Genomic DNA, 72,089 nt, shown 5'->3' with positions numbered 1-72,089 from the left:
TTGTGCCAGTGCCCAAAAAGGATGGCAAAGTTAGGATGTGCATTGATTAAAGGTATCTAAACAAAGCTAGTTCGAATGTCGATTTCCCTCTGCCACATATTGACACTTTGGTAGACAACACTGCTAAGTTCACAATCTTCTCCTTCATGGATGGGTTCTCGGGTTATAATAAAATCAAGATGGCTCCATAAGACATGGAAAATACCACATTCATCACTCCATGGGGAACATTTTGCTACAAGGTAATGCCTTTCGGTCTAAAAAATGTCGGGACAACTTACCAAAGAGCAATGGTCACTCTTTTCCGTGATATGATGCACAATAAAATTGAGGTTTATGTTGATGATATGATTTCCAAATCTCATAATGAAGAAGATCGTATGGACCATCTAAATAAGTTATTTGAGCGCCTCAGGAAACTTAGACTACGATTAAACTCTGCTAAATGCACCTTTGGTGTTCGATCAGGAAAGTTGCTTAGTTTCCTCGTTACTCAATGAGGAATTGAGGTAGATCCTGACAAGGTTAAAGCAATACAAGAAATGCATGTTCCACATACAGAGAAAGAAGTTAGAGGATTCCTTAGACGATTGAAATATAATTCCAGTTTATATCTCATATGACTTATACATGTAAGCCTATATTCAAGCTGCTTCGAAAAGATTAAGCAATTGAATGGAACTATGACTGCCATAAAGCTTTCAAGAAAATCAGAGATTATATGCAAGAACCTTCGATACTGATTCCACTTGTTCAAGGGAAGCCACTTTTTATGCATCTGACTGTGCTCGAAGAGTCAATGGGATACGTGCTAGGGCAACATGATGAAACCGAACGGAAAGAACATGCCATTTACTATATGAGTAATAAATTGATCAATTATGAAATTTGATAGCTTTAGCATGGGCCGCTCGTCGTCTACGGCAATACATGATTTGTCATACCACTTTGTTGATCTCAAAAATGGATTCAATCAAGTATATCTTTGAAAATCCTGCTTTAACTAGAAGACCCGCTCGTTGGCAGATGTTAATGTCCAAGTATGACATCCAGTACGTATCCCAGAAAGTTATTAAAGGAAGTGTGTTGTCTGATTACCTGACACACCAACATGTTTAAGACTACCAGTTGTTGAAATGTCACTTCCCTAATGAAGATATTATGTAGTAAAATATTGTGAAAACCCAGGACCTGATGAAGGTCCTGAACCCGGATCTCGATGGAAGCTCATGTTCGATGGTTCCTCCAATTACATGGGGCATGGCATAAGAGTTGTTCTATTGAATCCGAACGGTGGATATACTCCTTTCATAACAAGGTTATGTTTTGATTGCACAAATAATATAGCAGAATATGAGGTGTGCATCCTAGGCATTGAAGTAGCAATTGACCTCCGAATCAAAATCCTTGAAGAATGTGGAGACTCGACTTTGGTGATCTACCAAGTCAAAGGTGAATGGGAAACTCGTGATACCAAGTTGAACCCATATCGTGCCTATGTCGTGGAGTTGATAAAATACTTTAACGAAATCATTTTCCTTCATATCTCAAGAACTAAGAATCAAAAAGTTGATGCTCTGGCTATGTTGGCTTCAATGTACCAAGTTAGATTCCACAATGAAGTGCCTCTCATCCAGATAGAGCGGAAAGTTGAGCCTGCTTACTGTCAGTTGGTTGAAGAGGGGGATGATGGTAAACCTTGGTTTCGCGACATTAAATGTTATTTACAAAGCAAAGAATGTCCAACAGATGCAACAACCCTTGACAAGAAAACCTTGAGGAAGTTAGCATCCAAATTCTTCTTAAGATATGATGTGTTATACAAGAGAAACCACAACATGGTTCTGCTCAGATGCGTGGATGCACACGAAGTAGATCTGTTGATTAAAGAGATTCATGAGGGATCCTTTGGAACTCATGCCAATGGGCATGCCATGGCCAAGAAGATTTTGAGAGCTGGTTATTACTGGTTGACCATGGAATCTGTCTGCTTCAATTATGTCAGAAAATGTCATAAATGCCAAATTTATAGTGACTTCCATGTGTCGCCAATGTTGTTAAACATTTTGACATCACCCTGATCGTTCTCAATGTGGGGCAATGATATGATTGGCGCCATCGAGCCTAAAGCCTCCAATTGTCAACGCTTCATCCTGGTTGCCATATATTACTTTACCAAATGGGTAGAAGCTGCCTCTTACACTAATGTGACCAAACAAGTGGTTGCGCGGTTCCTCAATAAGGAGATTATTTGCCGCTATGGAGTTCTAAGTCAGATCATTATAGACAATAGGATGAATCTGAATAATAAGACAGTGAAAGAATTATGCAAAAACTTCAAGATTGAGCACAATAACTCTTCACCATATCATCCAAAGATGAATGGCGTTGTTGAAGCCGATATTAAAAACATCAAGAAGATCCTGTAGAAAATGGTGAAAATCTACAAGGATTGGCATGAAATGTTACCCTTCGCACTGCATGGATATTGAACCTCAGTTTGCACTTCAATAGGGGCAACCCCATTTTCTTCAGTATAGGGAAAGCATCAAAGAACGGTTGAGAATCTTAATGGAGACCAAGCTAAAAGAGGCTGAATAGATCCAAAATAGATTTGCCCATTTAAACCTCATAGATGAGAAAAGAATGACCTCTCTGTGCCATGGACAATTATACCATAAGTGTCTCAATATGGCTTTTAACAAGAAAGTATGTGTTCGGGAATTCAGTGAAGGATACCTCATGCTTAAGAAGATCTTGCCAGTGCACAAGGACTCACGCGTGAAATGGACTTCCAATTATGAAGGCCCATACATTGTAAAGAAAGCCTTATCTAGAGGGTCCTTGATTCTTACAACCATGGATGATGATGAGCTTTCACACCCCGTGAACTCTGATGTAGTTAAAAAATATTATGCATAGTAAAAACCCGATACGTCGAAGATCTGAAAGGGAGACTAAGGCAAAAATGGGTATCCTAGTGGATCAAAAACCTGGAACAGACAAAAGTTAGGGATAAAATATAAATGATAGCTCGCAAAGTTGAAAACCCAAAAGGGAGACTTAGGCAAAAAAAAGCGTCCCGGTGGACTGAAAACCCGAAAGGGCGGTCCATGCAAAAATTAGGGACAAATGGAAAAGACTACATTCAGACAAAACTAATCAACACAAAAGAATCAGAGACGGGAGATCAATCCAATTACTCCATTCAGAAGTAAGGTTTTGGGAAATTGTGTTTATTAGGGGTGGTAGTGGTAATTGGATTCAATGTAAACCTTTCCTCATTGCCATTTCCAAAGTGGTAATATTCTATGGAGCTACACCATTTGTGTGCTACCATTCTCGAATAAAATACAAATGTTGCCTATCGATCATTGTCAATTATGTCCTTCTTTATTTCTCTTTGTTATTAAAAACGCCATTTATTTGTTAATAATGAAATTTTGAAACTTGAAAAGAATTAAAAAAACTTATTAAAAAAACAAAAACAAAACACGAAATTGCTTTGACATATGTGAAGATCAAGAGAAAACCATTTGTTTTCCTGAAAGTCTCGAGGTTGCAAAAGCACTCATAGATCACCAACAAGAATCCCCATGGAGCACAACTTATTAATACTCTGGAAGGATCCCCTTGGCTATCTGTAACTGTCTCTTAATAGATTCTCCTTTGAATGTGCCTATTACATGTACTTGATTGAGTTATTGGTGTTGAGAAATAAGGACCTCTGTAAATCGTCCCTACAAACCCCCAGTCGGCTTAACGTCATCATTACGTATCATAATCATTCATAAATTACGCATAAAAGTAAAATTCAAATCATACATAGTTCAAAGAGTACTTTGCACTAATTTGCATTGTCCTTTGATCTCGTCGTTGATTGTTATCCATTGACCCAAGGTCCAGTTGTTGCTGGCACTTCGTACAAAGTCCAATCATAATGAGAATCCTGAAGAGTTCAGTTGTCACTGGTGTTATCTCCAATCCGATTGTTATTGGTATGTCAGGTCCAGTTGTCACCGATATCTTGTCAGAAATCCAATTGTTATTTGGTACCCTTAAAATCTGGTTGTCGCTAGTATTATTTCAAGAGTTCACTTATCATTGGAGTCTCCAAAATTTAGTTGCTAATGGAATTATCCTAAAAAAAAATCAGTTGTTACTGGTATCTTTTCAAAATCCCATTGTCATCGGTATCTATTTAAACTCTAGTAGTAACTGGCGCTCTATTCTTAAAATCCAATTGTTGTTGGCTTTCTCTAAAAGACCAGTTATAACTAGCACTCCATTTGAAAATCCAATCATAATTGGTACCTGAAGTTTCATTGTCACCAATATCATTTAAAGTCCAGTTGAAGTTGTCACAAATCCGTTAGAAGCTGGTTGTAATCCATTGCTTACGGTCCAAGTCCAATTGTTGTTGGAACATACAGAGAGTTTGATTACCCTGTTTTTCCTAAAGGTTCCTAGAAAGTCATGAGTGACTCTTCATTGTAAGGAAGTCCCGAAAGCTTGGATGTTTATTCTTGTTGGAAAACTCCAATGATATTTGTTTTGATTGATTTCTTCACAAAGAATTGTCATAGTTTGTTTTGTGTGGATGATCTTTTAATGAGAATGAAGGAGAATAGCGATCCAAAACGCAGCGGAATTTAAAATTTTCTCCTTCAGTGATCCTTACGAATGGGCATGATCAGTGATAGAATCGTTACCTCTTGTGACGATTGAAACCTTTAATGCAAATCTACGGAGCAATCACGAATGTTGAACAATGACAACGCCTCCACTCAGTCAACACGAACAGATTCCTTTAATCTCAATACTAGCTGCTACGAATGAAGGCTTTGAGTGTGTGTGTGTGTGTGTGTGTGTGAGAGAGAGAGAGAGAGAGAGAGAGAGAGAGAGAGAGAGAAACAAAATTGCAATTACACCAATGCTTCTGCACAAGGGTTCTATTTATAGAACCACTTGTGTGGGCTACAAGCTAAAAATCTCTCTTAAGTGTATGTGGCCCATATCTTATAATATGCCAAAATCACTTAAGCGCGTGGTACCTTACCATATTTCATATTCTACATAAGTACACCGTACCTTACGATGTTCTACAATTCACTTAAGTGCACCGTACCTTACAGTATTCCTTAGTTACTCTATCTCTCATCAATCCGTCCTTTTGTGTGTGACCCTGTAGGTTTTCGTGGCATTGGCAATTATATTAAATCACGTATTTAATATAATAAACAATGAGCGATATCTAGCAACACATCACTGCTACCCAAGACACGAAAATGTCATGTGATCTGATAAATCCTTTTGTGATAATACTTATGTGTACAATTACCCTTTTGCCCTTATGTCTATATTGTACACTAGGCATAGACCGTGTCATCCTTGTCCAGTTCAATATTGGGCCCGTAGACATTTATCATGTTACACAGGATGGGCAAATTCCATCTAGGTCACTCATGTCCCTTAGCGTGGTTCGTGGAGTACCCATCAACTGCCTTTATGGTCATCCTGTTACGAACAATGTTTGATCAACAATAAGGCACTCGACTCTACATCTAGGGTTCATAGTGGTTTTAGGTCGAAGGGTGCTATACACAATTATCACCATGAGAATAACTTATGACACTTTGCATAACATTCTATATAGTATTCTCATAGCGGGTCAATCAAGTATAAATATTACTCTTAATATTCATACCTATGTTTAAGACTTGATAACTCCTTATCCATGATCCATGATATGTGATCATCAGTCTATATACATAATAGTCTTAATGTTTTAATGTTATCCCACTTCACAATAAAGCTTGACTACGGATACTTTAAGAATAGTGTCCTTATGTTTAATGTGTTCTCATTATTAAGTCACACTTAATGATACAAGTAATATTTATACCGAATTGACCCGCTATGAGAATACTATATAGAAATTTATGCAAAGTGTCATAAGTTATTCTCATGGTGATAATAGTGTATACCACTCTTCAACCTGAAACCACTATGGATCCTAGATGTAGAATCGAGTGCTTTATTGCTGATCCAACATTGTCCGTAACTGGATAACCATAAAGACAGTTGATGGGTACTCCACAAAGCATGCTGAGGGACATGAGTGTCCTAGATGGAATTTGCCAATCCTGCGTAACAGGATAAATGTCTATGGGCCCAATATTGAACTGGACAAGGATGACACGGTCTATACCTTGTGTTCAATATAGACATAAGGGCAAATGGGTAATTATACACATAATTATTATCACAAGAGGTTTTGTCAAATCACATGACATTTTCGTGTCTTGGATAGCAGTGATGTATTGCTAGATACCGCTCACTGTTTATTATGTTAAATGCGTGATTTAATATAATTGCCAACGCCGCGGAAACCTACAGGGTCACACACAAAGAACGAATCAATGAGAGATAGAGTAACTAAGGAACATCGTAAGGTACGGTGTACTTAAGTAGAATACGAAGTATGGTAAGGTACCAAATACTTAAGTGATTTTGGCATATTATGAGATATGGACCAAAATACACTTAAGTGGGCTTTTTGGCTTGAAGCCCACACAAGTGGTTCTATAAATAGAACTCTTGTGCAGAAACATTGTATGGGAATACAACACAACTGAAGAGTTGGAATTTCGTATCTCTCTTTCTTTCACTCAAAGCCTTCATTCATAACAGCTAGCACTGCGATTGAAGGAATCCGTTCGTGTGGACTGAGTAGAGACGTTGTCATCGTTCAATGTCGTGATCGCCCTGTGGATTTGTATCCAAGGTTTTGATCGTTACAAGAGATCTGCACCAAAGGTTTGAATAGCCACAAGAGGTAACGATTCTATCACTGATCATGCCCATTCGTAAGGATCACTAAATGGAGAAATTTTTAAATTCCGTTGCGCCTTGGATGGCAATTCTCCTTCATTTTCCTCTATCATTTTTTTGACATTATGATTCACTTACTTATTCATCTACTCAGAGAAATCAAATATTGTGGTCCAGTTTATTTAAGATGGATGTATCATATAGAGAGATACATGAAGATATTTAAAGAATATACGAAGAATCATCAATGACTAAAAGCTTTTATCGTTTAAAGGTACATCACAGAAGAAACTCTTGAGTTTTATTCAAACTATTTGTCAGAAATAGAGTCTATTGGAATTCCAAAGTCTCGTCATGCTGACATATTTGAAGGTAGAGGTACTCAAGATTTAAATGTTAAGTTAATGGATTGGGATATAGTACTTCAAGCACATTTCTATATTTTGAATAATCTTAGTGTAGTTGAACCTTACATAGTTGCTCACAAAAAAAGTTATAAAGAAAAAATATCCTCGAATTAATGACAAGTTATTGTTGACCCGACATAACAAGGAGTTCATAAGTTAGTTTAATATGAGGATTTCTAATGATTATTGTGCATCTGAGACAATCAAATGGTTATCGTACATGCCAAAATTTATTGTAATAACTTGGACGACATACGACATTTCTAATTATTCCTTTTACACAAAAGCAAAAGATGATCGTAGTATAATGCAAAATAGTGAGGTTATGGTTGAGGTCGAATCCATTTATTTCTCTAGTTCGAAAGATAAGAATCCAATTTTGGCAACTTCCGCATTTTATGGTTTCATTAAAGAGACTTTGGAGTTTGATTATGTTACTTTCAAAGTGCCTTTATTAAAATGCAAGTGGGGTTTCAATAACAATGACGTACAAATTGATGAGTTAGGATTCACACGAATTGACCTTGGCAAGACAACTTATAACACTGAAGCATACATCATGGCTACTCAAGCAAAACAGGTGTTTTATATGACAGACCCTACGGACTTTTTGTGGAGATGGTCAATTATTCTCAAAGGAAAATACATTCCTCCTAATGATGATAAAAGTTTTGATATTCCTTCCGTTCCTTCTCATGCAATATAAGTGTCTAATTCATATGAAGAAGTTGATAGAGATGATGTACATGTTATTCGTATCGATCATCAAAAAGACATATGGGAAAATTAAAAAATAAGTATTTTATATTTCTCTTTCATAATTTCTTGTATGTTATAATTACTAATAATGTTATTTTCTAACAACTATTATTATTTGAAATTATAGGTGGTTAAAGTCAAGACATTAAGAAAACAAGATAATATTATTTGTTGTAATGATGTGTACATTGTAGGTTGTTTTGTGCCATTTTGATTTCAATGCAATATACAATTTTTAGTTCCTAATGGAATTGTGTCATTAATCTAATACAACTTTTGGTCTAATTCAATTCAAAAATGATTGTATTGTTGTTTCTAGTCTAATATGATTCAAAAATATTCAGGTTTAAAATTTGGGAATACTGTAAAATATATATATATATATATATATATATATATATATATATATATATATATATATATATATATATATAATATATATATATATATATATATATATATATATATATATATATATATATATATATATATATATATATATATATATATATATATATAACAAATTATATGACAACGGTTTTTAACTTAATCGTTGTTATAAGTAGAACGCGCTATCTAGAATAATAAAAGGCATGGATGGCGTTGTTGGGATTCAAACTCACATGACATATAAATTATTTCACAACGGTTGATTGAATAAACTGTTGTTATGTGTAGTGCGCTGCCTAACTTATAACCACTGTTTATCGCCCGTTGTAGAAACCACCATACATACAACCACATGCTACCTAATAACGAACGTGCAACCATTACTATATGTGTTTCGCAACCGTCATTATATGTGTTTCCATAGAAGTGAGAACTTGAGTCCTATATATAGCCTTGGATTCCCTCATCCTTCACACAATTAAACGAAGTGGGAATTCAAAAAACTTGTATCCTATATATAGCTTTGAAATCTCTCTTCATTCACAAAACTAAGTAATGTGGGACTTCTTCAATATGTATATTTTTAATCAACCCTAACAATATCCAACTTGATTGAAAATAATACATAAGCTTTCATTGTCTTCACTGACAATCATACTCCACCATAAAGAGTATCAACATGTATATTTTCAATTAACCCTAATAATTTTCACCTTGATTGAAAATAATACAAAAGATTTCATTGTCTTCACTGACAATCATACTCAACCATAAATAGTATAGTCATTTGAAGCTACACCACTCTAAGAATGATCACATTGTCTTCACTGACAATCTTAGTTTTAAAAACTATCATACTATCTCATGAAGAATATATTTCGCATGAAGATAAACCACTTCAATAATTTCACATTTTCATCACCGACAATTATATACTTTATCATTAAGAATGAATTTCACTTGAAGATAAACCACTCATAGAATTTCACATTGTCTTCACTGACAATCATAGTTTTAAAAAACTAGCATACTGCACCTAAAGAAGAGTATACTTCATTTGAAGCTAAATCACTTCAAGAATTTTCACATGTTGAAAACCAGGTTGAAACATTATGGTACAACTTCCCTGTTGGCAGTAAGCTCTTCAATCACCAACATAATCTTGTATCTTGTGTGATATTGATTGTATCAACATGTCTTTGACTTGAACTTTTCAAAAATCAAAAAAATTCTTCCATCAATTTTCTATAGCCTAAATTGCACAACAAAATTTGTGACTGTAACTCAACAACTCTTTCACAATACTACCCTTCTTTTTTGATATGGAAGATCATACAAAACTGCAACCACATAGCATACTAAAAATACTTATCCCCAAATTGAACCAAAAGCTCTTATACTAATTGTTGGGAAACAAACAAACGAAATATAGAGAAAAAAGAGGGACACAATCACAACATAAGAACATAACGTAGAAACTCCAAAACCGGAGAAAAACCACGATCATTGTCAATAGACAACTAGAGAATAACACAATATGAAAATTGTTATAACACATAATATACCCTTGACTAACCCAAACCCCTAGTACACCCACACCCTTCAAAACAAATATTTAACTACATCTCACAACACTCTAATATAAGGGTATAAGGGAACAAATAAAGTCAAATACAAGCTTAAAGTGTTTTTGACTGGTACATATTGGAATGGAGAACTTGAATCCTATATATAGCATTTAGACTCCCTTTTCCTTCATAAAATTAAGCGATATAGGACTTCAAAGAACTTGTATCCTTGGAATCTCTCTTTATTCATAAAACTAAGTGACGTGAGACTTCTTCGACATGTATATTTTTAACATATTAAATGCAAGTACGAGTGATTAAAGTCAAATATTTCATATGAATGAGTGAAATGTTGGATTTACAAGAGAGATGACCCATTTATATAATACCTTAAGGTTTTGGGTTAAGATGTTGTGTCTCCCTCTATTGTGTTTATGGAGCATTAATCCCATTGGTGCTCCCGACACTATCAGACTCTCCAATAGTGGTATCAGAGTTGTGGTTTGGCTTTGTGGGGGAGTGAGAGTTTGATTCAGTGTTGGATCATGTTATAGGATGTCAGGGACTCACACTCATGGGGGGGATGTTTGGTGCAAGTGCGAGTGATTAAAGTCCCACATTGCCTATGGATGAGTGGAATATTGGATTTATAAGAGAGATGATCCATTTACCTAACACCATAAGGTTTTGGATTGAGATGCGATGTCTTCCTCTCTTGTGGTCCTAGAGCATTAGTCCCATTGATGTTCTTGACTCTCTTGATCTCCCTAACATTCTCCCCCTCTTTTGAACCAAATATACATTTAATTAAAATACATCCCCTCACCTCCTATCCTTTCCCTTCCCCTTTATTAAAATCTCCCTGTAGCGGGGTATTCGTTACCTTTAGATTTATTGACTAAATCAAAAGTAAATCATACAATTCGAGTCGCCACCACACTTCTATTTACCCAAAGGAAAGGTTAGAAAGCGAACAAAAACCAAGTAAGAAGTTTTATCAAATCACAAACTAATAAAAATGTCAGAGATCTAGGTAAGGGGGTTGGTTATGCAATGGGAAGGTTTTAAGCACCCAAAACATCCTTAGTACTCTAAGGGAGCCCTTTTTGCAAAGTGTATTGTAGGTTGGTATTTGTGAAAAATATTTGTGCAAACAAGATTGGGGAGATGAGAAAAGAATATACGAATTATTTACAAATTTGTTGTTTGAATGGATAAACCCATTGCCTACGTACCATCACAAAGGTAGGATCAAAACCTCGTAGTTCGGGGTAAAAATCTCAAAATATGGGTGAATTGATTTGTCAAAAGCCTTAAGGTCTTTTGTTATCGAAGGGAGAAAACTCAACCTAAACTAACAATCCACCATGTGAGGAGAGCTTCAACATACTAGTGAGGGGTCCACCCTATAATAAGTATGGAAGACTTATAGTCCAATCACTAAGGATAAGGTGAGGTTTACATCAACCACTATGATAACTCAAACCTAATGACTAATGTTTATGAAATGTTTTAACAAAGGTGGTCATTGGAATCACAAAAATCACTTGAAGTGAGTTGTATTTACAAGTTAGAAGTATTTGCAAAATGAAGTCAATTGACTTAAGATTCACTCAAAATAAGTATTAATGAAAAGAGTTTGAAAAAATCAAAGGCATATGGCCTAGGTTTCTAATTTGAAAACAATGTCAATGTTTGCACAAAATAAGTTTGACTTGGGTTAGAGTGGAGAGAAGAAGAGAAAGGCTAGTCCTAAACATGCAAAGATAAGAGAAGAAATAAAACCCTTGGAGTTCCTTTCTTGAGATCATAAAGATGATTCAAGATGCTCCTTTCCTTTGGACTTAGCAAATAATTCAAGCAATCAAACAAATATTCAATCAAGCTCCTAGGATATCCATTTGGCTTGTCTCTCTTAACTTGGATATTCATGACAATGGTCCTCCTTACTATCTCAAGTTTGGGAATCCCTATCATACAAGAACAAACAATCAAAAGGTTCATAATGCAATAAGAGGAATGGACAAAGAATGAGTTTAGATTAGGGTCCTTTTGAAGTCAACTTCAAGATTAAGCATTCTAAAGGCATGAGGCCTAGTTGCTCTTCAACAAACTTATCATTCTAAAGGCATGAGGCCTAGTTGCTCTTAAACTCCTTTAAGCAGAGGTAAGGTCCTAATTCTAAGTCCTTTCTCCTTTTTGAATTGGGTTCACACAAACAAAGACAAAGCAAGCACAAAGCAACAAATATATTTATATACAATAATGAGCTTAAGTGAGCAAAAGGAAAATAGCATAAAAATAAAATATGAGCTCAAGTGAGCAAAGGGAAAAGGCAATATGAATATATGAGCAAGAAATTAAATTGCATTAAGGTAAATTTCAAGAATTAAATGCTTCAATTAAAGTTAATGTTAGTAGTTAATGTTAGTGTGCCATAAGGCAATTTAGCGCTATGTTAAGCAATCGTAAGTGGACTAATGTAGTAGTCACACCTATCTGAGGTCGGTCAATAAAACTATAGGCAAATAAACACAAGTTAGAGATCATGACTAGTAAGCCAAGTTCCTACTGTTGGTGTAAGCCCTAGAGGCCAATACTTTTGGTACTTGTATCGAATTATTTATTAATAATAAAAAGCTTTTTCTTTATTACGTTTGTTTAATAAAGTCCCTAGAATAGCTAGTCTGTTTAATGTATCAAGTATGACTTAATCATGAGATCACATTAAACATAAGGACATTATTCTTAAAGTATCCGTAGTCGAGCTTTAGTGTGAAGTGGGATAACATTAAAGCATTAAGACTATTATGTTTGTAGACTGATGATCACATCTCATGGATCATGGATAAAGAGTTATCAAGTCTTAAACATAAGTATGAATATTAGGAGTAATATTTATACCGGATTGACCCGCTATGAGAATACTATATAGAAAGTTATGCAAAGTGTCATAAGTTATTCTCATAGTGATAATAGTGTATACCACTCTTCGACTTGAAACCACTATGGATCCTAGATGTGGAGTCGAGTGATTTATTGCTGATCCAACATTGTCCGAAACTGGATAACCATAAAGACAGTTGATGGGTACTTCATAAAGCATGCTAAGGGACATGAGTGTCCTAGATGGAATTTGCCCATCCTGCGTAACAGGATAAATGTCTATGGGCCCAATATTGAACTGGACAAGGATGACACAGTCTATACCTTGTGTTCAATATAGACATAAGGGCAAAGGGGTAATTATACACATAAGTATTATCACAAAAGGTTTTGTCAGATCACATGACATTTTCCTGTCTTGGGTAGCAATGATGTGTTGCTAGATACCGCTCACTGTTTATTATGTTAAATGCGTGATTTAATATAATTGCCAACATCATGAAAACCTACAGGGTCACACACAAAGGACGGATTGATGAGAGATAGAGTAACTAAGGAATACCGTAAGGTACGGTGCCCTTAAGTGAATTATAGAACATCGTAAGGTACGATGTACTTGAGTAGAATACGAAATATGGTAAGGTACCATGGGCTTAAGTGATTTTGGGCATATTATAAGATATGGGCCAAAATACACTTAAGTGGGCTTTTTAGCTTGAAGCCCACACAGGTGGTTCTATAAATAGAACCCTTGTGCAGAAGCATTAATTGCGGTTGCATCATTTTTCGTTTTCTCTCTCTCTCTCTCTCTCTCTCTCTCTCTCTCTCTCACACACACACACACACACACACACACACACTCAAAGCCTTCATTCGTACAAGCTAGCACTGAGATTGAAGGAATCCGTTCGTGTGGACTGAGTAGAGACGTTATCATCGTTCAACGTTCGTGATCGCTATGTGGATCTGCATCAAAGGTTTTGATCGTCACAAGAGATCTCACCAAAGGTTTCAATCGTCACAAGAGGTAAATATTCTATCACTGATCATGACCATTCGTAAGGATCTCTAAAGGAGAAAATTTTAATTTCCGCTGCGTTTTGGATCGCAATTCTCCTTCACCTACAACTTGCCATGCCAAAAGTAAAGAAGAAAGGCCTTGTATGGATTTCAGGTTCTTTGCTTGACCAAGAAGCAACCTATCTTGGACACAAAGCAATTCACTTGATCTTTGATCAAGTTGAATTTGATTTGGATCAAAGAAGGTTAAGCCTCTCATATGTCAAGGCTAACCGCAAATCATTAACTCATTGGCCAAAATAAAAAGAAGAAGATGAAGGTGAAATGAAAATGGACAAAATGAGAATTCAAATGACATAAACAAAACACAATGATCAAATGTAAAGGGAATCATCATCAATCAATGGTAAACAGAAGTGAGATGAAGATTGAAAGTCAATAAAGGTCAAACATATTTTTGGTATTTTTTGGAATTAAAATAATACATAAAATAAAATGAACAAAGTATGATCAAATTTCAAATTCAATTCAAATCAACTTGGATAAGTCCAATTGAATCATCATAAGTCTAACATGGTCAAACAATGTTTGACAAATTTTCTCAATATTTTTTCAAAACAGAAACTATTTTAAAACAATTAAAAATCAAGAAAAATAACACAAATGAACTAAAATCTCAAATTAATTAAGAAATTGATGAGAATATTTTTCATAGACTTATTATCATCCCTATGTGTTAAGAAAATATTTTTGGAATTTTTGAATATAAAAAAGTATTTAAAATGAATTAAAAACTATTAAAAACAAAATAATTCACAAAAAAATATTAAATGGAATCTCAAAAATAATTAAAAATCAGATTATGAAACTAGATTTTAAAAGATTTTTTTTGCAATTGGTCTCATGTTTTTGTGATTTCAAATAAAAGAGTTATGAATTTTTGGAAATAAAAGGAATTAAAGAAAATAAAACAGAAATTAGAAAAATAGAAAAAATCAGGAGCGCATGATCAGCTTCATTAATTGACGTGGACAATCAAGTGGTCCAGAAGCGCGCGCGCATGGTGATCATGAGTCAAAAGCAACACACGCTGAATTAAAAAAAGTCAAGAGGATGGATGGCTGAGATTATAACGCGCCAGTTAGATCCAAAGGCCAAAAGGGTCCACGTGGGGACAGTGGTGGAAACCACCGTCTTCTCCGGTGAGCCAACAGAATCTGACCACCAGTTGCAGGTTTTGCAACCTCAACCAAATTGCATGATCCTTATACCAAATTAAAGCTGGGGTGATGTATATCACCCCTGTAACCTTGGATTTCTCTCAAGATCTCTATGGAATGAGAAATCTGAGATGGAAAATCTAGGTGTTCAATCTGAAATGCATCAATTCACAAAATCAAAGCCACCATTGGCTTGCCTCTCACACGAGGACTTCAGAGAACCAAACAAACACAAGCAAATCACATTATATGAGGAGATATGGATCAAAACAGTTGAGCAATGAACCTTTGAAGTGCAGCTTTAAACAACACGACTCCTTCAAATTCTTGCTTGCAGTTTGATCTTGAGGTATGATGTGCATGCAAGGCTAAGGAATTAGTATTGAAGATCAACTGATTTTGTAGAAATTCAAACTTGAAATGAGAAATTAAAAATGAGAATTCCCTTGGTATGGTTGGATTTCCAATTCTGCAGAGCTTCAGGTTGATTCCAGGATCCCATTTGAATGAAGCAAGGCATGTATTTATAGCTGTAGCTGAAAGCAAAGCAAGGCAAAAACTCATGTGCATGATCATTGGGTCCTCCATGCATGGGTCTGTAGAGGCGCATGTGAGGCCCAAAACCAATTGGAAATGAATGCTGAGCTCATTTGGAGGAGGTTTGGACGTGCAATTTGAATGGTATTTGCTTGTGCATGAAGATTCCATGTGAATTTCATATTTGGGCCTAAATGTTCCCCTCTTCGAAAGTCATATATAAAAAATCCAAACATAGGCATGTGAGTAATGGTTGGAAAGGTATTGACATAAGAAACAAAAGTTATGTTGGGCAAAAATCCATTTGGAGTTTGAAAATTTATGAAAACTGGTCATGAAGTTTGATGTACAAAATATGCCTTTGAAAAATTGCTAAAAGTGGCCAACTTCAAACCCTTATGTTTCAATGATGAAAGCCTCAAATGGAAAAACCTCCAACATAAAAGTTGTAGATATTTTCAAGATAATAAATTTGAACTTAAAATTTGCATCGTTTGGATTTTTGATGAGAAAGTTATGGGCACTTGAAGTTGGACTTTACAAGATTCAATGGTTTTGGTCCAAAGTGACCTATAATGTTTTGTATTATCACATGTGTTTCTTTTAGGATTATGAAATTTTGTCCAATATAACATTTGAACTAGACATCTTAATCTTTCCAATTCAATTGGTATCACCTCAAAATCATAAAAATGAAGGAGTTAGGTCCTTGGGAAGTTGACCCAAAATTAGGGTTTCGGTCAGAATGACCTATAATGTTTTGAAATGAATGATGACCTTCCAAGTTTCAAATAGATTTTTTATGAACATGAAAGTTGTTCATAAGGTTCTTAAGAACATATTTTCTCTTGGGGTCATCTTCATTTGACAAACACATCAAAAGTTAGGTCTCAGTGGATCTCAAAATAGTCAGATGACTTGACTGATCAACTTCTCAAGTCCAAACTTCAAATCTTGATGAATGAATGATTGAGGATACTCACATAAGTTAATATATGAATAAAATGATGAATGAAATAACTTCCCTTTATTGTATTTGATCATAGATTGAGGTTGCTTCATGAGCAAGGCACAATCAATGCACATATGAATTAGGGTTTCCTTGGGAAACAATCCTTAAACCCTTTGGTTTATCTTGATCAAATTGGAAAATTGAGATACTTGGGAGACACATATGATGATTGAGAGCTTTGCGAATCATTGTCATGCTTTCTTTCATCTTCATCTAGCCACTTCATTGAGCATAGGAGCCTTGGATCACATGACTGCTTAAGCTTCAAAACAAAACAAGTTAGTGACATATTTTTGTGTTTTTGGTTAGTAAACAAAATAAAAAAAACAATAATATACAATTCAAGCATGCTTGGTGGTCTCAAACCAACTCACACAAGTTCCAACCCAAGGGTTAAGAAGCCACATATGCTATGATCCTTGAGGCAATGCAATGAGCAATGATATGATGGCATGAGGGATCTTAGGGTCAAAATTAGGGTCTTACACTCCCTTATCCATCCATTGAACCAAACAGACCATAAGTTTTTTTACATTTTTCAGGTTTGTGTTTCTCAGCTTTTTATTCTTTCTCTATTTTTTTCCAGATTTGATTTGGTGTTTCATTTATAGGCTATAATTTTGTCCTTTTGCCAATTGAATAAATTCAATGTTTGAGTTTTGTGTTTATGGTTTTGCAGAAAATAAGAGATTACATAAAAGATGAGATTGATTTTCAGGATATTGTGTGATTTTGCAACCTTCACTTTTATTGAATTTAGTGGATATTGTAGTATACTTTCCCCAGTTACTATTATAACAAAATTTCTCCTTTTATGTTCATTCAATAACCTATGCATCTGGTCTATATAGATATCAAATACAATAGTTATTCAATGGATCTAAAAAGAAAATTCTTACTTATAGTAATGATCAGAGGAAATATCTGATATAAAGTGTAATCTTGGTGAAAGAGATGGAAGCATGAAAAAGCAAGACATTTTCTTAATTTTTAACTATTATATTTTTTTTTAACTTATTATTATTATTATTATTTATTTATTTATTTATTTTTGTTTTGATGTAAAACTCAACTTTTATACGATGAGCCTAATTTTAAATCTAATGGGTTGAATAAAATAAAATGGGCCTAATCAAATAAATATTTTTTTTAAACTTTTTTTTCAAGAAATTAATATTGATAACTTTAAATAAAGACTAACTTAATAATGGTTTTTTTTTTAATTTTAGGATTAAATTAAAATAATAATAAATAAAATTAGAAAACAAAAACAATTCCTTTTTAGATATTTTGGGATTTTTAAATGATAAAAAATAAAATGAAATAAAATAAAAAAATCACATATTCTTTTTAATTTTTTTAATTGTCAGGACAAAATTTAAGTAGTACACATTTAATATATAAAAATCAAATTAAACAAAAATAGAATAATAAACATAAAATAATAGTATAAAACAATACAAAAAAAAAAAAACAGAGGAGTTAAGAGATTAGCAAAGATGAAAAATTAAGAATAGAAGATAAGAGATATTAAAGAACAGATAAAAAGAGGTATGATAAAAATGAAATTAGAAGAGAGAATAATAACATAAAAATAAGAAGACAAAAAAAAGAATATAAAAGAAGAGCGATTAAATAAGAAGTTACGAGATGTACCTGACGAATAATACATATTACTGTTAGAGATTTAAGAAGATTGAAACTAAAATCATAATTGTGAGAAAGATAAATATTTTTGTAATTATAAGGCTAAACCATAATAGATTTGCATTTTGGTTGAACATGAGTTAAATGAAATTTAAATTGTAACATAATGCTATTTGTTCGGTTTATAAAATACAACCTATAAACCAAACTAAAGAGGATTTAATTCTAAACGCGTGCTCTAAACCGAACCACATATATTTTTTTAAATTATCCAAATATTCTTTTAATTTTTAATTTAATTTAGTTTGATTTTCTATTTTCTATTGAGCCAATTTAGTTTTGAATACCCTAAATAAATACCATATACTACCTCCGTTTTTTTTATTATATGTCATTTTGGAAAAATATTTTGTACCACAATATAAGTCGTTTTATAATACCAATGAATCATTAATGTTATTTTTTCCATTACACTCTTAAATATCTATTATTCTCTTCTTTCAATTATATCAATTTATCTTTCCAATACTATTAATGAAGAATAATTTTATAAAATTCTTCATAATTTATCTTTTTTATACCATAATTATTATATTTTTTAATAAATATGAAAATTAAAAATTACTTATAATAAAAAAACAGATGGAGTACTATACAAGAGTCAAACATTATATCTGAAAAAAAAAACTTTTTAAGTGTTTAAAAATGGCAACCTAAATATATCAGTAGTAACTTATTTTTACACTTTGTTGACCATTTATTTATACCCACTAATTAAACTAGTAGTAATCATTCTCACTTTCTTGTCTGTTTTTACTGCACCGCTGGCTTCTCACGCCGAGAGAGTGTTTAATTCCTTCAGGACTCCATTTAACCACACTTTCCGCGTGAATTTCATGCTTGAACTTCCAATCAGAAAATCACATATCACATGACAATACAATATTCCCCATCCACCTTCCACACAATCAATTGAAAGAAATTACGAGCAGAGCAAAACACCACAATCTTCAGTTTGATGCACCACCCCCGCGATGCGATGAACCAAGAAACCGAAATCCTCTGCCGTCTCGTGGCGAATCATCTCCACCTAGCTCAATTCGAACCCTTACGCGGCGTCCTCCTTGCTCTCCGAACTCGAAACCGTGACCTAGCTCGCCATATTCTTCAATCCATTGTTGCTAGATCCGGTCGATTCCCGAACATCGCTTGGTCTCCTTCTTGTTCGTCTCCCGCTCTTCTTACCTACCTATCGACGCTTGAATTGCTTCAATTGGATGACGGTTCGTCCGTTTGGAAATTTGATTCCGAAACGCTGCGTTTACGCGCTGAGTTTCTGTTGCTCGTTCAACATTTGATTGACCTGGTGTCGGACGGTGGGGATGAATTGGAATTGTGTAGAAAAGTGTTGGATAGGGTTTTGGAGATAGGTGTGAAGAGGCTGAGAGTTGATGAGGATGGTGAAGTTGAAAGTAGTGAGAGTTTGGTTGAAGAGAGTGAGTTGATGAGTTTGAGGAAGTTAGTTTTGGATAGTGCTGATGTTTTTGAAGCACTCAGTGGGAATATAGAGAGGCAGATTAGACGGTGGGAGTGTGAGGATAATGGTTTAGCGGTTTCTGTGAAAGGCGGTGGCGATGATGATTCGGAGGAGGATGCTATTGTTAAGGTCCTTTTTGGGATACAGAAGATGACTCAGGTTGTTCATTTGGATGCTATTAGGGAGAGTCTCGAAGGCGGTGATGTCGAAGGGGCAATTTCTCATGTACGTTTTTTCCATTTTGATTATGGACTGGATCAGTCTGAGTACCGGTATGCTCCGTTTTAACCCCTTATTAAAATTGAAGAAACTTGTGTTGCAAGGGTTGCTTTTAGAATTATATTGGCTGTTTTCTACCATTCTTATCTAGTGATTAGTGAGTTGAGTTATGTCTGATGATTTATCTCCATGTCAATGCATGCATTTGCCAATGCCAAGGGAATTATGCTTGTTTTGATTCATGAACGTAGAATTTAGGTCTCCCTTTTGTTATGCGATATATTAAATGAATGGAGCGTGGGATAGATGGTTCACATTCATAGAGACTTAACCATGTTTTATTGAACCTTCACGGAACTGTAAATCTAATGTGGAAACCTATAAAGGTTCTGTTTCTAGATTTTATTTGAACTATAGAGTTTTCATCAGCAACAGCAAGCATATACACCATCCGTCACTAAATATAAACACCTATTGTTTATTTCACTCTTATTAAGTAAAGTTACTAGTGCAGTTAATGTGTCCATTTTATGACAAATGTACCTAAAATACCCTTTGTGTATTTGTGTCCAGTTAATTTTTTAGAGGTTTATTTGGAAAAGACACAGTAAATGTATCTAGTAATTTGAAAAGAGGCTTATTTTAGGGACATTTTTTTTTCAAACGAGTGCTTATATTTAAGGACAGAGGGAGTAATAAATTCTTAATTCATTCTTATCTGGGTCTATATCTGGATTGGTCTGGTGGGGCCTCTTATCTCAAATGTATAATTGCTTCAATTAAAAAGATTTTAAAATAGAAGGAAAGTAAGCCCAATACCGCTGCTATAGCTCACTATAGCAGAATAGCGCAACTGTTGTCGAGTTCGGTGTGAGCAGTGGCAGTTGTCGCGGCTGCGAATTGCGGCCATCCTGCTATCCACTATACTGCTATAGCATTCTGGACTTACTACAGCTGTGCTAAAGGAGATGAGGAGGTGAAGGTGGAACAACAGTTTGAATCAAAGTGATGAACTAGAAAATATTGATTTGGTGGAATTTAGAAGTGATGAGGCAGACGCAGATGTGGAAGCATGATTTTTATTACTTTTCGAACTTAATTTTAATGGCTTTTCATTTGTTTACTTTTAGAACTTGATTATGTCATTTTGATGGGATGTCATTTTGAATACCATGTCATTTTGATTATATTTAAAACTTGTTTTGATGAACAATGACAGAGTTGGTTATAACTATTAAGTCTGATTATCCCTTTAATTTTGTGTATTTTTCTGTTTTTGAGTATTTATGTATCTTGTTGGAATTTTTGTTTACTGGTTCAATGGTTTTTAGTCTCCACAATAGCAGCCATCCCACTATCCACTATAGCGTTTTTGGGCGCTTAAGAATCAACACGAGAATAGAGTATGCGTAGTAGAGATGAGGATGTTGCGTTGGATGTGTGGTAAGACTAGACATGATAAGATTAGAAATGACAATATTAAAGATAGCGTTGGGGTAACACCTATAGTAGAAAAAATGGTGGAGAATGGACTTCGGTGATTTGAGCATGTAGAGAGAAGACCTTTAGATTCTGTGCTAAGGAGAGTAAATCAGTTGAAGAGACGTCACATAGTTAGAGGTAAAGGAAGAGCTAGGAAAACTATCAGAGAAGTTATTAAAAAAGATCTCGAGCTTAACAATTTAAATAAAAGCATGGTCCTGGATAGAATATTATGGCGGAAGTTGATACATGTAGCTTACCCCACTTAGTGAAATAACGCTTGGTTGTTGTTGTTGTACGTATGTATCTTGTTGGAATTTTTGTTTATTTGGTTCAATGTTTTTTAGTCTCCACAATAGTGGCCATCCCACTATCCACTATAGAGTTTTTGGGGTTTCGCGTTATGTGCCTATCTGGGATTAAAATCATAGAGCCCAATTTGCAGAGATGATAATACGGTGATGCCTGAGTCCTTACACTGTTACACAAAACAAGTTTAACTTATGAATGCATCCCCAAATAGAAAAAGGAGGTATAGCCCTTATTGTAGAAAGAATGGCAGGGTCTCGTCTTAGATTGTTTGAGTATGCATGTAACGACCCCAGAAATACAGAAGGAGAGTTAGTCTGATACGGGGCAGTCCAATAGTTAAGAGTGGAGATATTGACAAATTGTCTAAATATGAATTTAATACGTGGCATGGTATTGTGATGCCAATTAATCATATGTAACTGAGTGGAAAAAAGCTTGGTTGTTGATGTTGTTGTATGGTAGGTAATAGAATGTGTTGTAAAATATTTTACTGATATATTAAAAGTGATTCTTACATGTTACATCTACATGCTTTAAATAGGAGAGAATAGAAAACCTAACGGGCTTTGACTAATGAGCCTCATTACTAATAGAAATAATTACTATTTACAATCTAATATTTACAACACTCCCCCTCAAGCTGGTGAATGGATATCTATCATTCCCAGCTTGCAAGTAAGTTGCCTGAATCTTTCTGTTGGTAAGCCTTTTGTTAACACATCTGCCAGCTTATGCCCGGAAGGAACGTAAGATGTAGTTATCAGTCCACTATCCAACTTCTCTTTGATAAAATGTCGGTCAATCTCAATGTGTTTAGTCCTGTCATGCTGAACAGGATTATGAGCAATACTAATAGCCAATTTATTGTCACAAAACAATTTCATAGGACCTTCACATTGTATCTTCAAGTCTTCTAGAATTTGTTTCATCCACAATAGCTCACAAATTCCTAGTGCCATAGCTCTAAATTCTGCCTCGGCGCTTGATCGAGCAACTACACTTTGCTTCTTACTCTTCCAAGCTACAAGGTTACCACACAGAAAAGTACAATAGTCTGACGTAGATCTTCTGTCACTCACCGATCCGGCATAATCCGCATCAGTGTAAGTCTCCATAGTTAGATTTCCACCTCTTTTAAACAAAAGTCCTCTCCCTGGAGTTGCTTTAAGATATTGTAGAACGCGGTCTACAGCCTGCAAATGTCTCACCCTCGGATCATGCATGAATTGGCTCACCACACTGACTGCATATGCCAAATCTGGTCTAGTGTGTGCCAAGTAAATCAATTTTCCCACTAATCTCTGATATTGACCCTTGTCAACTTTGTCACTTTCCTCCTCAAAGCTTATCCTGTGATTTTGTTCAATGGAAACACTTGCAGGTTTGCATCCAAGTTTGCCAGTTTCCTGCAAAAGATCAAGCACATACTTCCTTTGAGAAATAAAGATGCCTTGCTTTGAGTAGGCTACCTCAATTCCCAAGAAATACTTGAGTTGCCCAAGGTCTTTCATCTCAAACTCTGCTGATAATTTCTCTTTGAGGAAATGTCTCTCAATCAAATCATCTCCTGTAACAATAATATCATCAACATAAACAAGAAGTACAATCAGTTTTCCTCTTTGTGAATGTTTAAAAAATAAAGTGTGGTCTCCTTGACTTTGCTTATAGCCCAAACACATCATTGCCTTTGTGAATCTTCCAAACCATGCCCGAGGGGACTGCTTTAGTCCATATAAGGCTTTCTTCAATTTACACACCTTGTTAGCTCCATTTGTTATGCCAACACCTGGTGGAATCTCCATATACACTTCTTCCTCTAAGTCTCCATGCAAGAACGCATTTTTAACATCAAACTGTTGCAATTCCCATCCACATGAAGCAGCAAGAGATAGTAAAATTCGAACAGTATTCATCTTTGCCACTGGGGCAAATGTCTCCTCATAATCAATACCATACGTCTGAGTATAACCTTTTGCCACTAGTCTTGCTTTGTACCGATCAAGTGTACCATCAGATTTGTACTTTACAGTATAGATCCATCTGCATCCAACTGGACTTTTGTCTCTTTTCCTTTCAATAATCTCCCAAGTACCATTTTTTTCAAGTGCTCTCATTTCCTCATCCATAGCTTGGACCCAATTTCTATTTTGCAATGCTTCTTCAACAGATGATGGGATTTTCACAGAATCAACAGCTGCAATAAAACTTTGATATTGTGTGGAAAGATGTTTAGTGGAGACATATTGAGAGATAGGGTGTCGATATAGGGAGGGACAAGATCTTTTATCCTTCCTCAAAGCAATGGGTAAATCAACTGGATTAGTGTCACAAGTATCAGAAATGGCACAATCATCACTAGAGGATCATTTTCAGTACTTACCTTCGGTTCAGGCGATTGAATTTGTTTCTGGAGAAGGTCAGGTTTACTTCTTCTCTGATACACTAGAGTTGGTGCTGGAGGTGCTGATTCCTGTAAAACAGAAGGCCTTGAAGGACCAGGAACACTTACTGGCTCAGATTCAGGTGTTGAACTAGGACTCAAACTCAAACTAGGTGACAACTCGGGTTCAAGAGAGGGAACACTGATAGGTGTTCTAGGGAGGCTAGGACCAAGGATCAGAAACTCGGACTCAGACTCTGACTCTGACTCTAAGTCACTTATGTTCTCCCCCTGAGACTGAGAACGAGTGAAATATGACACATTTTCATGAAAGGTGACATCTTTGGAGACAAAGAATTTTCGACTCGGAGGATGATAACATTTGTACCCTCTTTTGTTGGGTGCATAACCCAGAAAGATACATCTGACAGCACGGGGATCCAATTTGTTGCGATATTGTTTGTGAACATGAACAAAAGCAACACAACCAAAAATGCGAGACTCAAGAGTGTGTAAGATAGGAACAGATGGAAAACGTGAAAGCATAAATTGGGCAGGACTTTTATTACCTAACACTCGAGATGGGACCCGGTTAATCAGATAGGCAGCAGTAAGAATTGCCTCACCCCAATAAGAGGTAGGAACAGACATTTGAAAAAGGAGAGATCTAGCAACTTCAAGTAAATGACGATTTTTTCTTTCTGCGACACCGTTTTGTTGTGGGGTGTCAACACATGTGAATTCATGGAGAATGCCATGTTTACTAGTGAAGTTGGAAAAGGTATGATTGACATATTCTTTACCATTGTCAGAACGAATTCTTTTTATGCCTTTCCCAAATTGCGTTTGTACCATATTATAAAATTGGATAAATATTTGTGGTACTTCGGATTTAGTATTCATCAAGAAAATCCAAGTTACCCGAGTACAATCATCAATAAATGAGACAAACCATTTTGCACCAAAAATATTAGAGGTAGGGGCAGGTCCCCAAACATCAGAATGAATCAAATCAAAAGGTTCATCACTTTTATTAAAACTGGAAGGAAAAGATACACGATTGTGTTTTGCCAACTGACAAACATCACACTTAAAAGACTCAACAGAATGGTGTAAGAACAACGACGGAAACATAGACTTAATTATATAAAATGGAGGATGACCGAGACGCTTGCGTGGAAGCCAAATTTGTGAGGCTGAAGAGGAAGACTGAGACTGGAAACAGGAGGACAACACCTTTGGATGGTCATTAGAGAAGTAGTATAACCCTTCCTTTTCCTTAGCAATTCCAATCGTCTGCCCCGTGGTAAGGTCCTGAAAAACACAATGGGACATAGAAAAAATTACTTTACAATTCAGATCACAGGTAAACTTATGGATGGAAATTAAATTGTGGGAAAATGTGGGAACATGAAGCACAGATTGCAACTGGAATGGAGGTTGCAACTCAATATTTCCAGTGCCAACAACACAAGCATGAGAGCCATCAGCAACAGTGATATAAGGAATACTCGAAGGTGTGGTATAAGAGCATAATAATGTGGAATCAAATGTCATATGATTAGTAGCACCAGAGTCAAGAATCCACGCATTCTTAGGAATATTACTACAAACAGTAAGAGATCGGGAACACAAACTCTTACCAGTAACTGCTAGAGACCCAGAACCAGAAGGCTTACTCATGGAGTCAAGCATAGACTTCAACCGTTCCATATCATTCTGACTGAAGGAGGAAAGATCAGTTCCCCTCTTTTCAAAGCTTTCAGTATCCTGGACATGTGTAGCAACATGTGCCTGATACTGGTGCATGTTGCGAGAACCGCCACCTCGGCTAAGAACCTGCTCCCTCCCATGAAGTTTGAAACACCTATCCTTTGTATGCCCTGATCGGTTGCAATGCTCACAATAGAATTTGTCACGAACATTCTTGGATGATGATGGTGGTCTTTGTCTTGTTGTTTTGCTAGCTACTAATGCTGACACATCCGGGGGCTGTTCATGAAGCATAGCTTGACGACGGGTTTCCTCACTACGGACAGTGTAAAAAACTTCATTAAGATCAGAAAATTTTTCCTTACCCAAAATCTGCACCCGAATAGGGTCAAATTCAGCATTAAGGCCTGCTAGGAAATCAAAGATCCTATCCCGCTCAACAACAGTATTCAAGGTGGCAGTATCCTTGCTGCACTCCATCTTCAAATTCTGATACTGATCCAACTCAATCCAAAAATCATTGAGAACTCCAAAATACTCAGTGATCGAAATATTTCCCTGCTTAGTGTTGAAGATTTTCCTCTTTAAATCATAACAAGCAGACATATCTTGTTTCATGGAATAACTGCGACGAAGATACTCCCAAACTGCCTTTGCACTTGAGAGATACATGCAATTTCTACTAATTTCTGGAGATATGGAGTTCCAAAGCCAAGTAATAATAGCAGAATCATCTTTATCCCAGGAAGGGAAGTTAGGAGCAGTAACCAGAGGAGGATTTCCTTAAATATGATCAAGCATGTCGCAACATTTTAGAGTGTGTCTGATGAACTGAGACCATTGAAAATAATTTTTGCCGGTAAGCCAATAACCTTTTTGAACGACAAAATCCTTAGCATTAAATGGGGCTGGTGGATTTGTGGGAGGTGGAGGTGGAGGTGGTTGATCGTTAATAATCTCAGCTATTGAAAGGACAATCGAGAGAAAACAAACCAAGAAATAGGATGGGTTAGGGTTTCAAAGATGAGTGAACAAAAACAAGAAGCACGATGTGCTACAACACAAAACAACAATGACCCAAACACCCAAAAACAACAACAAACTGCAAACTGCAGTAAAAAAAAAAGACTCCGCTACAAGGCGGCTAGGGTTTAGGCGGAAGCGAATCCCCCAAAATCGGGAGCTCTTGATACCATGTTGTAAAATATTTTACCGATATATTAAAAATGATTCTTACATGTTACATCTACATGCTTTAAATAAGAGAGAATAGAAAACCTAATGAGCTTTGACTAATGGGCCTCATTACTAATAGAAATAATTACTATTTACAATCTAATATTTACAACAGAATGCAAAGTTGAAAACAGTTAATGTACGTTTGGGAGGATGGGTGGATAAGAAGAAGAGAGCAGGAACAAAAACAGTGTGGCGACATGGCTCAGAAAACTGTTAGGCTACCAATTTCTTTGAACATTTGTAATTTCAATTATTGTAAAACAGTATTGAGTAGCACCCTTAAGAATCAGTAATCCATATTCCAGACCCTATTCTCTAAGTTAGAGGACGCATGGAAAGATTTCATTGCTATTCGATTTCCCGAGCTTGCGACCTTGCTGTATTTTTTGTGTTTTTCCTCATTTTTTTTGGTCCTAGTAGTTCATACCTGCATGTTCCTAATTCTTTTGTAGCATAGTTTTGAAAGATCTCTTGAAGGCCATTTTATCAAGAAGCAAGGATTTTGGGGAATCTTGGCTTATGATGCGTAACCAAATGCTAAAGATTTACAGTGAAGCTCTTTCATCAAATTGCAGAGATATTGTTCAAATGATGCAGGTATACAGTCCTATTTTTCTTCTAAGAAATTTCTTATTCATTTATATAATTCTTCCTATGATCATTAAATGCTATCGAACTCAACTGTTGTATAAACTTTTAGTGCTTATGTGGACTAGACTCATAAAATCAACTTCTAATATTGAACTGTTTACTCAATGTATAAATTTCAGTCGGAAAAAGTTTTAGGGCTTATGTGGACTAGACTCGTAAAATCAACTTCTAATATTGAACTGTTTACCCAATGTAAAAATAATATTGAGAAAAGCAAGGCATAGCAAGGCACAGTAATTAAATGTGATAGTACAGGCCTTATTTTTTCACAAACGACTGAATCATATTTTCGTAAGGTGAAAACATCTAAAGCAAGCTAAAATGTTCACGATCTTCAAAATTAATGGTCTCGTGGACAAACTCAAAACTGTAAGACTGAAAAAATGATGAATGGACAAATCACATAGGAAATGGTTTCAACACATAATTCATAGGCATACACAGCAATAAAAGAAGAGCACAATATTACACAGACAAAGCGAAATTAGTTCAGTAACAGAGCTTGGATTGACTTGTTTCATCTAGACAGAACAAAGCAGGAGCAGGTTTGTGTTAGGGAATGTGTAAGATGCTGGAGAGGGGAGATCGTCTAACAAATAAGGATGGGTTTATAGTGCGGGATGCCTCACCAGACAGTGAGACAATGAGTATTCTTTGAACTAAGTGTTGCAAGAGGATTTCCAGAAGGTAAGGAGATTTTTTATTGGACGGATTGGAGGTTATGAGAGGAGGCCAGCTTTGTTTGGCAGGGAAGCTTTGTGAGGGAGCAAAAGTGCCAAAGTCTTGTGAAGTTATGTTAAAACACCCGATGTTTGCATGTTTTTGGCCCTAATTTCTAGGTTTCATGGACTTGTAAAAGTTATGTTCTAACTCGCAATTTCGAATGAGTTTGCACGTGTCCAAATGAATTTGTTAAAAACTGAGTTTGCATGTAATTCAACATTATTTTACTACCTAGAAACATTAACTTCTCCATCTAGTTTATGAGTCAACTGCCAATTTTCATACAACAAAACCATCTATTTCAACACGTAGGTAGCATACTTCCGTTGCGTGTTACATGTATCATCAGACCTGCTAAATCAGGCTCTAACTCATGATTTTGAGCGAGATTGCATGGGTTCACAAGAGTTACTGCTAAAACACGAGTTTGTATGTGATTCAACTTGTTTTTCTTACCTAGAAATGTCTTGGGAATTGCAAACCATCTTACAAATCCTTTAGGAAATATCATATTTCATTGATGCACGCGTTGCTGCTAGATTTCTGTCATTGTTAAATGGATTTGTTTTCACTCTTAAAAGCTAGCTTATAAGATGAGGGTCCCAAACACGTATACATGAACAACCTAGGAATCTTGGCAATGTGAGACTTCAATACCCACCCTCACGGTTAGGGTGGGTACAGGGTCTAATTCCCACATTGTTATCTTTAACCCGACTTTGTTACAAATTTAAGTGGAATTAGATCCCACTCTCAAAGCTAGCTCATAAGATGAGGGTGCCTAAGTCCATATATTCGTCCACCAACCCACAAAACTTGGTAATATGGGACTCCAATACAACTTCAATAGTCATAATGAGTTTTTTTATTTCCTTAACTTATTGGATGCAAAGTAACTAACATTCAGGAAATGCCGAAGTAGAATAATCACATATAATATATGAATAGCAAGACATCACTTCAAAATTCAAATTGGGATGCTAGAAAAAGCAAAGCAAACAATAATTCAAATTTTAAGAAACTTATGATTTAGAGACGTATTATTTTAAAGAAAGAAGATGGAACTAAAAGCTTAATCTCCTAGAGAGACACACAATATATTTGTTGAAAAATATATTATTTCCGATTTTATTATTGGCTTTAATACTACTTTTATTTTTCTTTATTCTCCATTAAGGAGATAATCAATTGTAATAATTGTATCTTTACTATATATATCAGCCTAAGGTTGAGGAATAAATCATAACAGTTTTTACCTATTTTTTCCAATATGGTATCAAGAGCATTGGGTTAGGGGTTAATGTAAAGCTTTCAGCTTTCTTACCTGACCCGACTCACATACCCGTTTAGCCTCCTATGACGAATAACAACAACAGGTGGCCTTCTCCATTACAAGCCTACACCGGATCCAACCATGGCGAACAACCGCAACCTGAGTCGGACGCCGGCCGCGGAAACGGCGTACTAGAGGAACCGCCGATGGTCATAAACAACGACAGTAATGACGACAACAATGGAAACAGGAACAACATTGTTTTTGGTGACAATTATTTCTACATAGGCGGTAATGATCAAGAGGGTTCCTCATACTCCCTCAAGGTCAATATCCCTAAAATGAATGAGAATAACTATAATGAATGGGCTCAAACCGTTTGGTTGGTATTGGATACCAAAGGGAAACTTGGTTTCTTAACAACAGGAGTAGTTGAACCGGCAACCGGAGACCCTCGTTACAAACAATGGAAGTCGGAAAACTCCTTGATTATTGCATGGCTGGTAAGCTCTATGAAAACTGGAATAGGTAAGCCTTACATGTTTTTACCTTCCGCAAAGGATGTGTGAGATGCTGTTAAGGAAACATACTCTGATATTCAAAACTCCTCAAATTTTGGTTTAAAATCAAAGTTATGACATGCGAAACAAGGTGACAGGAGTGTAACTGCTTATTACAATGAGCTGTTGACACTGTGACAAGAGTTAGATTTCTGTTATGATGACAATTGGAGGTGTACAAAAGATAGTGTTTTGTTTCTCAAGAGGCAAGAAAATGACCGTGTATTCATGTTTCTCGTTGACCTCAATAAAGACCTTGATGAGGTAAGAGGTAGAGTTTTAGGAAAAGTACCATTGCCAACTCTTCGTGAAACTTTTGCAGAAATAAGACGGGAGGATGCACGACAAAGAATTATGATGGGCAAGACACCACGAAGTTCTGAATCTGAAGGCTCAACTCTGACTACTAGGAACCTTGACGAGGGAAGAAGGTCAGACAAAGTTCCTTGGTGTGATCACTGTAAGCACGAATGACATATATGTGAAACTTGTTGGAAGCTCAAAGACAAACCTCCTAACTGAAAGAAGAAAAGTGGTCGTGCATTTTAGGCTAGTAATTTTGATCAAGGGCAACAACCCCCTCCGTCTCAGTTTCCACTCACTACGGAGCAACTAGACAAACTGTACAAACTCCTCGAGTCTCCAACCCCTTCTTGCTCTATAGCAACAAAAGATAATTCTGCATTTCTTAGTGTCAGTTCCAGTCATACTTGGATAGTAGATTCAGGTGCCTTCGATCACATGACAGATGAATATACTTTGCTCTCTTCATATAGTCCATGTGCATGTAATCAAAAAATAAAAATCACAGATGGCTCTTTTTCAGCCATTGCAGGTAAATGTTCAGTTGTGTTGTCTCCAATGTTAACTCTTAAAAATATCCTTCATGTTCCAAATTTATCTTGTAATTTAATGTCCGTCAGTAAATTAGCCAAAGATATAAATTGTCAAACTAATTTTTTCCGATCTCACTGTGTCTTTCAGGATTTGAACTCGGAGAAGATGATTGGCAGTGCTAAGTAGAGTGGAGGACTCTACTACCTTGACATTGGATCTGCATCACAACTACCTTAAAAAACAATAAGTTTCTGTTTTGAGTCTTTTTCTGTTTTGAATAATAAAGATGACAACATTATGGTATGACATTTAAGATTATGTCATCCTAGTTTTCGTTACTTAAAACACTTGTTTCCTAAGATATTTCACAATAAGAATTTTTCTTCATTTAAATGTGAAGCATGTGAGTTTGCAAAACATCATCGTTCCCAGTTTTCAATACAACCTTATAAACCATTAAAACCTTTTTCTATTATTCGAAGTGATGTTCGGGACCTAACCGTACAAGTACACATTCTCTCTCAAAAAATAGTTTATCACATTTATAGATGACCATACAAGAGTATGTTGGGTGTACTTGTTAAAGGGGAAATTAGATGTTTGTCAGGCTGTAAAGAATTTGTTTTCAATGGTGCAAAATCAATTTCAAACAAATATCCAAGTCTTTAAAAGTGATAATAGCAAAGAATATTTTAACACTATCCTGGATGATTTTTTTCTAAAAAATGGGATTGTACATCAAAGTTCATGTCCTAATACTCCTCAACAAAATGGAGTGGCCGAAAGGAAAAATAGACATTTACTAGAGGTTGCTAGATCTCTACTTTTTTTCGAATAAAGTACCAAATTATTTGTGGGACGAAGCTGTTTTAACAGCTGCATATTTAATTAACAGAATGCCCTCCAAAATTCTCAATTTTCAAACTCCAATTAGTGTCTTCAAAGAATATTTTTCTAGTACTCGTGTTTTAACTGATTTGACTTTAAAAATCTTCGGTTGCACAACCTTTGTTCATAAACATAAAAATGTTGGAAAACTTGAGCCATGTGCTATAAAATGTGTCTTTGTTGGATACTCCCCAACCCAAAAAGGATATAAATGTTTTGACCCAAAAAATAAGAAAATGTTTGTCATTATGGATGTTACATTCTTTAAAAATAAATTTTTTTTTGATGACACTCATCTTCAAGGGGGGGAGATAAACGAAGACTTGTTTCAAATTGAGGACATGATTCTTTATCTGATCCTACTCCCGTTATGAGTAAGGAACGTTGTGTATCCGAGTCTATATTTTCTCTTCTAGAAAACAATGAGAATCCTGAAAACGATGATAATGATGATCTAATTGAAATGCCACAAAATAATGAGTCACTTCAAGAAAACAAATTTGAATTAGGAAACAAGACTTGGAAAGGAAAGATTTTTGTGAAAAAACACCATAAAGGAAAGGACCAGTCCATATCTCACCACTGCAAGGAATCTGAACCGGGGAATGATCAACTTCCTAACAAAAGGAAATGTAAGTCTATCTCTGTTTCTGAGAGTCGTATTTTGTATCCTGATATAGATGATCCTGTTACCATTAAAAAACCTGTCAGATCTTGCACTGAACATCCCATGTCCAATTTTATATCATATTCAAATTTGTCTTCATTTATGACTACCTTCATCTCAAAATTGTCTAGTGTAGAAATTCCAAAAAGTGTACAGGTTGCTCTAGAAATTTCAAAGTGGAGGGAAACTGTACTTGAGGAGATGAAAGCTCTTGAAAAGAACAAAACTTGGAGTGTTACGTCACTACCGGATTGCAAGAAGACAGTTGGATGCAAATGAGTGTTTACTGTGAAATATAATTCGGATGAGTCAATTGAAAGGTACAAGGCTCTCTTGGTGGCTAAAGGCTTTACTCAGACCTATGATATAGATTACTCAGAGGCATTTACTCCTGTTGCAAAATTGAACATTGTCAGAATTCTTGTCTCTTGCTGCTAACATGGATTGGCCTTTGCATCAGTTAGATGTTAAGAATGTCTTTCTTAATGGCGATCTAGAAGAAGAAGTATATATGGACATTCCTCTTGGCTTTGAAAACAAATTTGGATCAAATGTGTGCAAACTAAATAAGTCTTTGTATGGATTAAAGCAGTCCCCTAGAGTTTGGTTTGAAAAATTCACTCAGTCCATGAAGAAACAATGGTACTTCCAAGGACAGGCTGCCCACACCTTGTTCACAAAGTTCTCCCACGATGGGGAAGTTGTTGTCTTGATTGTTTATGTTATGATATTGTCCTTACTGGAGACGATACAATGGAAATGACAAGAGTAAAAGAGAAATTGACAGTAGACTTTGAATTCAAGGAACTGGGATTCATGAGATATTTTTTAGGTATGGAGGTTGCTCGGTCAAAGAATGGTATTGTGGTTTCACAGCAAAAATACATTCTAGACTTGTTGAAAGAAACAAGAATGAGTGGATGTCGTCCTGCAGATACCTTTATGGATCTTAATGCTAAACTTTGGGGAGAAGGTAATGTTTCTGTTGATACTGAAAGATATCAGAGATTGGTTGGAAAAATGATTTATTTGTCACACACCCGACCTGATATTGCTTTCTCAGTTAGTGTAGTGAGTAAGTTTATGCATTCTTCTTTCGAGAAACATCTTGAGGCAGTCTATAGGATCCTGAGATATTTGAAGGGAAATCCTGGAAAATGATTATTTTTTAAGAAGACTAGTGAAAGAAATGTGTCTATCTTCACCGATGGCGATTGGGCAAGTTCAATCACAGATAGAAGATCAACCTCTGGATATTGTACCTATGTTTGGGTAATCTTGTGACGTGGAGGAGCAAGAAACAAGGAGTAGTGCAGAGACCGAGTTTAGAGCTATGTCTCAAGGTATTTGTGAAGGATTATTGATTCTTAGAGTCCTAGAAGAACTTAAGACGAACATTGAGCTTCCATTGAAATTGTACTCTGACAGTAAGGCTGCTATTAGCATAGCTCATAATCTAGTTCAACATGACGAAACCAAGCATATCGAGATTGATCGACACTTCATAAAGAAGAAATTAAATTTGGGAATCATATGTCTACCCTTCATGACTTCAAGTCAGCAAACTGCGGATATCTTGACCAAAAGTTTGATAAAAGAGATAATCAATTGTAATAATTGTATCTTCACTATATAAACCAGCCTAAAGATGAGAAATAAATCAGAACAACTTTTACCTATTTTTTCCAATAGTATTTGAAGGGGAGATATTAGAGAATGATTTGGATAACAACTATAACTGATTCTAGAAGATGTGTAACTAACTTCAGAATCTGTAACTAACACTAGACTATAACTGATTCTAGAAGATGTGTAACTAACTTCAGAATCTGTAACTAACACTAGACTAACTGTAACTACTCTTTCATGTAACAAAAGTAATATAAATATAGAACTGCAGCTATCTTGCAGTTCAATGATCATTTGATAACAGAAATAACAAAGTTTCTCTCTCTTTCTTCTTTCAGAATCTTCACAATGAAGATCTCTCTTCCTTTCTATTTTCCTAATATGGTATAGAATTGAATATTTTCTTAAGGGAGAAAGTAATCAACAAGACTCTGACTCTGCAACATGTATCTTATCTGGTGCACATCAATATGCTGATCTCTTAACAAAACCTCTCTCATCTCTTAGAGAAACACACTATGTGTTTGAAGGGGAGATATTATAGAATGAGTAGTATAACAGCTGTAACTGGTTCTAGAAGACGTGTAATTAACTTCAGAATCTGTAACTAACACTAGACTAACTGTAACTACTCATTCATGTAACATAGTTAATATAAATATAGAACTGCAGCTATCTTGCAGTTCAATGATCATTTGATAATAGAAATAACAGAATTTCGCTCTCTCTTTCTTCTTTCAGAATCTTCACAATGAAGATCTCTTCTTCCTTTCTATTTTCGTAATAGGAACCATTGTTCAGGCAGGCAGGCAGAAATTTTTGGGAATGCTTATTTTGTCTTTCAAAAAACATTTTGTTGTTCCATTAAAGCATTCTGGATTTTGATAAGTAAGGTCTTTACAAAAAATTTCCCGTGTCTCGCCTTTTCCCCCACATTTAGTCAACTCGGAGAAAATGGATTTACTAACACTCGGTCCATATCAGTTTTAGATTGGTCATTTTGTCGCGGTGTTATTATTTTCCTTTATTTAAATTCATTTCTAATAGCTGTTAGATGAGTAATTAGTTTACACTTTACAGCATATAGCTTTTCCTTAGCCATTTTATGTAAAAGGAAATTTGTTTTGTTTAACTATATCAAATATCAACGTTTCTGTTTAGAGCATTCATGATGAGGTTTTGTCTGAAGAGATCGAAATTGATAGAGGTCAAACTGACGATTTCACTCCACGCCCTCTTGCACGTCTTCAAAACTATCTGGCAGAACTGAAACCAGGTCATAATTTGGATGATAAGACACTATCACTGAATGAGGTAATCAGATTATGCAAGACAGAGATGTATCATTATGCCCGTGTTTCTGGACTACATGTTCTTGAATGTATTATGGATACTGCCCTGTCTGCTGTGAAAAGAGAGCAGCTGGAAGAGGCTAGCAATGTATGTTCTAATTTATGTTTGACGCTTACTGTATAAATTATTACATCCTGTTAATTTAACTCTCCCTTCTCCCTACCTAGTCTCTACACAGATGTATTTTCAAATATAAACTTATGTACTTGTTTGTTGCAGGTCCTCCAATTGTTTCCACAACTTCAGCCTTTAGTAGCTGCCATGGGTTGGGATTTGTTGGCCGGTAAAATAGCAGCAAGGAGAAAATTAATGCAACTTCTATGGACAAGTAAGTCGCAAGTGATTCGGCTTGAAGAATCTTCTCTTTATGGCAATAAATCAGATGAGGTATTTTTCGTCTTTCATTGTTTCTTGTGTGATTTATGGGTAATAAAAGTAAAAGAATGAATAGGTGGAATTTTGCTGAAAGTTTTATTTGATATTCTGACAGATTTCTTGTGTGGAGCATCTGTGTGATACTTTATGCTATCAGCTCGATCTTGCCTCTTTTGTTGCTTGTGTGAATTCTGGCCAGTCTTGGAATTCAAAATTCTCATTAGTGCGCTCTGGAAAAGAACAAGCAGCATTTAGTGATGAAGATGTCTATTCTGATCATTTTGTTGAGAACTTTGTGTTAGAACGTCTTTCTGTTCAAACTCCTATTCGGGTAATAATTTTGGTCAAATGTACGGCATTGTGACTCACTTGAATATTTGAACTTTATGTATGTTGTATCCTTTGATACATGATAATATGTAGAGCAGGGGCTGTTTTTATTTTATTTAGAAGATAGATGTAATATAAATTGTAGACAATGAGGTTATGATCTTAAATGGCACGATTCCTCCTCTATTTTGGTAATAGCCTTTGATACTATCATGTAACTATGCTAGTTCTTTGATTTCATTCCACACACACTGGGTATATCTTTGATGATGAAAACTGATTTGATTACAAAAGAATGTTTGTTGATGTGTAAAATCACGGAGGGCAGTTACCCTCCCTTCTGAAATTATCCGTAGTCACTACAAAGTTGCAGCCTTTATTTTTCAAAGGAAAATATATCACAAGTTGATACTTTATGGTTTTATAAATTTTAAAGAAAATCTGTCAGAATTCATTTGAGATTCATTTTACTTTATGTTTCAGTGTTAATATGATAGCAGCATCTTCTCTTATCCTGTCATGACTGGAGAATCTTCTGTAGGTACTATTTGATGTTGTCCCAGGCATAAAATTCCGGGAAGCCATTGAATTGATCACTATGCAACCAATTGCTTCTACTCTGGAAGCCTGGAAGAGGTATGCTTATGATTCTTGTCTTTTCTTAGGACAGACAGTAACCTGAAGTGGCTGATTTTACTGGACTTGTTTGTTAATTAATTAATGTATAAGAAGATAGACACACTTCATTATGAGGTCTACTTTTTCCAAAAAATTTCAAGGTATTCTTGATATAATTTTTTCATTTTTTGGAAACAGTTCACTCAACCACTACTGAAAAAATAGTCCATCTAACTTTTTATTTTATCTTGATGCGTGTATATTGTACTTGCACTTAGTAAACATACACCGAGTCCTCAATGTTCCATTTATTTATTTTGATAGAGTTTTTTTTGTCACTAGGCTAGGAGAAAAATACCTTGAAGGATAACATGATATCCATCAAAATTCCAAAATAGGAAAAATGAAAAAAAAAAAAGAATGAATCATGAATACAGCATGATTGCCCATGCTTTGCATATGTTCATGATAGAAACCAACTGATACACAAAAGTAAATAGGAAAAATCCCTTTGAATTATTCTCAGTTGCATCAAGATTTTTTTTTTTGCACATATGAACATGTAATCTGATGGCACCTGACTGAATGAAAGCCACAATTGTATGGAGAGACTTTCTTGATATGAAATGTTCAAATGCTTAAGGTCTCATAATTACTGTGATGTCTATTTCATATTACTTGAGCTTTCTTTTCTTTGCTAATTTTCATTCATTTGACATAGGAAGCAAGATGTAGAACTCATGCATATGCGGTATGCTCTAGAATCAGTTGTTCTTGCTTTAGGAGCAATGGAAAGGAGTATATCTGATGAAATAGAAACTCATCAAAATGTGCCCCTAGTTCATTTGAAAGACATGCGGAGCCATTTGGATGCTATCAGTAACCTTCCACGCAAGGTTATTTCCTTCTCAAAGATTTTATAATTTTTTTGTCCAATTTCTTCCTTCTCAGAGTGTTAATGATTGCAAGGAAGAAGCAGTTTTCTTCAGGTAGTCGAGTGTATCAGGATTTTTCTTGTAATCTTATACATGTAATTCTTTCTTTTTTCTCAACATTTTTTGAACAATTTTTCCCCACCTGAACTACATGAAACATCTGACCAGTGATAAGTGCTTTGTCATATACTTTCATTTATTTAAAATTGAAAAATATGGCGTGTTTGGATCCTCCTATTAATTGTGTTAGACCTTAGGAATTCCTAGGAATCAAAACAGAATGTGGCGGTTCTATTCTGTCAGTTACAAGCATATGAGCAGCCTTGCCTTATTAAATGTCATCTGTAGCAGTTAGAGAGTCTAAGAGCAGCCATTAATATTATTAGAGTAGCAACTATTATTAGGAGCAGTTACAAAACTTAGGTAGAATAAAAAAGGAAATAAAACCATGTTCTGGGGAGGCTGAAAATTAGAAAGAGGTTATATTTGGGAGGGAGAGACCAAGCTCTCGAATTCTTGGAAGGGAGAGAACCAAGACTCTCGGATTTCTTGGAAACTCGTTGTAATTACTATTAAAATTTATTGTTTGATATGAGTTTCTTATCAACCGGTATCAGGGCACTTCTGATCCGGGAGAGGAAATATAAAAAAAAAACAGAGAAAATGGAGTTGTCATCAAGAATGGAAGAAATGTTTGACCTTGTTGATGTAGTAGTGTTGAAAGAAATTAGAGATTAGAGAAGAGAACTCAAAGAGTTACGATTAGAAATACCAATCTTTGAAGGAAGGGATGTTGTTGGATGGATGATCAAGGTTGAAAAATATTTTGATGCAGGAGGTGTATGTAAAGAAGAAGATCAAATACCAAAAATTGCACAGTGGATGAATGGTAAAGTCCTCACATGGTACCAGTTATGGATTTCGGTCAATCCAAGTTCCACTTGGGGAAATTTTAAAGATGCAATTCTAAAAAATTTGGGTCAAAAACTGAATCAATAGAGGATGAGGAACCAAATGAGAGGACACTACCGGAATGGTTAGATCAACAACCTCCATTGTTAAAATCACCAGACATCGGCACAATGGTGTTTACTGATATTCCTAAGATAAAGTCTGGTAACGAGAAAGTTCCACTGCCGATATCGCCATCGCCCCAACAACCGTTCATTGGAGGGCTGCTGGTAGCAAGACAATTTGATCCAGGAGGAATTTTTTATATTTCATGTACAACTCAATCCTTCTGCTTCAAGTTATGGGATCCGGGAGGATATATTTTTTCTCCGGTGTATTTTCTTTCACCTTGAGGACAAGGTGATAGTTTAGGGGAGTGTATTGTTAGACCTTAGGAATGACTAGGAATAAAAACAGAATGTGGCTGTTCTATTCTGTAGGTTACAAGCATATGAGCAGCCTTATTAAATGTTATCTGTAGCAGTTAGAGAGTCTAAGAGCAGCCATTAGTATTATTAGAGTAACAATTATTCTTATTAGGAGCAGTTACAAAACTTAGGTCGAATAAAAAGGGAAACAAAACCATGTTCTGGGGAGGCGGAAAATTAGAATGAGGTTATATTTGGGAGGGAGAGACCAAGCTCTCGAATTCTTGGAAGGGAGAGAACCTAGACTCTCGAATTTCTTGTAAACTAGTTGTAATTACTATTAAATTTTGTTTGATATTAGTTTCTATCAAATTGTTTCTCACAAATTAAATTACGGGAAGAGTTTATGTAGGATGTAATATGTCATGCGATGTATCAATGACCGACAGTTGTGAAAAGTGCATTTCCTGTGATATTTTGAATTTTTTAAAATTGTTATATGTTAAGTCTTGGCACCAATTGTTCAAAGATTCTATAATCTATTGTATTTTTTACCTGACATGGATGAAAGTTGAAACATACGTCTGATTCCAAGTTCTACATGTTGTGTTTTGGATATTTTGTTAATTGCTTTTCTTCCTCTCCAATATTACTTTCATTTATGTTTTTTATTTTTCAAATATATTCTGTTTAGAAGCTTCTGATATTTAATTTTCACAAAATAAACGTATGTTTTTAAATGTTCTACATTCTGTTTTAGTTATCTGTATTTCTTAAAATTGTAATATTTTAAGTGTTGGAATCAGTTGTTCTAACTTCAAAGACTGTAATAATTTCCTTTTTCTGTTGTTAATAGTAATAATAATATATCACATCTCAACGAATTTATTCATGATGTAGGTGACAGTTTGTTTTCTCATAATCTTATCATCAGTCCACACATGTTGTAATTTTTCTCTTTTCTCTAATCAATTTTATGATTTTTTGCCCTAGTTTAGATTAAACGTTTGTCCAGTGGCAAGTGCTACATGTTGTCTATGTGTATTTGGTTAATTAGCTCATTGCTTCTCTTTCTCCATTATTGCCTTATTTTATTTGAAATCAAATAATTAATTATACATTGTATTTAGGTCTTTGTTGATTTTCACAAAATAAATGTGGGAAAAGTTTATGTAGAATTGAATCTCGTATATCAGTAGTTAGTTGTAAATATTACCAAATATCTTCTATGTGGTATGGTGCACACTATATAAAGGACCCATTTGGCATTGTTTTTTTTTTTTTTTTTTTGCATTTCCTCTGATACTTCAAAGCACCTTTAAATTTTAATATTTCAAGTTTTTGCGTAATTTGTTCGAAGACTCTTAAATTTCCTTTTCCAGTTATGATACTATGCTCATTGAACCCTGGTTTTTTCAATGATACAGATTTTTATGGTGAATGTCATGATTTCACTGCTACATATGGATAATATCTCTGCGAACTCTATGCGTTGTGGATCACGAGGGAGTGATTCTAAATTATCCACTGCATCTTCTTTGGGAAGTAATTGTTCTACTAGAAGTGAAGAGGGAAATAAAATGGTCATATCATTCACTAGTTTGTTACTTGACATATTGCGTCAAAACATTCCGTCATCTGTGGTTGAATTAGAAAACACACTAGATGGTGGTGTAAGCACAGCTAGCAGACAGGCCCTCGAGTGGCAAATGTCAATCTCAGCACGTTTCATTGAAGAATGGGAATGGCGTTTATCAATTTTGCAGCATCTTCTTCCATTATCTGAACGCCAATGGAGATGGAAAGAGGCACTGACAGTGTTACGTGCAGCTCCCTCCAAGCTACTCAACCTGTGAGTGCAGCTCGTATTTTATTTATTTATTGTCTTCGGTTCTTCTCTAGTAAATTTCCTGAGTATTAGATAACTCTTTGGGCTAATGTTCTAATGCAAGTTTATTTTATTTTGTTGTTTCATCTGTTTTAGGGAAAGTTTTCCCCATTCTTCTATGTACTTGTGTTAAATATTTTTTTTGTCCCAATAAATCTGATGTTTTTTTCTTCTGCAGTTGCATGCAGAAAGCAAAGTTTGATATAGGAGAAGAAGCAGTTCATCGATTTTCATTATCCGCCGAAGACAAAGCAACCCTTGAGTTAGCTGAATGGGTAGATAGTGCCTGCAAAAAAGCATCTGTATGTACTTTTATTGGGTTGGATATCCCTGATCTATTGAACTTATGGCTTTGACAGATTTTTCCTGTCATCTCAATGCATTATTGACATATGCGCGCGGAACCAAGTTATTGATTTTGCAAAAAATTATATTTAATTGCTAGAGATTTTTGGCCTCATTGGTTTTACCAAAATCTTTGTAACGAGCCAACATAATTTGTTCCAAGGTAGGAGGATACATGCTGTGCTTAAAAGAATATCAAAGAGATCGTTCCCAAAAAGGTGGCTGTGGCACACAGAGAAGTATTGTGTTGTTTCAATTTTCAAAACTAGATTGCACACAACACACTTTAGGTGAAAGAGAAGAGAGGCCTGATTTTATTCTTTAGGTTGTTGAAAGCTTAAAATGATTGTAACTTGTGAGGTTGATCGGCAGTAAAACCCCTCTGAGATGACAGGCCCCTCTGAGATTACTCGCCTGAATGATTTGTCGCTCGACCTCCATCCTCTTACTTCTTTTTCTTGATGTATGGGGTAATCCAATGAGCGTAATTCTTATGGGTTTTGCGTTATATCCTTGGGGTATGTAGATGCTGTTATCACTTTCAAATGACTAGATCCTTATGTTATGTGACAAATATACTTTTCTTCTTTATCAGTGTTGAGGGTCCTATGGTGGATGAGATAAAGTCTGATCTTGTGTTTATTAGTGGGGTCAGTCATCACCTTACAAGCTGGTTTTGTAACGGTTAAGTGAAGTCCAACCCATTCCAATATGCTATCATAGCCTATTAGGTCACCGCTTTACGTACCACCCGAGGGACACTCCAAATGGCCAATCTTGAGCCTGGAGGGTATGTGTTAAGAATCTCACATTGGATGAGATAAGGTCTGATCATTTATACATGGGGACAGTCATTACCTTAGACCCAATTCAAATTATAACAGTCAGTATAACACACCGAGTTGAGTTGTCTTCGTTGCAACTTTTGTATGGATTCCTTTTTAACATGTTCTTGACTATTTCTAATTGCTTGTCATGAATCGTAATCATTTTATAAATGCAGGTAGATGATGTGGTGTCGCGGGTACAGGATCTAGATTTCTCCTCTTTACGCTCCCAGTTGGGACCCTTGTCTACTGTAAGTGACTTAAATGTTATGAAAGCAATTTAGATTTTGTCATTTCAACTGATAGGGAATATAATGCTTTGTATATAGCTGGTTCTGAGAATGTGCATTTCTTGCCAGATTCTTCTTTGCATTGATGTCGCTGCAACTTCTGCAAAGTCTGCAGGGATGTCTCAACAACTGCTGAATCAGGTGCTGCAATAATTTCTTTAGTAGATTCCCCCTCCACACAAAAGAAGTTAGACATGTGGAGAAGGAAGGGAGCAAAACAATAAAAGTAGCATAATACTGTTCCTTTTCAGATGCAACAAACAAAGCACATCTGGGAAAGAACAAGCTCATGATAACAAAAGAAGTTTAGGTGCTAATGTTAGAGAGACATATGAATACCATTTTTCAGCCTATACTTGTCTGCTTAGCTATTAGGAGAGTTAATATTTAGTTTTCACTTTTCTCTTTAAACATTGCAATTAAAATGCCTTTTAAGAGACAAAGGCTAGAAAAACCAATTCCAATTTCATAGCAGGGTCTCGGAACCGTAACATTAAAAGTACAGACACTATACTCACTCTACTCTGCAGTTCTACTAAATACACCTAATAACAGTGAGTTTACCACTCCCATGAACTCTGACCTCTTTAATCTTTTAAAAGGTTTTGAAACTAAATAACTAACTATTCAAACTTAACAGGAATTCCCAAGCTTAATACTCCCTCCGTTTTAAAATGACTGTCGTATAAAGTTTTTTGCACACGGATTAAGGAATGCAATAATATTGTCATAAGACATTGCACTTTTACTTAATTAGCCATATTAATGTGTTGGAAGAAGTGTACATAGTAATAATTAAAGGATGAATGGAAAAATAACAATCATTTCTACATCCAAAAGTGATAATGACACTCATTTTCATACAATTTTTTTTCTCTAAAACAACAATAATTTTGAAACGGAGGGAGTAACAACTCCAGAAACCTATGTTGGATGAACTAGTTAGTTATGTAAAAACAATGAGAAGCCATCTCGGAGCTAGAGCCACAATAAAAGATATTGTCATTACACACCTATTTAAAGACTTTATTTTAACATTGTTGGTTTTACAAATTATAGGTGTATCGTAACTTGTTTGCTAGTTGTAGAACCCATGTTATTGTTCATTCTCATTTCATATTTCTCGTTAACATATTGTTAACATTAATAGGGTGAAACCAATATTTTCATTAGTTGTAAGAAATCAGACAAGGGAGAGATTGCTAGAACAAAGAATTACACTGTCATTTATGATATGATTTAGAATCTAATGTTTGTGCACACAATCATTATTTACCCTGAATGTCTTCTATTTAGGCATATTTTATTTTTGTGAAATGCTATTCAATATAACTTCGATCTCTAGTCCCTCTTGTTTCTTAAAAGCTTTGTCCTCATGACTAGATAGTGGTTTTTATTATTCACGTGTAGGCCCAGATTATGTTATCGGAAATATATCCAGGAGGATCTCCCAAAGTTGGCTCTACTTATTGGGATCAGATCCTTGAAGTGGGAGTCATTTCTGTGTCACGGCGTCTTCTAAAGCGCTTACAGGAGTTCTTGGAGCAGGTTAGGGCTTGAATATTATTTATAAGACTCCTTTTCAGGAAACTCAGTTCCAATATGCTCCATGCAAGAATTAATTTCCTTTTATGATTTTGACATTTGACATATACACCAACAATATTACTATGTCAGCATCTGTTATTCCCATTAAGTTGGTTTCTTATGTCGATATATGACACTCTTTGGGTCTTTTTAACAGTTCATGTTTTCACTTAATTAGATTATTTGAGATGTTATCATAGCTTTGCTGAGCAACTAATTTAGAGTTCAATACTATTTTGCTCGCAAAAGCACAAGATAGTGGTGTTGTAACTTGATACAAAAGAGCTTTTCAACCTCATTTTTGTACAAGATAAGGCATTTTCCGTGATAAAGACGGTGTAGAGTGTTAAAGCCATTGATACAAAAGAGCTTCTCAACCTCTTCTTTTGTTAAGGTTACGTCCATAACGACACTCTGCAGAATGAAGAGGTTGCAAAAATATAGTCCTACTCTCAAATAGTGTAAGAATAAACATTTTGAACATAACTACAAGCATTTTCCTCTAGTCAAATACACCAAGGAACCACACAATTGTCACACGGCCAAAAAACACTTTGCCTTATCATATTAAAATAAAATATGATTAAAAGACACAAATTGTGGAACCCTAGTTACGAGTGGTCTAATACCATTTTCTTTTTGTTCAAAATATCAGAAGAGTGAAACACATTACTAAATCTAGTATGTTAAAATCAAAGAAGTTGCTCCATACCTTTGAACTTAAGTAAAAGAAGTTGCTCCATACCTTTGAACTTAAGTAAAAGAAGTTGCTCCATACCTTGAGGCAAATATGATCACAAACTTTGCTGAGCAGAAATAATACTTTTGCATATTGTCTTCTCCCTCCCCTTATTTTCAAGTTACGTAAAACAGGCTGTATGAAGTGCATTTGGGGTTTTCCAATTTGTTTTTATTATGATTTTTTCCCTTCTTTTTTATTTATTTATTTTGGAGACACCAATTTTCTCCTTTACTTTCATGTTCTTACTAGAGTACATACAGACACCATACCACAAAAATCTTACATAGAAGGCTGTGATTATGGTAATGATGTTTATATGATTTACTCCTCCAGGACAACCCTCCAACGCTGCAGGAAATCCTATCTGGGGAAATTGTCATCACATCATCTAAAGAGTCACACCGACAAGAGCAGAGGGAGCGTGCTTTAGCTTTGCTACATCAGATGATTGAAGATGCTCATATGGGCAAGCGGCAGTTTCTGAGTGGTACTTATATTTATTGGCATTTTATTACCTTTTTTGTTGTAAAATCTAGTTTGTTGACATCTGTGTCCATCAAGTACTCATGGTTATAACATGTTTTTATACTAAAAATCAGGTAAGCTGCATAACCTTGCAAGAGCTGTCAGTGATGAAGAAAGTGAACCAAGTACTACTAGAGGTGAAGGATTGTACTCTGAGAGGATTGTTATTTCCAACAGTGACAAGGACATTGTACTTGGGCTTGGCTTAAGAGTTGTTAAACCAATACCTTTAAGTGCAGTTGGAGGAGAAACTGGCCCACAGTCTTCTGGTTTTGACATTAAAGACTCCGGGAAGGGAATGTTTTCTCCAATGAGTGCCAAACCTATGACATATTTATCACAATTCATTCTTCATGTTGCTGCAATCGGCGATATAGTTGATGGAACTGATACTACTCATGATTTCAACTTTTTCTCTGTCGTTTATGAATGGCCTAAAGATGTAAGGTTCTTAAAATATTTAAATTATTTGACATTGTTTGATTTTAGACGCAACTACCACCATGTTTATGCGTATTTAAGCCTGTTACTATTGCACAACTGTGGATCTATTTTTATTATCAGAAGTTATTCATATATTTCTTTTACCCTTCCACACTGCAACCAAACACATGTAATTTTAAATTTTTGGAGAAGTATCAATGTTATCATATTTTAGTAAAGTGAAAAATATATGTTTCTTATACTATATGCTCACCAATACCAATAACAATACTCATACTTAACTTTACATGGTCTTAAGTGTTTAGGCCAAACCTAGCCTCACAACACTTGTAAGGTGAGGATTGCCGAAACTTTCTAAGTTCTATTTATTTAGGCCTTATCTCTGACCAAGAGGGGATTTGGGTTTTTCTCAATAACCCCTCACGCCATGACTATTGAGCCTGGTGTATGGATAATACGAGTGGCTCAATGATTATTCTAGAATGTACTTTCATAACCATGTTTTACTGTTTTATCTCGCAGCTTTTGACCCGTCTTGTTTTTGAAAGAGGCAGTACTGATGCAGCAGGGAAGGCAGCTGAAATTATGTGTGCTGATTTTGTACATGAGGTCATTTCTGCATGTGTGCCTCCAGTTTATCCTCCACGATCTGGACATGGATGGGCATGCATTCCGGTTGTTCCTTCGTTCCCTAAGAGCAGCTCTGAAAATAAAGTACTTTCTCCTTCATCTAAAGATGCAAAGCCTAATTGCTATTCCCGTTCTTCAGCAACACCTGGAGTTTCATTATATCCTCTCGAGTTAGATGTCGTGAAACATTTGGCAAAAATATCTCCAGTGAGGGCTGTCTTGGCATGTGTATTTGGGAGTTGTATACTGTACGACAGTAGTAGCTCTTCTATTTCAAGCTCCTTGAGTGATGGATTACAGCAGGCTCCAGATGTTGATCGTTTGTTTTATGAGTTTGCTCTTGATCAGTCTGAAAGGTAGCGTACCCTGTTTGTATGTATTGGTTCTCAGTTCATATATATTTTAACTATTTAAAGACAATATTCTGTTCATACTAACTCAGATACTCATTAATATACAACTTTTATTCATTTTGATATTGTTAACATCTCTATTTCATCTTAAGTTTTTTCATCAAGAAGCATACATTTATGTCCCTTTTCTTATACAGCTCTATCATATATTAAACTTAAAGATAAAACATTTACCTCTAAATCTGTTTTATTTGTTTGAATTTATGTCTCCCTACCTCTAACGATTTGATTATCCCCCATCTTCCCAACCCTCCTAATTGGTACTTATACGAGTCTTTCCATACATACCCAAATCATTTAAGATGGGAATCTACAATCTTTATGTAGCCACTACAATTTTATTTTGATTATTGTATTTTTCTATCCTGTCTTGTTTAACCTGATAGCAGGTGGTCCAATATGAATCTTGGATAAACTATGATACCATCTTAAATTTTGGATTGAGCCTATTTATGTATTTACTCCTCACTATCAAACCATAACTACTCATGTAAACCTTTCTAACAGACTTAAACTGTCAACATTCTCTCCCATATAACATTCATGTCTCATAGCTGTGCAATAAAACTTTCCTCCATGCTTAAGAGGCACTTCTATCACAATTCATATACCTCAAATTTCTTCTGCCTTAATTGAATTCGTGGGTCAACATCTACTTCAATCTCTCTTGTTATTTTTATGAAGCTTTTCAAGAAAGCCCTTACATGAAATTACATAAAGCTGGTTAGTAGAAAGGGATTTGATTTTGGAATTTTTCCTCATTCAGTGACGTGGCTTTCCAACTTTCTTGGGTCATTTTCTCCCATTCATATCTCTCAAATTTTGGGTTGGGCGTAACTCATCCCTACTGTTAAGAATGTGGTTAAGCCTAACTCAACCCTACAAAACCGGTTGGTAGAGTGAGGACTGCCTCCATTTATAAACACACGTTCAGACCATATATTGTCCGATGTGGGACTCTTAACACACCCCCTCACGCCCAGGACTGGACATCTGGAGCATAAAAATAAATGGTGGATGGCCCGATAGCGGAAACCATAGTAGGTGGCCCACCGGATCTTAGACGAGACTCTGATACCATGTTAAGAATGTGGTTAAGCCTAACTCAATCCTACAAAACCGGTTGGTAGAGTGAGGACTGCCTCCATTTATAAACACATGTTCAGACCATATATTGTCCGATGTGGGATTCTTAACACCTACAAAACCGGCTTATAGGATAAGGATTGCCCCAACTTATAAACACAACACATGTCATATCTTTAAGCAATGTGAGACTAAATCCAACCTTCAAACCCAACACAATGTAGGTGCTGGAGGTTGCAATGAAGACAATCCAAATGCCGCAATTTAGACGAATAGGTGCAGACCACAATGAAGACGGAAATTCCAATACACCTCTCACGCTCGGGCCTTAATGAGTCCAGAACATGGACGATGCGGGAAGCCCAACAAAAAATCTAGGATATATTCTAATACCATCTCAGTTTTTGGGTTGGGCCTAACTCATCCCTACAAAACCGGCTTGTAGGGTAAAGATTGCTCCCACTTATAAACACAACGCATGTCATATCTCTAAGCAATATAGGATTAAATCCACCCCTTAAAGCCCAACACAATGTAGGTGTTCGAGGCTGCAATGAAGATAATTCAAATGCCACAATTTAGGTGACTAGGGGCGGACCGTGGACCGCAATGAAAGGCGGGAATTCCAACAATATCTGTGGCTGATAAGGTAAAAATTATTAGGCCTTTTGCTAACATGGCCTCTTTCTGGGGTTTTGGTGCTTGTGAATGGAGGGTAAGGCAAGTGATTTTACCATGCAATTTCCATGTTCACATCTCATGTTAGCATATGATATTTGCCTTTTTCGGGAGGGTGGGGAGCGGTGTGTGTTCTATGTGATTGAAACAGGATTGACTTAGGTTAATATTCTTACTCACGTTTCTTGTTGCTTCTCGGTGTGTGTTCTATGTGATTGAAACAGGATTGACTTGGGTTAATATTTTTACTCACATTTCTTGTTGCTTTTCGTCTTTTCCTTTATAAATTCACTTACAAGCCACAAGGGTATTCTATCTGTCAATATTATTCACCAAATTTTCATCATTTTCTCCTGATGTGTACAGGTTCCCAACTTTGAACAGATGGATACAAATGCAAACAAACCTTCACCGAGTTTCCGAATTTGCCGTAACTGCTAATCAAACAGAAGATGATGACAACCTTGAAGCAAGATCTTCTGTTAAGAGAGTTCGTGAACATGATACTGAGACAGAATTGGATGCTGATGACATTAATAGCAGTACAGTCCCCGGAGGTCTGACAGACCTAAATAGCCAAGGGGTTGAAGCTGCAGACTTGTGGCACGATTCCTCAAAATCTGAAGCTTCTCAACTTGACTCAACCGTTTTCCTTTCTTTTGATTGGGATAATGAAGAACCATATCAGAAGGCAGTGGAACGGTATTATAGTTAATAGCTGTTTACACTATAGTTTTTTCCCTTGATAATTTTTTATATAAATAGGGGAGGGAGAATGTATATTTTAATTAGTTATGTTTTTTTTTTTCCTTTGTTAAGTTTCTTTGCACATGCATTAGAATATTGCAGACTTGGTGCAATCAACGCAAATGAGATGCCGCCATGTTCTTACCCTATGTGATCAATTTACTTCATATTAGTTATTAATGGTTCTTTGTAATGGTAATTTGGTTTCATCCATGGAAATCTGAACATTGCATTATTTAAACATTGAATTATTCCTGATTCAGTTTTGTCAACTTCAAATAAGATTGTCACTGTCAACCCTTTTTATTATGTGGTGTTATTTGAGATACAATGAAGAAAAATAAAAAAAACTCCTATACTTTCTTAATCACAATCTTTGTCTGTTTCTGAATGTTCTTGTATTTTTTTTTTCTGTTCAATAGCTTTAGTTTTAGGGCCCTAAATAATTACAAGTTATCTTCTTTAGCAATGTACATGTGACATGGTGTTCTTCTCTGTAATAGACTAATTAGCGAAGGAAAGCTTATGGATGCTCTTGCCCTCTCTGATCGTTTTCTACGCAATGGGGCCTCTGATCAGCTTCTTCAGCTGATCATTGAACGGGCAGAAGAGATGCATTCTGCACAGCGCCAAGGATACGGAGGACGTAATATTTGGAGCAATAGTTGGCAGTATTGCTTAAGGTTGAAGGACAAACAGCTGGCTGCTAGACTTGCTATAAGGTGTGTAAATCACTTGATCAGATGTATGCATAATGGGTTTATTCTTCTGACTGTCAAACTACTATACTTGCCCTAAGGTGTATTAATAATTTCATGTTGTTGATTTTGGGAAATGTGAATGGATATATTTGTGACGTTCAGTTCCTTCAATTAGAGACGTGAAACCATTCTTGAACCTTCACCTAACAACCTAAATTTTCACGAGAGTTGATTCATAACATTGTATCATCTATCAAAGCTTCTGACCCATTGGTTAAAAATTCACTCCATCCTTCCGCAATTTCTGTAATTAAATTTCTACACCATGCTTCAGTATCAATCAGTTTTGAATGATGGGACATGTGGGAACCTATATATTGAAATTTCACAATACTGTCATGTTTAAAATTTGCATGCATCTCTTTCTTGATATGTATTGAATAGGTAAGACTCTTTCAAAAGTGGATATTTATGAAGAGAGAGAGAACTTTTACACAAGGTAATGCCAAATTTGCAAATGAGATGATTCACGCCCAAGTGTGTTATGAAATGTAGAACTATTTCTGGGCATCCATGTCAGCAACTTAAGATTTTAGCAAGTGAATATATCTCTTTTTTGTTGCATGCTTATAATTATGAATTTACGATCATTATTAAATTGTGTTGTCCAGTATTTGTATCATCCTTTGATGTCACTTCTAACTTTCTTAATTTCATAAAAGATATGTTCACACATGGGAACTAGATGCTGCTTTGGACGTTCTCACAATGTGCAGCTGCCATCTACATCAGAATGATTCTACTAGGGAAGAGGTGCTGAAGTAGCACTTATTTTTCTTTTAATACTGTTTTGTTATATCAATATTGTCTTTGCATGATGCATGGATTTTCTTAAATAGTTGTATCCATACATTTTATAAATATAGTGTTAAGAATATTTGTATATAGAATAGTCCCACATCGACTATATCATATAATTAGTTGTAATCTCTATATATAATAAAGTCTCCGTAGTGCTTTTCACAACACACGGTTTAACCTAAATGTCTCTTAGTCTCTCCTAATTCAATATGGTATCTAGAGCTTACTAAGAGACAACGCTTCGCTGTGCTTTACTCGGTTGACCCACTGTCTTTCGGTGAGAAATTTTGTTTTTTTTGCAAACCGTGTCATCACTTTGGTTTGCCTTTCACTTCTCAAAATTCTCAGGTAAAACCACCTTGCCGCCCGATCTGTCCGTCTTCCCGGCCGCCCCTCTCGGCCCCCTCCATCGGTAATAGATCCGGTCTCCGTTTTTCATTTCGACTCTCGGAAATTTGTGCTCCAGTTCAAACAACCCTGATTTTGTTTCTTTAAATCATGGGAGATGCTGATTCCGTCTCGTTTACTAAAGTTCCACTTATCCCATGTAAAAAACTAACCGGATCAGCCAACTACAACATATGGGCTCGTGCTGTCGATATGTGGTTTCATGGTCAGGGATATGAAGATCACCTTACCACAAACTGGTTGATGTTGCTGCCGCAAAACTCGATAAATGGAAGAAAACTGATGCCTCTCTATGTACTGTGTTATGGTTTTCCATCGCACCTAACCACCAAGTGCAATATCAAACCTTCTCCACTTGCAATGAGGTTTGGAAAAAGGCTAAGAAAGTCTTCTCCAACGACGTTCATTGTCTATACAGTGTCATCCTCAAAATCGACATACTGAAGTTGCAAAATATGGATATGCAAGCCTATCTGAGTAAGTTTGATGCCTTGAAAGCAAGTTACACAACCCTCATGCCTTATGCAAAAGATGTAACAGCTCATTCCGAACACCAGAGTAAATTTTTCATGGTCATGACACTTAAAGGACTACCACCAGAACTCGAGTCCGTTCGTAACCAGATTTTATCAGGTACTATGGTTCTTAATTATGATGCAGTTAGTGAACAACTGTTGCGCTTGGCTACACCTCATGCATTTGGTCCGGTTTCCCCTTAATCTATTGTTGCTCCGTCACTAGGTGACACTGCTGCCCTTGCATCTCTTGGCAACAATCAGAATCGCCTTCGAGGAGGGTCATCCAACTCCAAACCTCGTCCCAAGTGTGACCATTGTAACCGGCTTGGACATACTATCGACCGTTGCTGGAAGTTACATGGCAGACCTCCATGTCAGGTAAATGCGACTCAAATTGATAACCCATGCACTATGCAAACTTCACCTTCTCTTCAGAGCCCTACGCCAAGCTACGAGGGTTTTCTCAAGTGGTGTCAGACTAATCAAACCTCTGGTTCCATGGCTTCAGTTGCTCACACTAGTAATTCATCTGTTTGCTTCTCTCCATCATCTCCTCTTGGTCCTTGGGTCCTCGATTCTGGTGCGTCTGATCATGTTACAGGTAATAAAGGTCTTTTCTCTTCCCTCTCTACCTCTGGTTTCTTACCGAGTATAACTACCGCAAATGGTTCTCAAACCCGATCCCAAGGGATTGGTACTGTTCAAATTCTACCATCTCTCTCTGTGACTTCTGTCCCATATGTACCTAATTGTCCGTTTAATTTATTGCCAGTCATTCGTTTAACTTGTTCCCTTAATTGTTCTATCGCCTTTACTAATAGTAACGTTATTCTGCAGGATCGGAGTTCGGGACAGACGATTGGCGTCGGATGTGAGTCTCAAGGTCTCTACTACTTCTCTATGTCATCTACCACATGCTCCACCACAAATTCATCACTCATTATACATGCGTAGTTAGGTCATCCAGGTCTTCCTAAGCTACAAAAGTTGATGCCTAGCCTATCTAAATTATCCACCTTACATTGTGAGTCTTGTCAGTTAGGGAAACATATTCGTAGTCACTTTCCCGATCGAGTCAATAAACGGGCTGCGTGCCCTTTTGCTTTAGTTCACTCCGATGCTTGGGGTCCCTCGCGTACCGTGTCTAGTTTCGAGTCTAGATATTTTGTAACTTTTATGGATGATTTTTCACGTTGCACATGACTATTTTTAATGAAGAACAGGTCTGAATTGTTTTCTATTTTTGAACAATTTTATCGAGAAATAAGAACCCAATTTGGTTTGTTTATTCGTACCTTAAGAAGTGATAATGCACGTGAATATTTATCCCAACAATTTCAAACTTTTATGTCATCCAATGGTATTCTGCACCAAACATCTTGCTCTTACACATCCCAACAAAACGGGGTAGTCGAGCGCAAAAATCGACATCTTGTAGAAACCACTCGGACCCTACTTCTCCATGGTAATGTTCCTCTCCGGTTTTGGGGGGATGCGGTGTTCACGGCATGTTACCTCATAAATCGCATGCCCTCATCTGTCCTTAATAATAAAATCCCTCATTCAATCCTGTTTTCAAACTCTCCTCTCCACCCAATTCCTCCTCGATTATTCGGGTCTACGTGTTTTGGTACACAATATCTTCTCTGATCTTGATAAACTAACAGCTCGATCACTAAAATGTGTCTTTCTTGGTTATTGTTGCTATTCTCATACTCTACAATGATACCTCGTGTCGGCCGATATTACCTTCTTCGAGTCTGTTCCATGTTTCGAATCCAGCCAAGTATCTCCGGAACCTCTACAAGAAAGTACTCCCACACCTTTTTCAATAGTTATTAATGTCCCGCCTACCATTATCCCTCATCAGTCTTCCGATTGCCCTTCGAAAAGGTATACGTCAAACACGAAATCCTTCTCCACATTATATTGATTTATGCTATCATCGTCTTTCCCCTTTGCAGTATATTTGTTTGTCTTCTATTTCTATTCCTAAAACTTCAGGTGAAGCATTATCTCACCCTGAGTGGAGGCAAGCAATGATTGATGAAATGTGTGCTCTTCAAAGCAGTGGTACCTGAGAAATGGTTCCTCTACCCCCTGAGAAATCTTTAGTAGGCTGTCGTTGGCTTTATACAGTGAAGGTTGGTCCAGATGGTAAGATTGATCGATTTAAAGTTCGTTTGGTAGCCAAAGGATACACTCAGATTTTTGGATTGGATTATAGTGATACCTTCTCGCCTGTAGCTAAGATGGCATCTGTTAGACTTCTTCTAGCCATTGCAACCATTTGGCATTGGCCTCTTCATCAACTTGACATCAAAAATGCTTTTTTTACATGGTGATCTTGAAGATGAAGTATATATGTAGCAACCATCTAGATTTGTTGCTCAGGGGGAGTCATTGAATACGGTGTGTAGATTACACAAGTCTCTTTATGGTCTTAAGCAATCTCCGAGAGTTTGGTTCGGCAGATTCAGCGCTGTAGTACAACAGTTTGCTATGGTCCGTAGTGAAGCTGACCATTCTGTTTTTTATCGTCACTCAGCCCAAGGGTGTATTTATCTTATTGTGTACGTAGATGATATTGTCATAACCGGTAATGGTCAGCAGAGTATACTCCAGTTAAAACAACATCTCTCGAATCAATTTCAAACAAAAGATCTTGGTAAACTCCAATATTTCTTGGGTGTTGAGGTAGCCCAATCTGAAGATGATTTGGTGATTTCTCAGCGGAAATATGCTATGGATATTTTGGAAGAAACATGTTTGTTGAATGCTAAACCAACTGATACTCCTATGGATCCAAGTGTCAAACTACTACCCAATCAGGGGGAACCTCTATCTGACTCAGGAAGGTATAAGAGATTGGTTGGAAAGTTGAATTATCTCACAGTCACTCGTCCAGACATTTCTTTTGCAGTTAGTGTGGTAAGTCAGTTCTTAAATTCTCCTTGTGAAGAACACATGGATGCTGTTATCCGGATTCTGAGATAAATCAAATGTGCTCCAGGAAAAGGTCTAGTGTATGAAGATAAAGGACATACTCAAATAATTGGATACTCTGATGCTGATTGGGCAGGGTCACCCATTGATAGACGATCCACCTCTGGGTATTGTGTACTTGTTGGAGGAAACCTTATATTCTGGAAAAGTAAGAAACAAAACATAATTGCAAGATCAAGCGTCGAGGCAGAGTATAGGGCCATGGCAATGGCAACATGTGAACTTATTTGGTTAAAACAGTTGTTCAAGAAACTTCAAATTAAAGAAGCAAGACCAATTACACTTATTTGTTATAATCAATCTGCATTGCACATTGCTTCAAATCCAGTCTTCCATGAGAGGACCAAACATATTGAGATAGACTTTCACTTTGTTAGAGAGAAGATCGAGTTAGGTGACATCGTCACAAACTTTGTCAACTAATGATCAATTGACAGACGTGTTTACAAAATCTCTGCGAAGCCCTAGAACTAATTCTATTTATTGTTCAACCCTTAAGTACAAGGAAGCCATGCAAAAGACCAAGTTTTGCACTAAATGAAGCAAATTAATTGTGCATTCCTTCAAGTCATGTGCTCTCATTATGTATTTTTGCATTCTACATATATTTAGGGAATTTGTGAAAACCTGGGATTACGAATCTTCTGATTTTACTACTTTATTGCTTTTGGAATTCTTGAACACCTTGTTTAAATGTTCTAGAAATATAGTTTTTAATATTTCTACTTAATATCTAGAAGTACCCGTACCAATTTCCATATTATTTTTAATCTTAAATGACATTATTCATTGTAATGCTTAGGTTTTGCAAATGAAACAAGATTTGCAGAGGTACAGTCACATACTAAGTGCAGATGATCACTATACGAGCTGGCAAGAGGTTGTGATCTCGTCCTTGAACTGTTACACGTCTAATGCAAAAAAGCTATGCAAGATTCATCTTTTTTCTCCAGAAGTTTATATTGTTTGTTTATATGGGCTTAAATAAAACTTCCAGTACTTGACAGCTTTATCGATTTTCCTTTTTCTTATGTAAACTCAATAAAAAAATCATTGCATTTCAGGTTGAAGCAGATTGCAAGGAAGATCCAGAGGGACTGGCACTTAGATTAGCTGGAAAAGGAGCTGTTTCTGCTGCACTAAAAGTAGCAGAAAGTGCTGGATTATCAATTGATTTACGGAGAGAGTTGCAAGGGCGACAACTTGTGAAGCTTTTAACAGCAGACCCTCTTAATGGTGGAGGACCAGCTGAAGCTTCACGCTTTCTTTCTTCATTACGGGATACAGATGATGCTTTGCCAGTTGCAATGGGTGCAATGCAGCTTTTGCCCAATTTGCGGTCAAAGCAACTTCTTGTAATCAAACATTTATCTAGCTTATGTTTTTTTCCCTTCTTTAATGATATAAATTTCATTAAACTGTATTTTAGTGATTTTTGAAATTCTATCTTCATTTCGGTGACCATTTCTCTGTGCCCTGTTGAAGGTTCACTTCTTCCTGAAGCGGAGAGAAGGGAATCTGTCTGATGCTGAGATTTCCCGGCTTAATTCATGGGCTTTAGGGCTTCGTGTGCTGTCTGTCTTGCCAGTGCCATGGCAGCAAAGGTGCTCTTCCCTACATGAGCATCCTCATCTGATTTTAGAAGTGCTACTGATGAGGAAACAATTGCAATCTGCTGCACTGGTAATGTAATTTAAACTTTGGTTAGATACCTTCATTAACATGCATTATTTTCCTTACTAGTTCATTTGGAAGTGCTGAAAGCAAAGCATTAGGGGATAGTCTCATATATGGATAGTTTTTGGCTTTCTTTTTTACTTGTTTTCTTCATCCTTCTTGATCATTTTTCTCTCATTCATTCTGACATTTTCCTGTATTTCTGTAGATATTAAAGGAATTTCCTTCTTTACGAGACAATCATGTAGTTACTACATATGCAACTAAGGCTATTGATGTAAGTATCAGCTCTCCTCCTAGGGAACATCGCATATCTGTCTCAGGATCCAGACCAAAGCAGAAGGCTAGACCAGGTGCTCCGCCAAAGTTGTCTTTTACGAGCAGTCTAAGTAACTTGCAGAAAGAGGCTCGGAAAGCTTTTTCATGGGCTCCAAAAAATGCCGTGGAAAAAAATACTCCAAAAGATGTTTATAGGAAAAGAAAAAATTCAGGACTCTCTCCCTCTGATAGGGTTGCTTGGGAAACAATGACGGGAATTCAAGAGGACCAGATTTCATCTTTCTCAACAGATGGGCAAGAACGACCCCCTTCTGTTTCAATTGCCGAGGAATGGATGCTTACAGGTGACCCACTAAAAGATGAAAGCATCCGTTCATCTCACAGATATGAAAGTGCCCCTGACATTACACTGTTCAAGGTGTAGTAATGAGTTGATCTTCATATTTAATATTGTGTTGGAACTTGAAAGCCTGTATTTAATAATTTGATTGATATCATATCAGAGTTTAGTGTTGTTGCTATTGTTCTTCATTTAATATATTAACATTTCTAACCTCCAAGCTCATATTTAATTGGAGCCATCATGGGTGGGAATTCGTAGTTACTTAGTGGCTTAAAAGCATATACATGTAGTCTGTACTGTTGTTATTAATCTCATTATCTCTACTGAACGCTTGGTTGTGGCCTTTGCAGGCATTGCTTGCTCTGTGTTCTGATGAATTAGTCTCCGCCAAGATTGCCCTTGACTTATGCATTAATCAAATGAAAAATGTCTTGAGTTCTCAGCAGATGCCTGAGAATGCATCTATGGAAACAATTGGGCGGGCATATCATGCCACAGAAACATTTGTCCAGGTATATAATGGGAACAGAATAACTTATTGAGTACAGTTTATGTTAGTGGTTAATAATGATAGGTTTTAAGCAATATATCCATTTGTTTTACTTGCACAGGAAAGACAGCAGCATCACTGTCAATTTGCATCGCTGGCTTTTTGCTTGTAATGAAAAATACAATCATTCTGATGTGTCGCATATGCAGGGTCTACTTTATGCCAAGTCCTTGCTGAGAAAGCTCACAGGTGGTAGTGAATTTTCATGTAATTGGGAAAGAAATAGAGATGCCGATGACACGTCGTCTGATGCTGGTAGCTCTAGTGTGGGTAGTCAATCCACAGATGAGCTATCTGAAATCTTGTCACAGGCAGATGTTTGGTTGGGACGTGCGGAGCTCCTCCAAAGCCTTTTGGGATCAGGCATTGCTGCTTCTCTTGATGATATTGCCGATGGAGAATCATCTGCTCGTCTTCGTGACAGGTTGGTCGTGGAAGAACGGTATAGCATGGCGGTGTATACCAGCAAAAAGTGTAAGGTAGGAACATGACCTGTCACTCTTTTATTTACTAGAACTGCCACATTTCAGTTCTTGAGGGTTTTAAAAACAATACTGTCCTTTTTTAGATTGATGTGTTCCCAGTTTGGAATGCATGGGGTCATGCATTAATTCGGATGGAGCGCTACGGACATGCTCGTGTGAAGTTTAAGTATGTTAACTTTTATTTTTGGTGACAATACTTCAGCTCTGTCATTTTAACAGCTTTGAATTTTGAATTACTAGTATATTTCTTAGTGACAGACATAAACACAGACTTAAGATTGGTTAAATATTGTATATCTATTTCATTTCAGGCAAGCTCTTCAGTTGTACAAGGGTGACCCTGGACCTGTGGTTTTGGAGATTATTAATACAATTGAAGGTGGCCCACCAGTTGATGTTTCAGCTGTTCGTTCTATGTAAGATGTTATGCACTAATGATAGTTTTCTTGCTATGGTCTAGTTGGGGTTTCAATTTTTTGTTACAAGGCTATAAGCTGGATTGATTGTGCTCAAGAGTCAATAACATCTGTAATATTTGTATTGAATATTGACACTGTTCTTCCTTGGTGTGTGTGTGTAGCTGTCCATATTAGATATCTTACCAGTAGGTTACCTGATGTATTATAACATGCTTTCATGTACTATACTAGAAACTAAATGGCTAAATATTTTTATGGTTTGACTTCTGACTATTCAAGCTGGTTAATTGTTTTTGTAAGTATTGCTTGCAATTTTATCTGATGAAATAATGAGCTAAAGAAAACCAAGTGGGAGAAATAGTGAATGAAGAAATCTTTAGTGATGGTCACTGCACATAAATAACATATAATTATATTTCTTTTCAGGTATGAGCATCTAGCTAAAAGTGCGCCCACAATCTTGGATGATTCTCTTTCTGCTGATTCATATCTTAATATCTTATACATGCCATCAACATTCCCCCGTTCAGAAAGGTCTAGACGATCTCAAGTATTTGCAAACAATAGTTCTACATATAATCGAGACTTTGAAGATGGTCCTCGGAGTAACCTAGACAGTGTTAGATACACTGAATGTGTTAATTACTTGCAAGATGTAAGTGCAACTCTCCCTATCTGCAAATAATCGGCTCACAAATGTTTTCATTATTAAATAGCTTGCTGATGGTATATCCAAAAGGTGTCTCTTTCTTTTTCAATTGCTTCTAAATTCATTTTCCTAATTTTTATTTTTAATTTACAGTATGGTCGTCAGCATTTGCTCCGTTTTATGTTTAGGCAAGGTCACTACCTTGATGCTTGCTACTTGTTTTTCCCTCCTGATGCTGTCCCACCACCACCACAACCATCCATAATGATTGGAGTGTCTTCTTCATCACCGCAAAGACTAGATTCTTTGGCAACTGATTACGGGACAATTGATGATCTAAGTGAATTGTGCGTTAGTTATGGTGCTATGCCTATTTTGGAGGAAGTCATTTCAACTAGAATGTCATCAACTACATCCCAGGAAGCAGCAGTCAACCAATATACTGTTACTGCCCTTGCTCGTATATGCCTATATTGTGAAACTCACAAGCATTTCAATTATTTATACGGCTTTCAGGTAACTTTTTCTACTTAACTATGTAATAACATGTGGGTAACTAAAATTGAAACCAGGGCTAAATATCTACAAGGGGATAAAATTTGTCGGAATACAATCAATACAATCAAGAAGCCCTTGAATTGGATCCTGAAATTAAGAGAGGTTGTTTCCTCCTTATATACACAGCCTCACCCTTAACGAGCCGAGAGGTTGTTTCCTTTAAGACTGAAGACCCTTCACAAAAACCTATAGAAAAAACAACTATTCTCCAAAAGTTCGTTAGAAAATAAAATAATATTTGTAAAAAATGTTTTATAATATATTGTAAAGTTAAGTTACGTCTCAGTAGGTAGTTTGTTTAAATAGAGAAAGAATGTTTCAGATCATCCATGGATTTATTTATTATGTACAAAAGTTGCTTACCAGAGAGCACATGTGGCTGTTGCATCTAAGCTTCCTCTTCAAGCAATCCGTTAAGAAAATCATTATTCATATTAAGAGTCCCACATCGGATGGCCTAGCACGTGCTTATAAGTGGGGGCATTCCTCACCCTACAAGCCGGTTTTGTAGGGATGAGTTAGGCCTAAACCACATTTCTTAACATGGAATCAGAGTCTGGTTTGAGATCCGGTGGACCATCTGCTATTAGGTTTCCGCTATCGAGCCATCCACCATTTATTTGCATGTTCCAGATGTCCAGTCTTGGACGTGAGGGAGTGTTAAGAGTCTCACATTTGACAATATATGACCTGGACATATGTTTATAAGTGGGGGACGGCCCTCACCCTACAAGTCAGTTTTGTAGGGATGAGTTAGGCCTAAACCACATTTCTTAACAATTCACATCAAGCTGAGTAATGTGCAATTGTTTGGAGATGGCTAGAATAAGCATTGCCCTCACAGTTCTAAGCTTAACAGCTGAAGAAAAGGTTTCTTAAATATCAAAACACAGTTGTTGATGGAATCCCTTGGCAACAGTTCTTGCCTTATATTTTAAGACAGGGCCATCAGGGTTTTGCGTTATTCTGAACACACTTTTTCAGCCAGTAGCACTCTTATTTGCAGGAAGTGATGTAATTCTCCAAGTGTTATTCTTGATGAGAGCATTGTACTCATCCTGCATGGCAAGTCCGGATTTGCTCAATTAATCTAGTCTTCTTTTGTTGTCCATTTATGAGAGAGATAAGATTAGTGAGACACCTAATAAGTGGACCCAACTAATGGATTCCACTAATCTATTAATAATGTTTATTTCTCATAAATTGATAATAAATGGAAGGTAGATAAATTGAGCAAATCCAAACTCCATCTAAACTCATGGCAAAGATCCACTTGAGATCTTGTAGAGCCATTTTATGGGAGGTAGGTTCAAGTTCAGTAAGAAGAAGGGTGGGATGGAGTCTTGGTTGAACATTACCATCTTTGTCTCTGATTGCCATGGGGTGAGAGTTGTTGGGGTGAATTCTATAGGATTGAGGAGGTGGGGTTGATGGACTAGGAGATGACGTAACAGAAGTAGGAGAAGTGGAGTCTGCACATGATGATGCGGGATATGTAAATTGGGCAGGGCAGAGGCAGGGGCTAGACAATGCAGAGCTGTGAGATAGGATAGTCATACGGTTTATAAGATGGATTGCCGCTTGAAACTTGGTCCCAGAACTTGATGGGTAAGTTAGCTTGAGCAAGGAGTGGGGGTGTTGTTTCCACTACATGTCTGTGCTTCTTTTCTACAAAACCATTTTGGTGATGTGTGAGGGCATTTTAGCATGTGAACTATACCTTGCTGAGTGAAAGAGAGTAAGGGTTGAAATTCTCCTGCTCCATCAGTTTGGACAGCTTTCACCCTGGTATTAAACTGAATCGCGAATAGAGTGATGAAGTGCGTGACGGAGACATACACTTCAGACTTCAATTTTAGTATGAAAACTCATTTGTACTTGGTTAAGGCATCAAAACAAGTAAGCAAATACTTATAGCCAAAGGATAAGACATAGGTGCTTTGTATTAACAAAACAGAATAACTAATTCTGTTTACTCTAGTACTAATTGACTCACCTTCCCTTCTTTGTTTGAGGGACACCTCCAACTTATGGGTCCCATGTTTCCAGGTGCAGTCCTGAGTGTGAGGCTGTGAGGAGGTGGGTTGAGATCCCATTTCGACTAGTTATATGGCCAAGTTATTTTAAGCTCAGAATTGAGGGTCAAAATCGCATCTGCTGGACCATTCTCATTTAAATGCTATCCACCATTAGGCTATTTAATTAAGAAATACATAATTACAAATTGTAACCGATAATGTATAATCTGTTGGTTTAAATGGTAATTAAATCTTTAATGGCCAACAAATTAGTATTGATAAATATTATTATAAACACATGTTCAGGCCATATATTGTCCGATGTGGGACTCTTAACACACCCCCTCACGCCCAGGACTGGACATCTGGAGCGTGGAAATAAATGGTGGGTGGTCCGATAGCGGAAACCATAATAGGTGGCCCACCGGATCTTAAACCAGGCTCTGATACCATGTTAAGAATGTGTGATTGGGCCTAACTCAACCCTACAAAACCGGTTGGTAGAGTGAGGACTGCCCCCACTTATAAACACATGTTCAGGCCATATATTGTCCGATGTGGGACTCTTAACAAATGGTAACTTCTATTTCCAGCCGGTTTTTTTGTAGGGTTTAATTAGATCCAAAATTAAAGATCTACTATAAGGCTACCAAATGGCACCAATTAGTCATTTTCTTATTATTAATACATTTGTATAATTGTAAGTTGGTTCTTGTTTCGCTTTGTAACCACCACAGTTATTTGTCATAATAGCATTTAAGTTGAAGCTCTATTGTAAATTATATCTGTTGTGTTAACTTAGATTTCCTGCTTGGAATAAGTTTTTTTTCATACCTAAAGCTCATGTTCTTGAGTGTGTTATATAGTTCTCTCTTGTCAGAAATGTATTTGATTTTATAATGGTCTTCTGTTCAGGTAATTAAAAAGGACCACGTTGCTGCCGGACTCTGTTGTATTCAGTTGTTCATGAATTCTTCTTCACAAGAGGAAGCCATTAGGCATTTGGAACATGCTAAGGTATGTCTATAATTGTTAGAATGGAACGCTTGAATGATAACAGTTTAGCTTGCATGTGATATCTACATTTACTTTTCATTTAAGAATTTTTTATTGTTTTTTTCTTTTCAAGTTGCATTCTTATTACTTTCAGAATATAAGGGACTGATTCATTGAGTTTTAGTTTTTAGTTTTTAAATTCGTCTTTATAAATTAGTTTTATAAAACTGTATTTATGAAGAAAACAAAACAAAAAGTTGTTTGGTGATTCTATTTTAAGATCAAAATGGCTAATAAAGATATTTTTAGATGTGTTTGTAATTTCAATACTTAAAAGATTATAATGACATTGTTTCTCACATTCGGAGATCACAATAATCATTCATCCATTTTGTATACCATAATGTTTATATACTTTTCTTTTTTAATTTTTCTGTTAAAAAATAGTTATATAGTTTTTTAAATATCCTTTTTGTTAATAGTTAATTTTACTATTTGTTATTTTTAGTATTATTAGTGATTCATGTTTGAACCATTAGTAAGGTCCATTAGGTTAGAATACTCTATTTAAAGAGATTAGTGTTTGTATATTCATTATCACAAATAATATTCAAATTTAACATAGTATGAGAGCTCTCGTTCGAGAGGAAGACTAATTCCTATCCCCTTAAAACCCAACACAATGAAGGTGTTGGAGGCTGCAATTAAGGCAAGTCAAATATGCCGCAATTAGGCGAATTGGGGCGGACCACAATGAAGGCGAAAATTCCAGCACCCCCCTCCCGCTCGGGCTTGCGGGAAGCCCATCACAACAAATTTAGGATAAGCTCTGATACCATCTTAATAATGTGCGGGTTGGGCCTAACTCATCCCTACAAACTGGTTTGTAAGGTGAGGGTTACCCAAGCTTTATAAACATTACACAAGCCATATCTTTAAGCAATGTGAGACTAATTCCACCCCATCAAACTAAACACAATGAAGGTGTTGGAGAATGCAATTAAGACAAGTCAAATGTTGTAATTAGGCAACTAGGGGTGGACTGCAATGAAGACATAATTTTCAACACGTTCCTATTGAAGTGTGGAAAATTCTTCGAAATAGAGGCATTGAGTGTCTCACCGAACTCTTTAACGAAATTATGAGGTCAAAGCAAATGACAAATGAATGAGGAAGAATCTCTTTAGTTGAAATATATAAGAACAACAGGGATATACAAAATTGTGCAAATTATAGGAGAATTAAACTTATGAGTCATCCCATGAGTTATGAGAAAGAGTGATTAAATGGATACTAAGAAAAGATACTTAAGTCACTGAGAATCAATTTGAATTTATGCTTGGGAAGTCGACCATGGAAGCGATATATCCACTATAACGTTTGATGAAGTAATGTCGGATGGTCCAACAAAACTTACACTTGATTTTTATTTACTTGGAGAAGACATATGATAAAGTTCCTAGAGAAATTTGTGGTAAAGTCCTAGAGAAGAAAAGGGTTAGGATTGCATATATTTGAGCTATTCAAGATATGTATGAAGAGGTATCGACTAGTGATAATGGAGAGACGGAAGATTTCTCTATTACAATAGGTTTGCTTCAAGGTTCAACCCTTAGTCCCTACTTTTTTACTTTAAATTTGGATCTACTCATGGAACACATCCAAGAGCTACCGTCGAGATACATGTTTTTTGCAGATGATATAGTTCTATTTGGAGAGTCGAAAGAGGATCTAAATCAAAGTTGGTGATTTGGAGACGAGTTTTAGAAACACATTTCGCCTAAGCAAAAGTAAAACGGAGTATATGGAATGTAAGTTCAGCGAAAAGAGAAGTGTTTCTAACCTAAAGGTGAAAGTTGGAGTCCATATCGTCCCACACATCACACATTTTAAATATCTTTGATCCATAATACAAAACGATGGAGAAATTGAAGGGGATGTAAACCATCGAATTCAATTCGTGTGGTTGAAATGGAGGTGAGCTTTATGGATTTTATTTGACACAAATGTACAACTCAAGCTGAAAAGAAATTTTTTATTGGACATCGGTAAGATTTGCTTTTTTGTACGAGACAAAATATTGGTCAGTTAAGAATCAACACGAGAATAAAGTTAGTGTATCAGAGACGAAGATGTTGCATTGGATGTGTGGTAAGACTAGATATGATAAGATTATAAATGACAATATTAGAGAGACTGTTGGGGTAGGAACTACAGTAGAAAAGATAGTGGAAAATATACTTAGGTGGTTTGGGCATGTAAAGAGAATATCGGTAGATTATAAAATTATAAGAGAGGTTATTAAGAAAGATTTTGAGATTATCGATTTGAATAAAAGTGTGTTTCTCGATAAAACATTATGGCGGAAGTTGATTCATGTAGCCAATCCCACTTAGTAGGATAAGGCTTGGTTGTTGTTGTACGGATATTTTATTTTTCTACTATGCATCATTGCTTTAAGCTTGTTTCCATTATTGGGTTTTTTGTTAGTAATTATGTGTTTTTCTACTCTTTTTTTTTTTTTTTTATAGATGCATTTTGATGAAGGGTTATCTGCAAGGCACAAAGGTGGGGAATCTACCAAACTTGTCACAAAAGGTCTTAGGGGAAAAAATGCAGCTATTACTGAAGAAGGTCTTGTCAAATTTTCTACTCGGGTATCCATTCAGGTAATTGGATATACTCAAATCCAATACTGAAATGATAGTGCTTTGATGATTAATCCCAACTTTAAAATTCCAAATTAATGACAGACTTACCTTTGCTAGATGGAAAGTATCACATCTTTGAATGAAAATGCAAATATTTGCGACTTCTAAGTCGTAGACATGTTTGTGTTGGAAAATTTTGACTTTACAGTATATCATCTCTTATTTCAGAAATTTCTGGGAACTATTCCTGATTTTTTGGTCCTGGTCATGCTTTTTGGGAATCACTTATTTTAGATGCTTTGCTGTTCCATATATTCTCATGAGTTTTGTTAATGACATCCTTTGTTTACTCCTCACAATTTCTGGCAATTTACTGTATTTTTGTAGGTTGAAGTTGTTAAATCCTTTAATGACTCGGAAGGAGCACAATGGGAACACTCACTTTTTGGAAATCCCAATGATCCAGACACTTTTAGGTTTGTATAGTTGCTTTGCCTAATTACTTAGTAACTTTGACCATTCATTTCTCTTTCTTGGAGTCAGTTTGGGATTTCTTCCATTTTGTGGATTTATTACTTTTTATACCATTTTTTAAATAAACTTATCTTGAACTTGTCAACCCATTTTTTAGAGAAGAACAAACTAACTACAAACTAATAAATCTAAAATATCAAACTGACTGTTGAAAGCAAATGTGATTTTATATATTTAAGACACCTCTTCGGGCAAAAGCCTCGTGGGCTTGAAGTGTCAACAGTGTACAAGACGACCTTACCTTGTGGTGAACTTTATTTGTTTAGGAGCCGCAAGGATTGATGTCATAGTGGCGCTAAAAGTATATGTTGAGAATAATATTGGTTGTATTTTATTATAAATAAAGGTACTTCTTTTATCGGAAAAAATACAATCAATCAACTCAAATATCAGGAGAGATATAAGAAAAAATAAACATAAAAATAGAATAATTGAAAAAGGGAATAGTATATCATATTTCAATATTATATCGTGAAATAGTTATCTCTAGCATTCGCATATTTGCATGGAAGAACATCTTATAAATTAGTTTGATGAAAGTATTTGCATGGAAGAACAACGTATATATTATCTGTCATCTTAACTTTTTTACATGATGTAATTTAATATGCAATTTTTAAGTTATTTCTGGTGCTAATAATTGTCGTAGTCCTTTTAATGACTGCTAAAGGTTCAGTCAAATTTCTCCACAGTCCATATCGCACGCATTCAAATGTTTTTCTGATTGTTTAATGTACCAATAGCTATTACTAATGCTCATTACGTTTTTTTAACATTTTAGACGAAGGTGTAAAATTGCAGAGGTTCTTGTTGAGAAGAACTTTGATTTGGCATTCCAAGTGATCTATGAATTCAATCTTCCTGGTAACATTGATAATTTACTCTCTACAGTCTTGCTTTGCTGTCTTGTTGTTTTAACTGCACAAACTGCTATTAGCATACTTAGCTAGATAATTTAATTGTATTGAGCAGCTGTCGATATATATGCTGGTGTTGCTGCTTCTCTTGCTGAGAGAAAAAGAGGCAGCCAATTGACAGAATTCTTTAGGAACATCAAGGGCACAATAGATGATGATGACTGGGACCAGGTAATCTAATCACATCTACTTTTTCTCTTCTACTTGAAGAGGTCTTGTTTCTACCTAACTTTTAATATGACTTGTAAGTAGCTATAATTCTTTTAGAATGTTTTGATTGGTATAAACTTTGACGAAAACTCTCTCCGTCCCAAACTAAAAGAAAAAAAAATCAATTCACGCTTATTAAGAAAACCGAAACATAAAAATTTGGAGTATGACTTTGTCTTTTTTTAGAATAAGTTTCACAGGAAGAGGAAGATGTAAAAATGATTTTCATTGGTTTTTTATTATGGAGAAAATGGGAGTGAGAGCAAATTAAATGCAATATGCATTCAATTTCATTGGAATAATTACAAGCAATTTTTTGAAAAAGATACATTTTTGTAACATGATTAAATAGGGTAAAAGTTGATCTTTTTGCTTATAATTTGAGACAAAAAAAATTAGTTTTTTTCTTAGAAATTGGGGTGGAGGGAGTATCTGAGAAGTCTGTTTGTTGAAAACTGCACTACATGTCCATGGGAAGTACCTTAGCTGCCAAGAGCTTAATGTTGTAGTCGGTCATAATAGTTTGAGAATGCAATTTGAAGTTTAGAAGGGTCTCTTTGAGCAAAATATTCTCTTTTAATTTTTTGTTTTCACTTTTAATTGCAAAGTTACCCTTTGTTTCACACCTGTTGCTTTCTTAAAATATTTGTATAGGAAACAGTGAAAACAGCTCTCTTTTTTTCTTCTAGTTTTTATAGTTTCTTGTACAAATTTTTGAAAGGAGGGAGAAGTTTTAAATATGAAATGAAGAGTTTTTTCTCAAACTGAACAAATCCTAAGATGGGACCTATCCACTTCGTCTATGGTTTAGTGTTAATGATTCAAGATCCTCCTACAGGTCAAATATAATGTGTTAGAACAAGTGAACTTATTTTAAAGAATTTTTTACCAGCTTCAACGATCTTAATGGTGTAGGTTTTGGGTGCTGCAATAAATGTATATGCCAATAAGCATAAAGAACGCCCAGACCGTCTAATAGACATGTTAACTAGCAGCCACAGGTGAACTTTTTATTTTATTTTTAATTTTTAATTTTTTAATTTGTCTATTTATTTAGTTATTTGCCTTCATGCACTTTCAGTTATGTTGTTTGGGAGTTTTATATAGAACTATAATATATTTATAAATTATTTGGACACAGGCATTGCCTGATTCGTGCAGGTGACTCACTTAATTATAAATATCACACATCCTTTTCTTTATTATTTTATTTGGTTTTCATAAACAGTTTAGCTGTTGCAGATTTTGCTCCTAAACTTGACGAGTTCCAGTTACTGTCTTCTCTTCTTGGTATATTTAGTTAGCCACATTCCTTCCAAAATAATAATACAAACGTTTAGATAGTTCAAATAGGTGAAAATGCTTTTGTTGATAGATAGTTCAAATAGGTGAAAATGCTTTTGTTGGTGATGTTATCAATCATTACTCGTTCTCTATTTTTAGTATTAATTGTTATTTTTGTCTTTGTTCAAAAGAGAATTATACAATCTGTATGGGGGACTTAAATGCTTCATTACATCATGTTACGTGCCTTCAGCATAGATTTTTTTCAGAAGTAATTCAGTAACCATGGTGACATTTATTATATTTTTGAATTGGGCATGCAGGAAAGTTCTTGCTTGTGTAGTTTGTGGCCGTTTAAAAAGTGCATTTCAAATTGCTTCTCGAAGTGGAAGTGTGGCTGATGTTCAATATGTTGCTCATCAGGTGAACTTTTGATTAATTTTGGCATCCTCTTTTGGATTTATGCTTTTAAACGGAATTAACTAACCAGCCCTATTCTACGAAACCACCTCAGTTTAGACTGAATCCTAACCTACAAAGGCATATCAGCATAGGATTGAGTCTTTCTGTTGGCAATAAATCTGGTATCCAGGATTTTGTGTATCTGCTAGGAAATCTAGTTGTCAGATTATGGATAGCTTACTCTGCCACCTCAAGGCAGGGGCTTTAGCTTGATGATCCTGACAGTGTCACGTGGAATATCTAACCTTTCTCCCTGTTTCCCGTTCCCATGTATAACAAGGATCACCAATTTACTATAGCCATTGTTATTCATAGCCAACTTAGTCAAATAGGATCTATCATTTTCCCTGATTATAATAATAATAATCATAACAATAATAATTTTTATTTCTCAAATTAAGAACTTGAAAGTCATAATTTTCAGAGTTTGTTAAAATCAGTTTTTACAGCTAAGTATATGTTTGGATGGGTTGTGAGTTTGTCTAAATCATGGTGGCATAGTTATTTTGTAGAAGCTCTAAACTTTGCCAAAATTGCAGTGGCTCACCGGGTATTGGACCATCCCACAGTCAATCCAAACATGCAATAAAATGCCTTGTGAATTTGTTTATATACCATCTTTTGTCCTCCTTAAATTAAAATTTTATGCACTCACAAAAAAAAGGTTGAAAATTTGTTTTTTCTAGAGGCAATTTCAATTTTTAGAGTTTAAGACAAATCTTAGTCTGAAACAAATAAAATGCCTTTTGACTGGAAGGAAAATATATTTTGGTTAAGGGTAGAATTAATATGTTATAGGTATATCATATGGGCCGAACCCCTCTGTCTCGGCGTACTTTTCTTGTACTGCACCTGATTATTATTAACTACATAGGAACCGTAAAATCATCAAGTTGATGCATTCCATTACACAGACTACGGTAACCCTGCTTCAGCTTTAAAAAAAGAGGATCATATTACTGTTAAAGAAAAAATAACAACTGAAGTTCATTTTGTCTAAATTTAGTATTTACATCTATACTTTCAAATTGGTTATGACCGTAAGAAAATTCCCATGTCTCTGTACTTCTCAATGATGTAAGAGCCCATTTCTAGGACACTCCTTGGAAAGAAGTTAATGCCAGATTCAAACACTAGTAGATTTCAGTAGTTCAACTTATTCCTTCCTTCCCATCCCTTCTCTAGGCTTTCGGACTTGTTGACACAGTAATTGGTTGATGGCTAGCTTAACCAAAGGAGATGTCACATCCTTTAGTTCCCACAGTGCATCTTACAAGATATCAATAGAAAAAGTTTGAGACATATTATCAGCTTTTTAGTTTTGACGGGTCTTACATGCCTTTGGGTTATCAATATCATTGGAATCTCACATATCAAGGTTTTATCGTTACTACTAATTTCATGGCCTGAAAAACATTCTTTTTTCTTCAAATGTTCTAATTATCTTACCTTTATATCGATGTTGTTGCAGGCACTGCATGCAAATGCACTTCCTGTGCTTGATATGTGTAAACAATGGTTGGCACAGTACCTGTAATGCATTGCTGGCAGAATTTGTGGGCTATCCAATGTGCATGTTTTAGTTTATTACCAGATGTCTTGAAAGCAGGAGTTAGATCACGGTCATTACTCAAGAGAAGCGAATAGGACCAAAGCAATGAGAACCAAGTATTAATCAGGAGATCTTATTTTGTTTCATCCGAATTGGTCCAACTTATGCGTGGTACGACTACCTTGCTAGGTTTGGAGGATCGATGGAAATAAATCATATTCGACTTGAGCGAAAATTCATGCATTTGTATTCCTGAATCTTATTCAAGTACTGAATTTGAGACCACCTGAATGCCAACAACGTTGATGCGAGAAGGTTTTCCAGCCAGCTCAATTTATTTCTCTATAATATTGCATTGGAAAGGAGAAATGTACATTGTAAAGCATTATATGGATGTCTAATTGTGTAGAATATTTGTACATGAATTTTGAGCGTTTATCAATGTATCAAGAGTAAGTTGTTGTAAAGATGTCAATTTGAGTGTTACACTCTTTACATAATTGTATTTTTTTTAGTGAATGGTAGTTTTTTTGCTGAATGCTATACCAACACACTAAATCATGGGTGGATCAGAACTTCTGATTCTGTTAAATTATCCCTTAGCTTTTTAAAGATGGTTTTCGTTTGCTGTTTGGTTACCTTTTATATTTAAATAATTGATGGATAGTTTGTAAACATATTCTAGAATGCCCTAGACTGTTCTAGTATATTTCATTGTATTTCATTCTCATTGTTTCAACATATGTCTATCACATTCTTGTGCTTTTTCTCTTTTAATATGATATTCAAATTCTACTAAAAGACAATCCTACATCCCGCTTGTCCGATAGACCTACAATCTTCAAATGAGAAATGTTTCTTAGCAAACCGGGTATGATATTCAAAGCCTAAGGAATTGTTTATTACACTCTATGTCTTACACATCCCAATGAAATTTAAAAAAATACTCAGATTATAGATTTCAAAATTTGAATGCGCCAATTACATACTAAACTCTCTCTAGATCACGTCAAATCAAAGGTAAAAACAAGTTGGATTTGAAAAATTCTGATACGTCTCACCACATCACACTCAAATTCAATCTCCCATAATATTCAAGGGTTTGTCTGTATTTCAAAATATAAATCCTTTCCTGTTATCACAAACTCTTTCAAATTCAATCTTCCATAATGTTCAGGGTTTGTCTGAATTTCAAAATCCAGATTTTTTTTGTTATCACAAATTCATTCTTAGAAGATTTGTCTGGATTTCAAAATCCAGATTTTTCCTGTTATCACAAACTCATTCTTAAAGAAATAAAGAATAATACTTAGGGGTTTGTCCGGAATTTATAATTTGAATTATACAGTTATCACAAAACTAAAAGCAATTTTAAATAGAGGATTAACAACATAATTTAACATAAATCTATGTTATAATATACACAAAATACTGAATATTACATAAATTTTTTGTTAACCTAAATCTAACGTTACATTTCATCATTAAG

The 72,089-nt window shown here is 35.7% G+C and overlaps 1 protein-coding gene across 2 annotated transcripts; it reads left to right on the top strand.

Annotated features, from left to right (window-relative positions):
* Window positions 1-19,082: 19,082 nt before the first annotated feature.
* LOC127085693 (uncharacterized) lies at window positions 19,083-71,212 on the top strand. 2 transcript variants are annotated; one of them, XM_051026190.1, is made up of 36 exons: window positions 19,083-20,089; window positions 27,615-27,759; window positions 35,552-35,830; window positions 35,963-36,130; window positions 36,234-36,449; window positions 36,990-37,084; window positions 37,788-37,962; window positions 40,748-41,172; window positions 41,387-41,510; window positions 42,557-42,631; window positions 42,740-42,811; window positions 44,081-44,218; window positions 45,333-45,486; window positions 45,599-45,966; window positions 46,491-46,954; window positions 49,142-49,477; window positions 50,026-50,244; window positions 50,946-51,036; window positions 55,819-55,896; window positions 56,081-56,371; window positions 56,502-56,699; window positions 56,902-57,390; window positions 57,666-57,827; window positions 58,015-58,344; window positions 58,434-58,516; window positions 58,662-58,766; window positions 59,196-59,424; window positions 59,572-59,934; window positions 62,910-63,011; window positions 65,522-65,659; window positions 66,029-66,117; window positions 66,957-67,039; window positions 67,148-67,263; window positions 68,218-68,303; window positions 68,910-69,009; window positions 70,520-71,212. In XM_051026190.1, the coding sequence occupies exons 1-36, from the start codon at window positions 19,299-19,301 to the stop codon at window positions 70,583-70,585; spliced, it is 7,443 nt and encodes a 2,480-aa protein (XP_050882147.1). In that variant the 5' UTR covers window positions 19,083-19,298; the 3' UTR covers window positions 70,586-71,212. The 2 variants fall into 2 exon arrangements, with proteins under 2 accessions (XP_050882147.1, XP_050882148.1); XM_051026191.1 differs by having other exon boundaries at window positions 19,892-20,089; window positions 27,620-27,759.
* The last annotated feature ends 877 nt before the right edge of the window (window positions 71,213-72,089 follow it).

The sequence above is a fragment of the Lathyrus oleraceus genome, chromosome 5 (assembly GCF_024323335.1).
Source record: "Lathyrus oleraceus cultivar Zhongwan6 chromosome 5, CAAS_Psat_ZW6_1.0, whole genome shotgun sequence".
Taxonomy (NCBI): domain Eukaryota; kingdom Viridiplantae; phylum Streptophyta; class Magnoliopsida; order Fabales; family Fabaceae; genus Lathyrus; species Lathyrus oleraceus.
Note: the sequence above shows the minus strand (reverse complement) of the source record. Positions and strands in the feature narration are given on the sequence as shown.

Coding starts and splice junctions, on each gene's coding strand:
- LOC127085693 (XM_051026190.1), top strand. CDS start 19,299: ATGCACCACCCCCGCGATGCGATGAACCAAGAAACCGAAATCCTCTGC. Junction 44,219..45,332: donor TACAGGAGTTCTTGGAGCAG/GTTAGGGCTTGA, acceptor TTACTCCTCCAG/GACAACCCTCCAACGCTGCA. Junction 56,700..56,901: donor AATTGCAATCTGCTGCACTG/GTAATGTAATTT, acceptor GTATTTCTGTAG/ATATTAAAGGAATTTCCTTC.